Raw genomic sequence first — 63,713 nt, 5'->3', positions numbered from 1 at the left:
ATTTACATTTTATGATTAAAACATGCTTATTTTACACTATTATTTATGATTCAATATAAAATTAAACAAATAAAAAAATATAATTATAATTAACAAAAGAAATGTACATTTAAAATATATATTTTTTGGAGGGCCAAAGACTTCATCTTTTTCAATTATAGAAAAGAATAATAAGTTTTATAGAAGATATAAAAAGGAAGAGAAGTTACAATAATTTTAGTGATATCATGAATTTTGAGTGAATAAAAGTTGGATGCTTAACCCATTTGGCTAATCCATACGTTACCCATATTTTACCCATATTTTTATGGATTGAATATGGGTATCAACCCATAGTTTACCCATATGAAAAATCACTCACCCAACCCATTAAAAATGGGCGGGTTGAGCGGGTTACTAAAATATGAGCTCATTTTGCCGGCACTAGGCGAGAGTCATAAATCAAACACATTCCTCTGCTTATTGTTCATAATCTCACAAGGAAGACACTAAGGGGTCGTTTGGTGCAAAGATGCATACGCAGGGATTACTAACGCATGCATTAGTAATGCAAAGATTAGTAACGCATAGTTTAGTAATGCAGGGATTGATTTTTATCAAGTGTTTGGTTAATTGCTTCCCACCTAATTTTATGTTTGGTTTAAGACTCTAGGAAAAAATTCTTTCCTTATGAGATTTTCTATTTCATTCAAGTCAAGTTAAATACTAAAATATATATATATATAAAATTATTATTAATTTTGAGGTGTGATGTGCCACTATCCTTGATAGCACGGTTATTTCTAATTTTTTGTTGGTCAAATATACCTTAAACTTAACATAAATTTAAGGCTACTTAAATTGTTCAACTAGACGAAACTTATTTTTTTTAAAAAAGAAAACAAATAGTTCATGTGGTCAATAGACGAACTACATTAAAAAAAATCGGAAAAAAAATCAACCCAATACAACAAATCAAACATGGAGAAAAAAAAAATTAGTTAGAAATCTTCAAATTACATGGAACGAATTTGGAGAATTTAAAAGAATATTTATAACTATTCTAATATAAATAAAAAAGAACATTAAATTACATAAAAAAATTAGGAAAAAAGATTTGGGGATAGTTTAATCATTTAGGGGTCTTATCCAAGGATTGTTATACCTTGGATTAGTTATCCCTCCCTTTTCTAGGGATAAAATAAGACCTTATATGAGGTATAACTAATCCATGGATTAGGTTAAAAAAAGTAACCAAACAATGTTTTTGTTGGACTAAAATTTAATACATGGACTATTTTGATTAATACCTCCTACCAAATGGGTCCTGAAGCAATAATTATGTCTTCTAGGTATGCATTACTATTTACTCGTTCTACTACTCTTTCCTCAAGTCTTTTCATCATTAAGAAACTTTGTATTTGGTATTCCAACTCAATTGTCTCAAAATATACTATTTTCCTTGCTCGAATCAAATCAAGACGTGTAGCTCTCTACTTTACCAGAACAATGGTCTCAACAAAGACCAAATCACGACATTTTACTCTGTCAACAAGTCACAAATAGAGTCAATTAGTCGTCCGGGAGGAAAACAAGACTGTTACAGTGCCTTGTACTTGCAAAAATGTTAATGGTACCATCAGATACTTCTACAATACATTGTACGCGTTGCAGCGTGGTGATACATTTCCTAATGTATCGCGACAGATTTATAATGGGGAAGCTTGGAAAGTTGGAGGAGAAGAGAAAAGTTATAGAGCTGGAGATGAAGTAACCTTCCATAAATCTTCTTTCATCTAAAGTTGGTGATATAGAAAAGCTAAATCCTTATTTGGGACAACCACAGTTCCTTGATGTTGGTTGGTTGTTGTATTTCCCAATGGGAAGAAGTTAAAAAGAATTTATTGTCATTTCCTTTGAGAGTTTCAATTTTAGATATGATTTTTACCTTACAATGAAGGCTAGCAATCTTTAGATGTGGTACTCTTAAATCTTACATATTTGATCAAGTTGAGAGTTGTGTCACATGTCTGTTTTCGTGAAGATGATCTCTTATGACCACTTACAAATTGAATAGAAGAAAATAATCTTTTCAGATCTCTGTCACTTATGTGTTAAAAAATGAAAATCATTTGTGGTAAAAAATTTATTATAATATTTGTGATATTGTAAAAATTTAAATTGAAACTTGTATGTGGTCTTAAACATGACATAATTTTTATGTTGCTATAAAAGCTTTTCACCATAGGAAGACCAAACACATAGTTTACCTAAAGATATATTCAAAATTTAAAGTTTATGAATTTTCTACTACGACTTTAAATTAAATAATTAGTAATAATCAGACTAAAAATGTGTACTAATATTCAACGTATACTTAAAAAGTAACATATGAATATAGATATTGCCATTATAATTGTACATAATCGATAAATTGTCATATTTTAAAAACGATTAATGATTACATCATTAGATACACTTTCAAATATTTCTTCCTATATATAACAAACTAAAAATAGCACATGAAGTGATTTGAACCTTGAAAAATCTCTTGATCATATCTATTCTCATATACACTAAATTTAAAAAAATAGTGTACTACAGAATTGAACTCGTCAGTTATTGAATATGGAATCAAAAGCTGAGTCTCTCTTATTGCGGAACTATTTCAATATTTTGATATGGGGACCTAAAAAAGTTGGATCTAAAAAGAGGATGTGATCTAGCTCCATAAAAACAAGTTGATAGATCTTGGTTTTAAAGAACTTAACACTATCCGTTTATTTGTGGAATTTAAAACTTCAAAATCATGATTGAAAAATGCTTATTTGTTGTTTTCTTTCTAATTTATTTGCATATAAGAGACTATAAAAGACACGTAATAATACACTTGGCAACAAAAGTGAAGTTTTGCACTTACATTTTCTTTTAGGATGAGCTTTAATTTTTATCCTCAAATATGATGATTTTTAATCTTTGTCCCTATTTGTCATTTAATGAAACTTTGTAGGTCAAAATATCCTTATTTATGACCTAATTTCGCTTGAGATAAGTTTAGAAAATATCTGTCTTAAATTATTCGGCATAAGTTCTAATAATATCTAATCCGCTCTTTATGAATTTATAATTTTTTTTGCCTCGCGACATAAGTTTTATAAAAATAAGTTATGCCTCTTATATATGACATAACTTGTGGAATCTAAAGCTGATGTTTGCCTCAGTTGACATAAGTTATGTCTTCTATGATATAACTTATGAGTTGTGAACTAAACTTTTACCTCGACATAAGTTCCATACAAATTAAGCAATTTTTATGAAAATATAAACTTATGTCATGAATGGGAAAATATTTTTGGCCACTTATTTTTATTTAGCTCAAGGGTAAAAATTAAACATTGAGCAAAAATGACAACCGGCTCCAAACTAAAAGGATTTTGGTGTTTGTGTCAAATAATATAACCCGACAGAAGTTGGACTACTTGACCCGATACGGCCCAAATATGATTCCACTGCAAGCACATGACAACAGCTTGATCAAAATGGCGATCTCAAAACCAGTACTTTAACGAACGCATGAAGATTCACTGCGGAGCTTATATTTGATCGTTTTTACTCTACCACCAGTAGATCTCCGCCGGAAAGCTTCTCTCCGACAGCTTTTCCGATCTGCGATATTGATCGGAATTCGTAGTACTTCACATGGCAGGGGCGGCGTCCGCGCTGTTCCTCCTTGACATCAAAGGCCGGGTGCTCGTCTGGCGTGATTACCGTGGAGACGTCACTTCCGTTCAAGCGGAACGATTCTTCACCAAGCTCATTGAAAAAGAGGTTCTTTTTTCCTCTTTCTTTTGAATTTAATGTCGAAATCATTGTATACGAGAAATTGAAATATTTGGTTGAAGATATCACAAGTTGATGCGCTTATAAATGGCTCTAGTTTGAAATTGGAGTTAGATTTGAGTTCAGGAGAGTGGAAATTGGTGTAATTTGATTTGAAATTATGCAAATTTAGTTAAATAGAATGGAGAAAGAGTTATAATTTCTTTTGATGATTTCAAATCTTAAATAATTTTGTGCAACCATAGGTTGAAGGACTTATATTCGATCAATAATTATGTTGAACCACTCTAATTAAAAAGAGCAAATCTCATTGAGAAGTCAAAGTTAAGATGATTAATATTAACACAAAGTTACCTTTTCTCTGATATGTATACCTTTTTATCATCTACATTTTTGTTTCTTTTCCATGCAGTTGAATTGTTTTGATTTAGTAGGAGCTTGAGCAGTTTACGGTTTGCTGTGTAATTTGATTGTTATGTGATTTTATCCATTGCAGGGTGATCCTCTGGATCCTGTAGCATATGATAATGGTGTGACCTATATGTTTATACAGCATAACAATGTGTATCTCATGACTGCATCAAGGCAGAACTGTAATGCAGCTAGTCTCCTTCTGTTTCTACACCGTGTTGTAGATGTAAGTTATGCTGATATTTGAGGATGTGTACTCTTACTGTGTTAATCCAAAAATCAATTACTCTCTCAGTTATGAGAAAAATGGCAGACTTCAGAGTGTAGGGTCAATCTGTTCAACTTTCAGACTCAATTTGGACATCAGCTTCTTTAATTTTAAAGTAAAATTTACATATTATATAATTATAAGTATATTAACTGTACTATGTGTCTACATCACAGTATTTTATAATTAAATTTATTCTTGAAATGGAAGAACTTTTTTTGTTTGACTCCTCTAATAGTTATAGTACCGTAAAAATGTAATGGAGGGAGTAATGGTTTTCTTGGTTGGAACTTGGGAAGATTTATCATTTTTTATTTTACCTTTCTGACAGGTATTCAAGCATTATTTTGAAGAGTTAGAAGAAGAATCCCTTCGCGATAATTTCGTTGTAGTGGTATGAGGAATATTTCATGTCTCTTTAAGATCAAAAGTTAGATAGGAAATTGTCATTCATATTGGCTCATTCGGACTGAGCTGATGTTCTTTGTCTTTGCAGTATGAGCTACTGGATGAAATGATGGACTTTGGTTATCCTCAATATACTGAAGCAAAAATTCTCAGTGAGTTCATAAAAACTGATGCATATAGGATGGAGGTTACACAAAGGCCTCCAATGGCAGTTACAAATGCTGTGTCCTGGCGTAGTGAAGGGATAAACTACAAGAAGAATGAAGTAGGTATACATATTTATTTAAGAGAATATTTTTTCTTCATTGGGTTACATGGAAGTTTGTTCTTTCAGGTGTTTTTGGATGTTGTGGAGAGTGTTAATATACTTGTAAACAGCAACGGGCAAATAGTGAGATCAGATGTTGTTGGTGCACTGAAGATGAGGGCATACTTGAGGTTTGCTCTTTGCACTGTATATTCTTGTTCCTTTTTTACTGAACCTACCATCTAGCTCATGCCTCAGAAGGAAAATTCATGTTAATATTTACCTCTATTTGTTTTTTTTCGTTTCCCCCTATCCCTTTGGTTAATTTAAGATTCCAAGAATTTAACTTCTTTAGTTAGTGTCAGATAGTATTATCAGAAACGTTGATTCACAAATCATGCATTGCACATTTACGCATATAGGTGTTTAAGAATTTTGACTTACTACCTTATTTTGTGCTTCTAATGTAAAGATCAAAGTTTCAGACACAACTTGTTTATTCTTCACTGAATGTAGCTGTAAAGAGCTCGCCAAATATTTTTTTTTCCTGAATTTCGTCAATCTTTTATATATGCCGCAAACAAATTCACCATCACCAATAGAATTGTTTGGTATACAAGCTAATTTTGACCATCATAATCTGCAAAGTGTTCAAGTGGCAGTTAGAATTACTAAAATCTTTCGGACAAAATTAGGCATTTTTAATGTTTCATTGCATACTCATGTTCTAGGAGTGTATTGGATTCTTATATTACCTCGCTGGACTAGTTCTTCTTTGCTCTAATCTTACAACTACCTACAATTAGAGTAACCTAGGCGTCGTTCTGTAGAAGTTCCAAGGTTATATCTCTCTCTCTCTCTCTTTCTCTAGATAGAGAGCCCTCTACTTAGGTGGGGAAGTTCATTGCTTCAATGGTCACAAAATTGTAGATAAAGATTAGGGGTGTCAAATTTAGCTCATAAAAGAATAATCCACCAGAAATGGGCAGATCGGGCTGTGTATATGCTCATTGGTCTGTCATTTTGGGATAGCCCAATTTAGTCCCTGTAAACGCTGCAAAGCTGTCACATGAAAGGTCTGGGAAAGGAAAAGCTGAAAACCTGGAATTCAGTGATCTCAGTCACATGGTGGATCATCTACATGAGAGGAACACATGAATTTGTGAAAGCAAAAGGAATTCGTCATTTGCATGAAGCATAGATGCATTTTTTCTACTTTTATTTTTATTTTGGTGTAACATGGCAATTGCAAATGGCAAAGAGGACATGATAGAATTCTTGAGCTCATTACTGATTTGTAATGCGGCTATGGGCTATGTCTATGTAAATTCTGTGCAGCACTTCAGCAAAATACTTTCTCCAATAATTAAAAGAAAGGCTTGGGCCAATTTGGTTGCATATGTGGCCCAAATTGATTAATAAGAAAGTTATCAAAACATAGAATCTTTTTTATGTGTGGTTTGTTTGAAATAGTCATGATAAATGAAGAAAAGGTTTTTTATTAGTTTGAGTTGATAACTAAACAAATTATAAAAGAACAAACCAACAAATGAAAACCTTTTGAGTTGAGCAGATTGGGTTATGAGTTATGACTCATTGTTCAACCCAAATTGGCTGGCCTATTTGACCCAAGCAAACATTTGGTGGGCTATATAACCCAACCCATTTATTGACTAAACTTACTTTAACCAGGCCAAATGTAGCCAACTTGCCCATTTGACACCCCTGATGAAGGTGATGAAGGTCAAGAGCTGGGTAAAACTCAACGATTAATAAATATTTTGAGAGGCCCACAGCAACAATCAATTGGATGCGCTTACTGTCTCGCCTCCTATCCACCTAGAGAAATCTGCGGGACACCATGTGTGGAGCCTATAACTGACATGTCCTGATGAGCGTACATATCCTACCCTTTAATCTTTTTATTGGTGGGTTACACTATGTAAGGGCCAATTTTGGCACTCCTATGTTAAATCTTTTAAATACCAAAGTCAGAGTGGAAATTAGTTCCCTTTTCCACTTTGTTTATGTTCCCTTTTAGAAACTAATACAAGGCCTTCAACCTCTAGTGCATTCTCTATCACCTTCAAAGATGTTCCAACTGCATATTTGTTTAATATTTGAATGCAAGTCTCTTCTCCAAGCCTTTTGATTTAATAAAGAGAGAACTGCATATAAGTACAGTCCACACACATACATTGCAACCAGGTGGCCATGTGCCCACTGTTTATGGTTCACCACATTTGTTAAATATTTGAATGCAAGTCCTTCTTCAAACCTTTTGATTTAATAAAGAGAGAATTACATACAAGTATAGTCCACACACATACATTGTGACCAGGTGGCCTATATACAACTTCGCAGAGCTGTAGCCCAAAAATAATAGGCCAAGATTCAACATCAAACTCCAAATAGGTTCTCGAATTTGCTATTCAGTTTCTTTTCTAAAAAAGCTCAAGCTTCTAACTCAATCTCCGAATCAGTAATTGTGACTCAAACATTAGTTCAACAAATCAAATCCATTTGGGTGGTGATTAGATTTTTAAAGCAATCTACCATTGTTGAAAAAAATTAAATAACTGGCTTTTAAATTCAAATATGATTTTGTGAGAAATTTGGATTTTGGAGTGAGTATTGTTTAAACTTGTCAGAAATAGTCTAAGGAAGCTGTATACCCATATATAGGATTATACAAAAACTGACTTCCTCTTCTTACTAGAGCCTCTTCTTAAATTTAACTCAAATCTAACTCAAGTTTAAGTTTCGAACACCTCTTGAAGTTTCCAATCAATTGGAACAGCACCCAACCCAAACAACTAACAAACTCAAAAAACCAATTTCCAAATCATAGCTTTGAAGTGGGTTCAATGATAACTTTTATATTTCAAGTTTTCAATCAACCACAATAAATCAACCAAATTAAGCCCTAAAGTTGGCATTTATATTTATATACAACCATGGATGAAGGTGGGTGCATGGCAGAGAAGCATTATAGCAATAAAGTAGAAGGGAAAAAGAAAGCCCATCAAAAGCATCTTCCAATCTGTCTTCCCACCTAGCTAAGGCTTGTAGAGTAATATGTGATGAAAGCCCATCAAAAGCATCTTCCAATCTGTCTTCCCACCTAGCTAAGGCTTGTAGAGTAATATGTGATGCATTCAGGCCATCAACGAGTTCATCTGTTCTACTGCTCCATACTGTTTAAAAGAACATGACGAAAAACTTTTGGACTGAAGTTTGTTTATATATGCAATAACCCCAAGATCCGACATTCATCATTATGAATTTTTTAATTTGGACACTAGATTAAAACTGAAGAGAGTGAAAAAGGACTAGAGGTGACACTTCATTAACATTGAAGATGAAAAGAATGAGCGCTGGGAAAAGAAAGAGACAAGGAGAAAAAAAGGGTTAGAAGTAGGTCTTTAATGTTGCCCCAAGGAATGAAAAGAATTCAAGTTATATACAAAGTGGGTCAAATTGGGTAAGAAGGTAAAATGTGAGCTAATTTTAGTAGCATTGTTACCCGAACTTATGGAGAGTAATTTTTTCTGTAACGAAGGTGATCTACTTATGGGGGCAATACTTTGAGAAGTACATCCCCAAACATTTACATAATTTCACTCCAGAAGAAGATGACTGTCCAACATGTTTGGAGGTTTCTAGGTGGAGATGGTTTTTAGGATTCGAGGTTTAGGTGAAACTTTCAGAACTGGAATGTGCCAGAGTTCCAAAATCTGACTACTTTGCTTCTCAAGCAAAGTACTTCAGAAGATAGGCACGGCGTATGGAGTTGGAAGGCGGGGAAAAATGGAGTGTTTTCTACTAACTCATATTATCGGAAGCTTCTAATTAGGGAGGAGGTTGCCGTTCCATATAACTCGAGTTGGATCTCAGAGTTATCATTGGTTTTTTCACTCGGCTATCAATTAGAGGGGAGGGGTGATTTTGACTGCTGAGATGCTTAGGGAGATGAAGGTTCTGTGCATTAATTGGTGCTTTATGTGTAAGGGTTCGGATGAAGATGTCAACCATCTTCTCTTAAATTGTCAGGTAGCTTTGAGGTTATGGTGGGAAATTCTAGGTTGGTTTGGAATCAGGTGGCTGATGGCTGATGGCTGATGTCAGACACTGTGAAAGAAGCCATGTCCAGTAGGAGTTTTGGTAGAATGATGAAAAAGAGACGCAGGTCTTGGAACGTTTCTCCACTAGCTCTTATGTGAGTTGTCTGGAGAGAAATATGAGAGCTTTCGAAATTCAAAGGTGTAGAGATGAATTTGGTACGAATAAGGAATAACCTCTTATTTCTTATTTCCTTTTAGAGTACTGATGAGGTTTGTTTATGTATAGAATAGAAGATTGTGCGTCGTTCGTTACAAAAAGTATTTTCTTGTAGGTTTTCTACTTATTGGTATTCTTCTTGTAAACAGGCACATTTTTCCCAAACATCAATAGTATTTATTACTTTATCAACAACAACAACAACAATAATAATAATAATAATTAAAAAAAAAAATGTGTCTAGTTGTTAGTGTGTGAGTTGTTCTTTTACCTGAACTTTTTTAGTTTCCGGTGAGCTCTTTATTCCACATCTGTTGGAGTGTCACTATCTTATCTTCTATTTGAATATCTGGGACATTTTAGGGGTACAAGTTGAATGTCTGGTAGTTTTTCTGTGTTGATTCAGAAAACACTTAGTTCCACTACTTAAACGTTATGTTTATCAGTCCCTCACATGTGAATTGGTGGTATTACCCTACTGTATATAGAGTGACTGTTATCTGAATATACATTTTATTGTTTCTTTTTTGCAGTGGCATGCCTGAGTGTAAGCTTGGTCTTAATGATAGAATGTTGCTGGAAGCACAAGGGCGAACTACCAAGGGGAAGGCCATTGATCTTGATGATATCAAGTTTCATCAGTATGAAATTGTTCAGTTATTTCTTTTTGTGGGATTATGATATATTGGTCTCTCCTGTCAAACGGAGATATGTGGGTTGGCCATTGATTTACTTGCATAACATGCTTCTCAAAGATGAAATACTTTACTAAATAGCGCGGCCTGGAAAGTCAAACCTATTACTTTAAAAGGAATTTAGTGAAGTATGTGGTTGTTGAACCAGCAACCTGTACCTCCCGCACAATTTGTCAAATGATAAATCCTGAAGGCTTTTATCCATGTCTTGAGTCTTGGCCAGTTTCAAATAGTAACCCATTTCTCTATCTTATTGCCCTTCTCTTTCTCTTCAACTAATTTTGCTTCTAATTTAGGTGTGTTCGCTTGGCCCGATTTGAAAATGATCGCACTATATCATTTATACCGCCAGATGGAGCCTTTGATCTTATGACCTACAGACTTGGTACTCAGGTAAATTATGAGCTTGCTGGGTCTTGTATACTTTTAGTTCCCTTGTGGACGTTCTTAAGCAAAATTGTTTAAATCCTTGATGGTAATTGTCTCAGGTAAAGCCTCTCATATGGGTAGAAGCTCAAGTGGAAAGACATTCTAGGAGCCGTATGGAAATTGTGGTTAAAGCACGGAGCCAGTTCAAGGAACGAAGGTATGATGTGTATCAAGTATTACAGTGAAAAACTCAGCTAATTAGATGCACCATTTTACTTGTACTGTGTATTGCATGCATTATGTTATAACAAAGTTTTCCATGTCCAGTTATGAGTTTCTTCAATAATTTCAGTACTGCAACTAATGTTGAAATTGAGTTACCTGTGGCAACGGACGCTACAAATCCAAATGTCCGAACATCAATGGGATCATCTACTTATGCACCTGAAAAAGATGCACTGATTTGGAAAATAAAATCTTTCCCAGGTGGTAAGGTAAGTGTTGACTTGATCATAGTTGAAGTTTTAACTCATTGTTTAACTTTTCTGATTGTTCTCTTGTTGACTTCTGCCTATATGTATTGCCATTTCTTTTCAAGGAATATATGTTGAGAGCGGAGTTTACTCTTCCCAGTATTACAGCAGAAGAATCAGTTCCTGAGAGAAAAGCTCCTATACGTGTGAAATTTGAAATTCCTTATTTTACTGTTTCTGGTATACAGGTAAGCCCTCGACTCTTTTTCCTATTCAAAGATCAGCTATTTATCCATAGATATATATTTGTTTAAGAAGGGTTCCAAAAGATGTTGATTGTAAATGTAAAGACCACACTCCACAATTGTGGCTCTCAGAAAGAGTATTACAAAGGCATAGTCGTACTAACCCCTAAAGGCATTGGTTTTACTTAGTCGTAGACTTCTAAGTCTTCTTTCCCTTATTTCTGTAATCTTTAGGCCCATGTTGATATCCTTGCTTGGTCTATCATATTAAGAAACCACTGAGTCTCGGATGAGCGGTTAACTCTATGTACTTGATTAGTTCTCAGGCTGGGAAGGTAGGAGGGGAGTCAGATGACATTAGGAATTAGGACTAACAAGTACTGTAAGGGTTGACACTTCAAATGGTATTGGGAATTAAGGGTTATTGTACATGTAAAGGCATATTGGGGATAATGAGGTGATGTGGCTGGTTCAATTCTGCTGTAGACGCACATTGGAAAAAACTTAGAACTGGCACAACAGAACACAAAATGTCCATTTAGTTAAACTACTTTTTAAGTTATTTTCCTCGCTAGTTTTTATTGTTGGTATTGCTTGACAGTGCAATATGAAAAGAAAGGCAGGGCGGGGGTTCTGTGCTGGAAGAGAGCAATGTATAGCTGATTGTCATCTTTATGCCCAACAACTGCATATACTAAAGTCTAATTAACCATGGTCAACGATATCTGATTTCCTGGTAAGGTATAGGCTGTAATACTACAATTAACCAGCCGAATAAACTTCAAATTATTTAAAAGTGGAGATGAGCTTATAAGACACCAACAATACTGAGTAGTAAGTGGATTCCAATTAGGCACTCAGAGTTCCCCACATGCCTTCCCAAAGAACAGGAAGTAACAATCTGAAGTGGTCAAACTTTTCCTCAGATCTAATCTGGCTGTGCTGTGTTGATCAAACTGTCACCTATAGTATATCTTGCCTTCTATGACTTTTCTCCTTTGCTCAGTGCTGGAAGTCTTTTATATGGCAACTCAAGCATAAGTGTGAGCAAAACCTAAATTAGACAAAAACTATGTTAAACAGACTCTAAAACTTGGATTAGAGCCTCAGTGTCACGTACGTACTCCTGTTTACACCAAAACTAAAAAAGCAAAATACAACTAAACTTTATCTTCTGTATTGGGTTGCTCTTTCCATCAAAACATCTTAAGATTCCTTCCTCTTTAGATTTGTCCACCATATGCTGCCTGATATCATAATCCATCTTTTTAAAAATAAAATAAAAATCTTTAGTGCCTCCCTTTCTGTTCCAGCTGGAAATCATCAGTGTAGTCATTGGCACTGACCAATTCAAACCAATCATAGCAAAAAGGACGTCCCAGAGTTCTTAGTCACTCTACAGAACAAAAAAGAGGTGACTATTTGTTTCTGCATACTTCCCACATAAGTGGCACTAGAGCAAAGTTGTATTCCCCTCCTCTGCAGCCTGTCCTGGCTTGATTACCAGCCAAATAAAACAACATTCTCAAAAAAAAAAAAAAACATTCTCAAAAAAAAATAAAACAAGCCACCTAGTATGGGATCTTAGTTCTCTGTGCTTCAAAGGCCCATAACAAAACAAGCATATTTTTGTTTTCATCTGTTCTCTAAGCTGATATAGCATGTTCTTGACATTGCAATAATATGTATTGTTTAATGAATGTCAGGTTCGCTACTTGAAGATTATTGAGAAAAGTGGCTATCAGGCTCTTCCATGGGTGAGATATATTACTATGGCTGGTGAATACGAGTTAAGACTAGTATAAGGTCAAAGCACAGATGATGTTTCCAGCCAATTGAGTTTGTAGAAGGCCTCAGGTAACTCCCAAGTTCTAAAATTTTGAGCTGCTTGGCAAAAGGCAACTGCTCGTTCACACCGGAAGTTAAACAAAATATTTTCCAGGGCCAGTTTTGTTGTTTGTAATCGACTCTTATATGTAATAGTGTTCATTTGCTTGTATCATAAACTTTTGACGATAAGTTTCATATCAATGTTTCTTCAAGGCAGATTCCAACTTCCTATTGCTTGTATGTTTTGTTCATCTTGTGCTATTATTCATGTTAGCTACGTGTTTTAGCATTGGAAATTGTTGATTGATGTCAACAACATTGGCCTATAATTGTGATAGATAATGGTGGGAATTTCATTTTTATATTTCAAGATCTTCTAAAGTTGATTACATTCGGGGAAGGAAAACAACTAATGCAATATCATGTTCATGATTACGGCCTTTTTCTTGACAATAATAATTATGATTTTATAGCAAAGTTTCCTATGACTTGCAATTACATGACCCAATTTTATAGCTGCACAAGTGTGCTGACATGTTTAAAACCAACAGTTTCAAAAAAGAGAGTATTTATTTTGTGCAAAATTAAAGTCATAGATATAAAATGAGGTAGAGAGAGTATCTTAAATCTATCGTCATCATATCTCTGATGTGTCGATAAACATTCACTACAACTCTATAAGTATCTTAAATCTATGGTCATCATAACGATTAAGAACTAGTAAGTTTAAACTCTTGTTATCGAAAAGAGTAAATGTGCTCTTTTTATTAGACAATGAAGATATATATTTATATATGTCACTTTTTTAACAATGAGTATATCAGTTCTACAGTATGCGATATGTGATGATTGTTAGGACCGAAATAAGCAGGTGTAATGCGGAAGCTAGCAAAGCAAACCTCGAAAGACCACGAGTAAAAAGACAAACGAGAAACACATCAAAAGAGACAGATTTAACGTGGTTCGGTCAATCGACCTACGTCCACAAAGGAGATGAGCAATCCACTATAAATATGAGAGTACAAAATATGGAGAGAAACAACCTCAAACAATTCACTCTGAATACAAGGAGGTACACAAAACTCTCCCCCATAACCGCAACTCTCAAAACCCTAGGACTACATTGTGAATGCTAATTAAGTTAGAAGGAACAAACCTATATTTATAGAGTCCTAAAACCTTTCCTACAAGAAAAGGACTAGTCAAAATATTAAAACCTTTTCCTAAAAGGAAAACTTATTTATGGTAAGAAATCAGGGCAAATAACCCCAACAAATCTCCCCCTTGGCCTGAATTTCTGACAAAATAAATTTGTCCACCTTCTTCACATAATCTTTAGGATCTTGCATCTCTTCTCCATAATCTCCTCCATCAAATCTACGTCTCGACACAGAGAACCTCTCTGAAACAATTTCTCCAACAAAAATCTCCATTACTGTCAAAAAGGTTGCGACTAGAACTACACCCGCCAAGATGAACACCCATCTGTAACCTAGTTCCATCATTGAACCATGGCTCTGATACCACTTGTTAGGACTGAAATAAGCAGGTGTAATGCGGAAGCTAGCAAAGCAAACCTCGAAAGACCACGAGTAAAAAGACAAACGAGAAACACATCAAAAGAGACAGATTTAACGTGGTTCGGTCAATCAACCTACGTCCACAAAGGAGATGAGCAATCCACTATAAATATGAGAGTACAAAATATGGAGAGAAACAACCTCAAACAATTCACTCTGAATACAAGGAGGTACACAAAACTCTCCCCCATAACCGCAACTCTCAAAACCCTAGGACTACATTGTGAATGCTAATTAAGTTAGAAGGAACAAGCCTATATTTATAGAGTCCTAAAACCTTTCCTACAAGAAAAGGACTAGTCAAAATATTAAAACCTTTTCCTAAAAGGAAAACTTATTTATGGTAAGAAATCAGGGCAAATAACCCCAACAATGATATCCTTCCGGATGGAACATATGTACCAGCTGGTTCAGACATCATTTTATCGCTATATTCAGTGGGAAGGATGAAGTCCGTGTGGGGAGAAGATTGCTTAGAATTTAAATCAGAAAGATGATTCTATGCTGATGAAACAAGTTGAAAGGCATGAAGATGGATATAAGTATGCAACATTTAATGGTGGATCAAGAATATGCATAGCTAAATACTTAACTTATCTTGAAATGAAGTCTGTAGCTTCAGTTATATTATTTCATTACGATTTATCTCATGTTTCTGATCATCAAGTTACATCAAAACTCTCCTTCACTATGTTAATGAAGAACGACCTTAAGGTCAACCTCAATCGTAGTGATCTTAGTGACTTTGATGTAATAAACTGAAAGTTTAAAAACTATATAGTTAAAGAAAATAAATGTCTGTTTTGAAAAATAATGAACTATATTTACGATATAATTAAAAATATCGTTCATCTTTTAGCTCAAGATTGCAGGTTCTAGTCACCAGCTCAATAGAGAGGTGGGGGCTCTCTAGAAACCTTTTTTTTTTAAAAAAAATTTATTTCTTAGGAGCTCGCTCCCACTTCCCTACAGAGTTGGTGACTTGAACTCACAATATATATATATATATATGGGAAAATGCATAAGTACCCCCCAGCCTATGCCCGAAATCCCAGAGACACACCTAACCTTTACTAAGGTCCTATTACCCCCCCGAACTTATTTTTTTATTAATTTTTTATCACTTTTTGGCCTACGTGGCAATATAAATCAGATAGGTTGAAAGAGTTGTTCAACACGCGCTGGGCCCACTTTTTCAACTTTCTAAAAAGTATAAGCTATCAGTTCAAAATAACTTTTACACTTCCCAAAAATTCAAAAAAGCTATCACTTTTTCAACTTTCCCAAAAGTAAAACTATCACTTTCAAGTTAACTCTACCAAAAAGGAAGAGAAAGGAACAAGGGAAAGAGCATTATCTTCAAAAAATTAATTTCAGAAATTTGATTTAGTACTTATAATTGATTTTCTATGTTGGATTTTAGTACTTAGTGTTCGATTTCAGTCGTGCATGTGTGGGTCGATTTCAGTCGTGCATCTGTGGGTCGATTTCATTCTTCTAAGTCATCAAGAATCGTGATTGAGTTCAAAGGTTAGTTTTTTCTTGATTTTATTTTGTTTTTTTGTTGTTGTTATACTTAGATTTCGTAAGGTTCATGATATGTTGTTAAATATTGGTTTCGATCTTTGAGTGAAATGTAACTTTATGCTTATTTATTAGGGTTTATGTTATGGTACTGTTAGATATCAAACTTCGTATGTAACTTGTTATTCATATATTCATATTGTCACATATGTTGTTATGGTATGTTCTAAAGTATTTTTCAGTATGGGTTGGTTATATTTGTTTGAGTTCTGTTCTCTTTTTAACATACAAGAAGACAAAGACGAGTTGGGTGTTGTGTTGTGTTGTATTGTGGGGTTACAGTGGGTCTTGTGTTGTGTCTGTGTGGGGTTACAGATAAATAACCTTATCCTAAAAAGAAAAGGATATGTTGGGTGTTGTGTTGTGTTGTGTCTGTGTGGGGTTACAGACCTAATTCTAAGAAGACAAAGATATGTCGAGTATTGTGTTGTGTCTGTGGGGTATGTGTGTTCTGTATGTGTGGGGTTATAGTTACATTAAAAAAATCCAATAACTACTGGCTTTAACTTGAATTGTTTTTATATTTGTTTGGGGGTGTGTGTGTTTCTTTAATCAATTATTGTAGTTTATTAGTAACTTGTACTTAATTATTGTTAATGTTTATGCATATAGGTATGAGTGGATTTACATTCATTACTTTAAAGTTGTATCATGGTGGGGCCTTATTGTATGAAGGTGAGGAAGCAAGATATGTGGGTGGATTAGTGAGTGAATATGTTGATGTTGATGTGGATACAATATCATATTTTGAGATTAAAGACTACATTAAAGAACTAGGGTATAGCCCAAATTGCAAATTTAGTATCCGGCCACCTAATAGTTGCATCTTAGGAGATATTGACAATGATGATATTCTCTTAGCAATGTGTAATTGTTTGCAAAATGGGCCTGTTTTGGAAGTATATGTCCACATGCCTGAAGAGGAATCTGGTGCAACTTTTAATAAAGTTGGGACCACTGAAAATAGGGCTAGTGAAAACATTGAATATAATGAAGTAGGTGAGGCTGCTTTTAATGGGGTAGATGTATCTCTAAATACTACCTCAAATATTCCTTCTACGTCAAACCCAACAGCTCCAAATACTGATCCATCAGATTCTGAAGATAGTGAATACTCTGTAAAAGAATCTGATGAGTCAACTGAAGAAAGTGATGATTCTGAAGATAGTGAACCACTTGAAGATGATCAATATGGAAGTGATGTTCATGAAGAGCTTATTCAACTGAGGGCTGAAAAAAGATCCTTTCTGAGGAGGAGGAAAAGAAGAGAGAGAATTCCTGCAGATGCTGAAGAAGTACCATGTGGTAATGCTGGAGCAGATCTTGGGTTTGATGAGACTGCTATCAATACAAATACTTTAGAAGGAAGACTAGGGGGTGATGAACCATATTATGCAAATTCTAATGCTTGTAGTTTTGAAACTGACACAAATGATAATTGTCTTGAAGAAGGTGAAAAAATGAGGTTGAAACTGCCTAACACAAAAAGGAAAAAACATACCACAGACAGTGTCAAATTTGATCCCAACAGTAAGAAGATTGTGTGGCAATTGGGTATGGTTTTTGAAAGTGTAAAAGAGTTTAGATTGGCAGTCACTAAGTATGCAATTCAGAGAAGGGTTCAGATTGAAAAGTGTGTGAATGAGCCAACTAGAGTAAGGGTGAGATGTTGCAAGGTAAATTGCAAATGGTTGTTATATGCAAGTTTGGACAGGAAGACTAACAACTTTGTTATTAAGACTTACATGCCAATACATTTATGTCAAAAAGCTTCTAGAAATTACTTGTGCAACTCTAAATTCATTGCTAGTGTTTTTAAAGATAAAGTGATTGAACAACCAAATATCAGAGTGTTCAAGTTGCAAGAGTTAATCAGGAAGAAGTATAATGTTCATGTTGGTAAGACCACAGCTAGAAGAGCAAGAGCTAAAATTTTGAATGAAATTATGGGTGATTATGTTAAGGAGTTTGGGAGAATTCTTGATTATAAGGATGAGTTGTTAAGGTCTAATCCTGGGAGTACTTGTGTGGTGAAGCTAGTGAAGATGGTAGGGTAGTATTTGAGGCATTTTACATCTGTTTTGCTGCATTCAAGATGGCATTCATGTCAGCTAGAAAATGCATTGGTTTGGATGGTTGTTTCTTGAAGGGGGGTATGCAGGGGTCAATTACTTATTGCAGTGGCCAAAGATGGCAATAATCAAATGCTTCCACTTGCTTGGGCTGTAGTTGAAAATGAGAACACAAACAGTTGGAGTTGGTTTATTTCTCTGTTGCAAGAAGATTTGGGATTAGGAGATGGAACAAATTTCACCATTATGTCAGACATGCAAAAGGTAAACTTGTTTTTATTTCTCTGTTGGTTTACTATTTTTTCAACTTAATTATTTAATGTTTGTTGTAACTTGTAGGGACTGGATTTAGCTATTAAGAAGTTGTTGCCAGCTTGTGAGGAAAGAAGGTGTGCTAGGCATATACTAGCAAATTGGTCACAGAATTGGAAAGGGCTGCAAAGGAAGAAACTGTTCTGGAAGTGTGCTAGAAGTACTTTTGAAGCTGAATTCAGAGAAAATCTGGAAGAGCTGTCTAAACTAGGTACGGGTATAGTGGATGATCTAATTTACTATGATAAAGAATATTGGTGCAAAATGTATTTTAATTGTGAAGTCAAGTCTGATGCAATAGATAATAATATGTGTGAGAGCTTTAATGCTTGGATTTTGTCTGCAAGGCATAAAACCATTATTAGTATGCTTGAAGAGATAAGGATTAAGGTCATGACTAGGTTAGCTAGGTTAAGTGAATTTCCAAACTTTTGGATAACCAACTTTTCTCCAATGGCAATGAAAGTATTAAAAGAAAATATTGATAAGTCAATGGCATGTAACATTGAGTTTAATGGAGTAACTGGATATGAGGTTTTAGATGGATACAAACAACACACTGTATGTTTGAGAAAGAGGGAGTGTAGTTGTAGATCTTGGATGTTGAAGGGAATACCATGTGCACACGCCTTAGCTGCAATGTTGCATAGACAATATGATCCATATGATTTCATTCATCCATGCTACTCTAAAGAGAGGTATTTGATGACTTACTCACATTTCATACAACCTATGAATAACATGCCAATGTGGCCAGAATCAAGAAATCCTCTAGTTGCTCCACCAGTGATTAAAAAAATGCCAGGTAGGCCTAGAAAGCTGAGAAGGAAAGAGGCTGGTGAAACTATGGTGTCTGGTAAGCTGTCTAAAACTGGACTAACTATGACATGTAGTCTTTGCCATGTTAAAGGTCACAACAAAAGAAGTTGTCATTTACGAAGGAGTGATGGAGTTGGTTCTATTGCCGAGGAACATAGAGCTACCCCTACTTCAAATGTTGAAGAACCATCAAGCTCAAGAAAGGGAAGGGGAAGGGGAAGACCAAAGGTACATTACTATTTTGTCACTTACTTTTAAAGTTTAATCAATTTACTAATATAATAAATGTTTTTTAGCAAATTAGAAATCAACAAATATTGAGAGTGAGCCTGTTGCAAAAAGAGGGAGAGGCAGACCTAAAAGTGCAAGTGCAAGTGCAAGTGCATCAAAGGTTGCACCTAGAACCACTGCACCTCCAACAACTTCAAGAACACCAAGACATGAAACAAGTGCAAGTGCATCAAGGGCTTCACCTAGAACCACTGCACCTCCAACAACTTCAAGAACACCAACACATGAAGCAAGTGCAAGTGTAAGTGGTGCTGGAGTATCATCAAGAGCTTAGAGTGGTAAAGGAAGGGGCAGGGGACTGGGAAGTGCAGCAAAAGGTATTAATCATCCACTTGAAAGTTGGTTTACATGTTCTCAAGGTAGTACAACACAAGGTGTAGACTAGAATACAAATGTTGCACCAAAGGAAACTGCTACTGCTAGGAAAGGAAAGGGTGTTGGAAACACAACTCAATTTAAAAGGCCAAGAGTAACTGGAATGGGTGTGTTTCAAGATGAAAATGGTCTCAAAACTTTCAATGTAAGTATTGTGATGCATTCATAATGTTTGTACCCTAATGACTTGATAATATCTGTTCTCTAATAACCTTACTTCTCTAAAAATTTTATAGCTTGGACTGCCAAGTAGCAAAATATTAGCTGGACCAAAAAGAGTTTTGAGATCAAATGTTGTAACTGGGATGTTGGTTTCAAACCAACAAGTGGATTGAAGTGGAAAGGAAATCAAGCAATCACAACTAGAATGCTCCAGCATATTAGAGATCAATCAAGGCTTTCAAACCCAAATGATTCTTCCTCTTCACAGCCTCGAGACCCATGGAAACTATAATGTTGATAGCAATGGTGTTTTCTTAGTACTGTTTTGGTGGCCACTATAAGTACTATTTTGTTTCATGTTTGAAGGAAAAACAACTATTTCCTGTTTTTTGTTATATGTATGTATGAAATAGTACTAAAATTATGGGTACTTATGCAATGTGAAAAATTTATTTTGCTTTTAAGTTCACTTTTAGAATCAACTTTGTATTGAAAATTTGCTCTTAAGTAATGAAGTTCTGGGCACTTATGCAATGTGACTTGTCTTATTTATGTGAAGCTTTATTTTTATTTGCAAGAATAGGTACTGCAATTTTGGGTACTTATGCAATGTGTTTTGTGTTATTTCTGTGTAGCTTTGTTGGGAGAATAGGTACTGTGATTAATACCTCTTGACTTACTTCATTTTACAATTTCAAACACAAACAAATCATGGCAAATAGAGAATTAAGACATTTTCAAACACAAACAAATTCAAATTTTCATTACAGTAGAGCAAATAAAGGTTTCAATACCACACAAAATTATGGCAATTTCATTTGATCCTTCAACCTACCAACTTGGGTTAGAAAGCTAACAAATATAACAACAAAACAAATCATCAAACAACAAAGGAATTTCCCAAAACAACGACAGCCTTCATCATTTTTCTTCATTTTCATCCCTTTCATTTTCTTCTCTTTCAAATCACTCATTTCTTTTATAGCACGACCCTTCCCCTTTGAATTGATGTTGAGATTTTCATAACGATTTCGAAGACTTTCACCTTCATCCAAAGGAATTTTTTCTTGTTTTGACTGTTCAATGTTGGAATTATCAAGTTGTTCCAATTGCATTTTCACACGCTCATATTTTTCTTCTAACTCCTTAATCCTATTCACCAATTTCGGAAGAATAAACCGAGATCTTTCATCGACTCTCTCCTTGTCTCTCCATCTAAAAAAATTACAGTTCGTGGCCTCATAGTGAGGACAAGACCAAAATCGTCTTCCGGGATTGCGATCTGACCAAGACGTCTGCATTTGCAATAAGATTCCATGCTTGCATCGCACTTCCGCATTGATCATTGAATCATTTTCATCCATACACAACTTATTCAACTCGCATTTTGTCATAACCCTAATATTTATACATAAAAATTGTGAAAGAAATTTAAAATCAGAACTAACAATCGAAATAAAAAGGTGTAAATATAAGGAATATATTAAAATTTTACTTTACCTTTTCGAAGCAAGAAGAAATTTAACTTGAATGATAATGATAATGGAGGTTTTTTTTTCTAAAGATGAAGAACAATAAAGAAGAAGAAAACTTAGTTAAAGATGAAGAACAATAAACAACAATAAAGTTTATTTTAACACGTGGCCAATTTTTATTGGTCAGTGTTGTCTAAAAATTGCACCCACGCGCCTAACATAGGTGAAGTCACAGACTCAGGCACGTAGGCCAAAAAGTGGTAAAAAATTAATAAAAAAATAAGTTCGGGGGGGTAATAGGACCTTAGTAAAGGTTAGGTGTGTCTTTGGGATTTCGGGCATAGGCTGGGGGGTACTTATGCATTTTCCCTATATATATATATATATATATATATAAAGCACGTTTACTCTTTTCGATATAATTCATATGTACTGAAAGATTTTTTTTAATTCCACAAATATCACGTGACTTTAAAATATTACCTTGCACATTTTTTACTCCTCCAAATCCGATTTAAACTCAACTCATACCCAACCCTCGACTTCGAATGTGAGGTCAAGGGTTCGAGTAGCTGCTTGCCACTAAATTCTAATCATTTCTTTTTTCTCTTAATCTCTTTTAACTAAATCACTTACCTTAATAACTACCAGAAGACTAGAATGTTGGAACTCCAAAACTTCATAAAAACTTGGTCTTTGGGGAGAAGAAGGTTGCTCAGATGGTAAACATCATCCACTTTTAATTTTAAGATGGTGAATTTGAGTCACTAAAAAAGTTTTAAAAATGAGAGCTCTTAAAGAGGGGTTAACAAAAGTTTCTCCAACTAACTTCATCTACAAAACCTTAATCATTATCGTAAGATGAGAAGAAAGTTGAAACTTGAACTAATTATTACAGAAAAAACTTCAACTCCATAAAGGTATTTTTGGACACAAGATTTGGTTGCTCAGATGGTAAATAACGTCCATCTGTAAGCTCAAGATTATGGGTTTGAATCACCAACTTGATACAGAGTTGGGAACTCTCTAGAAACTATTTTTTTAATTCATTTCCTAGGAGCTCCCACTTCCTTACCGAGTTGGCGACTCGAACCCACAACTTTGAAGTTAGAGATGAAGGTGTTTACCATATGAACAACCGCCTCTTGTGTTCGAAACTCTCTGTCTTAAAAGAAAAACCCTTTATGAAATTGTGAAGAAAATAGCAAAAAAATCTGCATTTCACAAAAGGAAAAAAAATCTTCAACATGAAGTTATTTTCTTTATGTTATTTATTTATATTTCTCTGATGTGAATTTTTAAAGTTCCTTTCAATTTTACAATTTATTTATATCTTATTATTAAAAAAGTCACACATATATACATTCATTGTCTAACAAAAAGAGTATATATTTACTCTTTTCATTAACAAATTCATATTTATTGAATTAAACAAATATAAAATTATAATCCTTCCGTTTTTTCTTTTAATTCCTTGTAATTAAATCAATTACCTTAATTACTACCAAGAGACAAGAATAAAGTTGAAACTTGAGCTGATTATGAAGAAAATCTCAATGAGAAGTTAATGTAGTATATATTCCTATGATGCAGTAATGTAGTATAGGGATTTAAAAAGTAACCTTTATGCCCTTTCAAAATATCATGCAAATAAATTCTTCTTTTTTTTAAAATGAAAGGTGCAAATATATTTTTTGCTATTTAGAACGGGTATACTCATTGTTTAAAAAGTCACACACACATGCACGCACACACACATATACAAAGATTTTTTTAATTCCACAAATACCACGTGACTTTAAAATATAACCTTGTCCATTTTTCACTCCTCCAAACCCGATCTAGACTCAACTCATACCCAACCCTTGACTTCGAATGTGAGGTCAAGGGTTCGAGTAGCCGCATGCCACTAAATTCTAATCATTTTTTAAATGTCTTTTAACTAAATCACTTACCTTAATAACTATAAGAAGACTAGAATGTTGAAACCTCACAATTCCATAAAAACATGATTTTCGGGGAGAAAGAAAGTTGCTCAGATGGTAAATATCATCCACTTTTAATATTAAGATGGTGAATTTGACTTACTAAAAATGTTTTAAAAATGAGAGCTCTTAAAAAGGGGTTAACAAAAGTTTCTCCAACTAACTTCACTACAGAACCTTAATCATTATAGTAAGATGAGAAGAAAGTTGAAACTTGAACTAATTATTGACGGAGAAAACTTCAACTCCATAAATGTAATTTTTGTCACAAGATTTGGTTGCTCAGATGGTAAATATCGTCCATCTCTATGCTCGAGATTATGGGTTCGAATTAGCAACTTAGTATAGAGGTGGGAGCTCTGTAGAAACTGTTTTTTTAACTCATTCCCAATCTTCAACATGAAGTTATTTTCTTTATGTTATTTATTTATATTCCTCTGAAGCAAATTTTTAAAGTTCCTTTCAAGTTTACTATTTAGAGTTGATATGTTATTGTTAAAAAAGTCACACATATATACGTTTATTGTCTAACAAAAAGAGTATATATTTACTCTTTTCATTAACAAATTCATATTTATTGAATTAAAAAAAATTAAAATTATAATCCTTCCTTTTTTTCTTTTAATCCCTTGTAATTAAATCAATTACATTAATTACTACCAAAAAACAACAATAAAGTTGAAACTTGAGCTAATTATGAAGAAAATCTCAATGAGAAGTTAATGTAGTATATATTCCTCTGATGCAGTAATGTAGTATAGGGATTTTAAAAGTGACTTTTATGCCCTTTCAGAATATCATGCAAATAAATTCTTCTTCTTTTTTTAAGGAAAAGGTGCAAATATATTTTTTGCTATTTACAACTAATATACTCATTGCTAAAAAAGAGACACACACGCACTTAGGCACACACACAAAATCTAGACCGAACCCAACCCTTGGCTTTGAATGTGAGGTCAAGGGTTCGAGGAGCTGCTTGCCACTAAATTCTAATCAATGTTTTTATCTCTTTTAACTAAATCACTTTCCTTAATAACTATATGAAGACTAGAATGTTGAAAATCCACAATTCCATAAAGACTTGGTCTTCGGGGAGAAGAAAGTTGCTCAGATGGTAAACATCATCCATTTTTAATTTTAAGATGGTGAATTTAAGTCGCTAAAAAAGTTTTTAAAATGAGTGCTCTTAAAGAGGGGTTAACAAAAGTTTCTCGAACTAACTTAACTATAGAACCTTAATCGTTATCGTAAGATGAGAAGAAAGTTGAACTAATTAATAAAGGAAAAATCTTCAAATCCAGAAAGGTATTTTTGGACACAAGATTTGGTTGCTTAGATGGTAAATATTGTCCATCTCTAAGCTCAAGACTATGGGTTCGAATCACCAACTTGGTATAGAGGTGGGAGCTCTCTAGAAACTATTTTTTAGCTCATTCCCTAGGAGCTCCCACTTCCTTACCGAGTTGGCGACTCAAACCTACAATTTTGAGGTTAGAGATGAAGGTGTTTACCATATGAACAACCGCCTCTTGTGTTTGAAACACTCCGTCATAAAATAAAAGCCCTTTATGAAATTGTGAAGGAAAAGAGCAAAAAAATCTGCATTTCTCAAAAGGAAAAAAATCTTCAACATGAAGTTATTTTCTTTATGTTATTTTTTTTTATGTGATGCCCTAGCTTAAGATTAGAATTCCTATATTGGCAAAACATATGAGAGGTGCTGGGTATATAAGTAAGCAGCAGTGTTCAAGGAAGCGTGAAGCAGAAAAAAGCGATAAGCGAAGCGCTCGCTTCATTGAAGTGAAGCGTAAATTAAAAGAAAAGAGACCAAAATAAATAAAGACAATATATATGACCAAAATCTCAAATTAAAAACCAAAAATTAGACATCACAAATCCTCCATATAACATAACACAAGCAAAATCAAAGTTATATGCATGGTTCAACATCTAATTTTTTTAATTCTACAATTCTTCTACTATAAGATTATCAGAATCTTGTATGCCTCCATTATCATTATACTGCTCATCATCTTCTTCAAGCCCATCACTATCTCTTTCAACTTCATCCACTAGGAATAGACTTGTAGCTACTTCTTTTCCCCTCCTATGTGAGCTTGAAGTATTTCCTCTTAAATCATAACGGTTCTCCTCAACCCCACTTGCCTCCTCAACAACACCCCAAGTATTTCCTCTTAAATCATAACGGAATAGACTTTTAAAAAAAGGAGTTTTTTTTTGCTCTTTTCCTTCACAACTCGGTAAAGGTTTCTCTGAAAATAAGAGGACGTTGCACATATAGTAAGCACACTCAACCTCCAACCTCAAGATTACGAGTTCGAGACATCAAAAGAGAAAAAATGTGGAAGCTTTTTAAGGAGAGGGTTAAAAAAGGTTTCTTTGGACCAACTCCACAACTACTTAAAAACGTTAGAGGGCTCTAAGGATGAGATCTCTTAGAGCACCAACATCAAGTTTGTGGGTTTGAGTGACCAAGGAAACAAATAGATCGAAGCTCTTATGATGGAGTTAGTTCAAAGAAACCATAGAGGGATCTAAGAATGAGAGTTATAAATGATTATGGAGTTATTTGTTCTTTTTCTTCACAACTTCATAATCGCTTACAACCAACATTCTTACAGCACTACTCTAGGGTCTATTCGGACTAAACTCCTATCAAGGAGCTCCCACCTTTTTGCTCCTTTGACGATTCAAATCCGCAACTTTAAGGTTGAAAATGAAGACTGCTTATCATCTGAGCAATCCCCTCTTGTTGTCGAGCTGTGAATGAAAAAAGGAAAAGAGCAAAAAAGTTTGCATTTCCCACAAGGAAACATTTTCTCCATGACATTAATCTCCTCCTTTTAACTATCAGCATAAAGTTTTATATCCTCAAAAGTAAAGATCCTTTATTGCACTTGTACAATTGTAGTGAGACAAGTTTAATCTGAAATTAAACTTAATTTGGTTAAAGTACAATATAAAAGATGAAAAGAATTAGTTACCTTAATTACAATTAGAAGACAAGAATAAAGTTGAAACTTGAACTAATTATATCGGAAAAAACTTTAGGGGGAGATTGTTTCCTTTTGGGAAATGCACACTTTTTTTGCTCTTTTCCATCACAACTCCATAAAGGTATTTTTCGGAGATAATATTTGATTGCTTAGTTGGTAAGCACTCTTCACTTTGAACATTCGAGTCACCAACTTGGAAGGGAAGTGGCCGAAGAAACTTTTAAAAAAAAAACTCATTTCCTAGGAGCTCCCACTTTCTTACCGTGTTGGTGAATCAAACCACTAACATTGAGGTTAGAAGTCAACGGTGTTTACCACATGATCGACCTCCTCTTGTGTTTGAAACTCCCTCTTGTCTTAAAAATAAAAACTTTATGGAATTGTAAAGGAAAAAAGGAAAAGACCAAAAAAGTCAGCATTTCTCAAAAGGAAAAAATCTTCACCATAAATTTATTTAGAGCTAACACATATTTTTTATTGTCTAAGAAAAAAAATATATTTCCTTTTTTGTTAACAAATTCTTATTTACTGAATTAAAAAAAATCCTTAGATTAATGTTTTAATTTCAAAAAATTTACCTTATTTAAAAAAATTACCTCACCTTTTTTTACTCTTTTAGACTTGACACGTACCCCACCCATTTTTGGAGGTCGATGATGATGTGAATGATAATTTCATTTTAAATATTATCTCAAATATTATCATTTTTATGTTGTTATCCTTCTCAAATAATAAATTATAATATTTTTTTTCTATATTATTACTGTTTTGTTTAAATTTACTGGCAAAATTATTGAAAATTTTATTATTTCTTATTTTCTTAGTAATAAAATGAGAAAATTTTATAATTGGTATATTCTTATTTTTTATTATAAAATTGAAGATTCATAAGACTTACCCACACCTCGTAGATCCATGAAACATTGTTCTCAACAGACAAGACTGAGTTTTCATATGCTCCCTTGGATAATTATTGATAGATACATCATACATCACACCCCTTGAAATATGACTCTTCCCTGAACCTTTTTAAAGCAAAATATTTTATATATCGAACTGTCCTTGATATCAATAAATACATCTAACAAGGGTCAGTTGGAATATAGCTAGATTCCTTTTGGTATAAATCAGCAACTAACCTAAAAGATATGAAAGTAATTCACAGAAAATGGTCAGTTGTCCATGATATGTACTAGTATCAGCTATTAATGTTTCATCAGGCGTAGACTTATTATTTTTTATTTATAAGTCCTTGAATAGTCATAACTCATGCCTTCTTCATCTCTACTTAACATACTTATTCTAATATTTTTTAGATCACTTCCAAAATTTCTTCCACCCCTTGTATGAATCTTATGTCCTTTGAGAAGCTTTTCACAGTCCTCTTCACTTCCTTCACACATTAGCCATGCAAATGTTGTTTAAAAAAATATATATAAATTTCAAATTGAGAAAAGAGAGTCGCTCGAATAGTAAGTACTAAGTATTTCTTACCTTTAACTTTAAGGTTATGAGTTTGAATTGCCAAAAAAAAACAAAAAAAAAAAAAAAACAAAAAAGATGAAAGCTTCTAGGAAGTTATAAAAAAGAAGAAAGAAACTTTTTTCCAAATATGTGGTCCTACACATGGCATAATATTTTGGTGACTTTGAAAATCTGTCATCAAGGATAAATTGAAAAAATTACAAGTTAATGAGTTTTCAAATCTAAAAGGTTAATATTATTTTTTTAAACGGACTAGAAAAAGAAGTTATATTATAATACTTTTGTAATTACTTACGAGGGTGTGATTCACAAAAGTCTCTTGTGAAGAGACAATTACTGAAGAGTATATTTCTGAAGGATAAAATGATTATTAGTCTTAGTAGGCGTTTGGCCATGCAATATCATATCACGATATGGTATCGTGAGATGGAATCAGCGTTTGGACATGCAATTTTACGCTGATTTCATCTCATGATTCTATATCATGAGAGGTGATACCATATTCTCCAAAAACCATGATATGGAATTATATGGTGATTCCATATCATGATTTGGGATCTTTTAATACAATAATTGATCCATGAGTTTATATTTTGTTAAAACAACCCCACATTTATATCTACTAACCATTTGTTTCATATGTAAATAAAATTTATAATCACATCATTACTTTTTAAAATTTATTTTTCTCACCGACATAAAATTTATTATTCTCACCAACATATAGTCACTTTAACTCACACCTCACGATTGTGAAACTTTTCAACATTCACTTGAAACAATTAACTGGCATGTTAAAATAGTTGCCGAGGCAATTAACAAGATGGCACCAACATTTATACAACCAAAAATTATGACTGGTGTACATTCCAAAATTCGACATAATACTCGATTTTGGCCTTGATTTAAGGTAAAATTTCAATCACATTAATACATTTATTTTATGGCCTTAATAAGTGCACATTTATATTTAATGTGTAAGTTATTAGTATTTAGTTACATATTTCCTATCAACTTTGTTTAAAGAGATAATATTTATTTTATGACTTTGCATTGTCTTGAAAGCACTATTTTTATTACTCTTACAAATATTATTTTTATGAAGTGCATTCTATAATGCTTCCAATTTATTTTATGTTCACTAAACTAATATTGATGTATTTTTTTATTTGGTAGGATTGTGTTGGTGCGATTGATGGAACATATATAGAAGGGGAGGTTCCTAAAGCGGTGAACAAGCATATCGTAATCGCAAAGGAGGTTCCTAAAGCGGTGCAACACTACATTTTATGTTCAATTTTTGTTATTAAATTAAAGTTAGATGAAACAATTACTTAAGTGGAGAACAAATAACTTTGTAATAATTTATTATGCGATTTTATAATTTTTTGTGTATTTGAGAAGATTGAATAAACAATTGGGGCTATTTTAATAGTTTTACAACTTATGGGATTTTTATGTTTATGAGAAAATATACAACACAAAAATTCCATATCGCATGTCTAAACAAACCTTCAATTTTATCTCATGATTCCATATCATGATACCATATCGCATGGCCAAACGGGCCCTTAGTAACTTTTTTTAACCTTTGCCATTGCTCAGACAATATTTAAAGAAATTTTCCAATGTGGGGTCCAAACTAAATTGAATACAAACATCCGGAGCATTCAATTTAGACGTTGATGTTTCGATTTAATTTAGTTTGTATTTGAAAAGAGTGTAAGAATAACGATAAAATTGTCCTCATGTTATTTATAAATTTAATCGTAGAATCAAACACTAATCCAAAATTGCCTATGCTAAAAGACACTTTGAAACATTTTGATTAATTATTAATAATAATTGTCTTATTATAGTTATATCCAGAAATAACTGATTTTGTGAGGTCAAAGCGACACAAATGTGGAATAAATACATTCCTCATCTTTAACAGAATATACCTTATGTTCAAAAAATGGGATAAACATTAGGGCTGGGCATTGGTAATTTAGTTCGGTTTGAGTTCTTTTATTTTGATTTTTTCAGTTTTTGAAATTGTTGTATCGAATATCGAATTGAATTAATTCGATTTATTAGATTCGAGTTTTACACGCTTAATTAGTTAATTGAAAATTAGACCAAAAAAAGAAAGAAAATGGAAGAATAAAAACAGAAAATAATCAAATAAACAATCGAATACATGGAACTAGAAGTTAAAAACTTGAGATCGCAGCAGTTGCAATCACTGGTCGCGATGCTGGTTTAGGCTAACTTGAAAAGTTGGAATTGGAATTTAGAAGAGAAGCAGAAGCCAGAAGGTGCGGCGAAAATTGGAAAAATTAAAATGAAAAGTTGAAAACCTAATGCTAATTGCTAAGTTGCTATTTGCTAAGGGTGAAAAGGGAAATAAAACTTAAAAGACAAATTGATATAATATTTAAATATTATAATATTAATAATTACATAATATATATTATAGTATATATCAGTGTTTTCAAAAATATTTTTTGGAGCTAGTCTCGAGGCGGAAACACCAAAAAACGCACTGGGGCGCAAAAAAAAATGTAATCCCTGGGCGTAAGTCCTAGAATTTGGGGCGTAAGCTCCAAGCGTAATAATGTAAGCCCTGGGCATAAAAACGCATGCTCTAGGCGTTTTATTGTTTTGAATCTTTTTTGTTTTTAATCATATTTTTATTAGTGTAAATTTGATATATGACATATATTATAGTACTATTTTCAAGCTATAGCAGTAGATTTAGACTTTCAAGATATAACATTAAAAATTTCAGGTTATAACAAATTCACAAAAAAAAAGATATGTTTTTATTAATTGGAAAAAATTTAAAAAATAAATAAAAAGATAAACGAAAATTAAAAAAAAAACGGAATTAGAAATAATAAAGTAAAAAACTGAAATTGTGGCCTGTAATTTAATTTGAACTTATTGTAGATAATTAATGATTAGCATGAAATAAGGGATCCAAACAAATTAACAATATTTTTTATCCTTAATTCACTCAAAATCAGTTAAAATAAAATAAAAAAATCAGATCATATCCTTTTTTTCTCCAACGTTTCTCTCTCTTAATTCTTCAGCCTAAAAAATTAGCAGAATCGAGTAATTGAAGGTTTTTTCATTGAAAAAAATTGATTTTATTGAGATGGACAATTACGTATCAATTCTAATTAAACATGGTGGAAGATGGGATCCTTCGGGTTAGTATTTATTATTGTTTAGTGTTTATTTTTAAATTATATTGAAATGAAAAAAAATCTATTAAACTGTAAATCGTCTCTATGTTTAAGATGATATCATTACTTGTTAACTGTTGTGAAATGTATAATATTAGTGATTTTTTGTTTTTGTGTATTTTTTTTTCTTTAAGTATAAAGTAATTGTATATTTATGAATGAATTTAATAGAATTATTGGAAAGAAATTTGTAAGAAAATGTGTTTCGTAAGGTGTAAAAAAAGTTATTTGGATTTTTGACGAATTGTATAACAAGTGTTTTAAGTTGGTATTAAATTATAAATTTTAGTGTGTTATATTAGATGTTGTCATTTCTGAAGTAATTAGTGAGTTAGAAATGAATTATTTGGTACGATAAGATATAGATAATGTATGATTATTTGTTGTATGAAATGTGTATTAAGTGAGTTTGAAAGTTGTTATGAAATAAGCTGTCTTAATGATATATATATGTATGAAATGTTTATTAAGAAAGTATGAGATTTGTATGAAAGCGTGTCCAGTAATCTAAAAAAAAAGTTATTTGAAATTTTGACGAATTGTATGATAAGTGTTTTAAGGTTGTATTAATTTTGAAATTTTATTGTTGACATTTTTGTATAAATTTGTGTGACATTAATGAAGTATTTTCGTAAAAAAAAAGTACATATTTGTTGTATGAAAGTTGTATTAAAATAGTATGAAAGTGTTTGGAATGTACTATTTGAATGATATTTGTATGAAATGTTTTTTGATTGAATATAAAAATTGTTTTGTAATGTTCTGTCTGTCTGAATGATATTTGTATTTCGAATTGTTTGTTTATAATGTGAGACTAATTTGTATTTTTTTTTAATGAAACCGGATATTATGTCGATTTTCAAATGGAGGAGGTTATATACGATTCTTCTAGTCTTTATCATTCAGTTATCATACAGAATTCATACTTTTATAAATTTAGTGCTTGGAACAATTTTTAGTAACAACTGTATGAATTTTGTGTTCTTAATGAATGAATCGTGTATAAATTAAGACAAATGTGACACAACTTGCATATCGTTAATGATAAAATTTGTTCCATATTAAAGATATTGTATGTATTAGTGACTAATTTAAGTTGTTGTCGGACATATATAAATATATCTAATTCAAACGAAAATAAGACAAAATACAACTATAAAAATTATACCATGACTAAATACAAATATCCAACATTTAATATTGAAGTCATAGACATATGCATATAAAATGTATTTCATACACGTTTTATCTATTCGTTATACAAATTAAAAACACAGTGCTACTTTAAAAAATAGTGTATCAGAACTGTATGAAGTCAGTATGATGTTTTTGTCCTGAACTTATAATATCCAAACATTATAGGTTAGTGCATGCCAATCACCATGTGTATAATTAAAAACACAGTGTTAAAATTTTTAGAACATCCAAAAGAGAATCAAAAGGTGCAAACAACTATTTTGATAACATATTGTAGTATATATCATCAAATACTTAAACCAACAAGAATCATCCAAAAGTTAAAACAGAAAAAAATTATCCAAAAGTTTTAAAAAATAATATGTAGTTCTTAAAAAGTAGAAGGTGCAATCAACTATTTCAACTTTCTAGTCGGTGGTATTGTTGTAGGATAATTGGTGTTATCTGGAACATGTTCTTTTGCTATCCGAGGTCCACCAAATTTGCTAACAACCGTACCAATAACTTCACTTTCACTGATCGCGCCATCTTCATTCTTTGTTTTTCCATAATGCCACAGGATTATTGAAATCTCTCTTGCCCAAGAAAAGTCAAAAGATCAGCAAACACATTCATGTTGGTACATGAAAACCAGTGTGTGTGTCTCTTCCTTTCCTATAAAATAAAATTGTGTATACTACATTAAAAGATACTTCATACACATATTATTCAGTTTCATATAGAAATATCATTTTCATACACATATTATTCAGTTACAATACACAAATCATACATAACTTAATAGTTTCACATTTCATACACACTTCACACACATATAATTCAATTTTCATTCCAACAATAACCATTGTTTACATTTCACACACACTTCATATACAGTGTGTATAAAGAAATGACATAAATTATATTCACAATTCACACACACAACATACACATATTATTCACACACACTGTATACATAATTTTCTTTTCAGCAGTAACCATAGTTCACATTTCACACACATTTCATACACAATATTTATAAAAAATATGGCATACATTATATTCACATTTCACACACACTGCATACACATAGTATTCACACACACTCCATACATATATTATTCACACACACCCTATACATCTATTATTCACACACACTCCATACACTTATTATTCAAAAAATTCCAGGAGTATCTATACAATACAGAGTAGTTAAATAAGATCATAAAATTTGAAAACAAAATTAATAATTCATATGCATATCAATGCTGTATCATAATTCATACAATATACATCATTTAAAATTTATAATCAAATGCATAAACATTTTATTCAGATTTGGAACAAATTTCAGAAAAACAAAAATTTGAAAAACAACAATAATAATAATGTGATATAAAAAAATAACTATTTTGAGTAATGTGAAAAATAAATTAAATAAATTACTTACCTTAACCACTTTTTTGGGCTTTTTGGATTTTGGTAATTTCGGTTCATCCTTTTTTGTTTTTTCTTCTTGTATAAGGTTTTGATGTTTCAGTGACTTCAACCTTTGTTGCTTTTTTTCTTTTTTTCTTTTTTGTTTGACCAATAAAATTTGAATCTGAGTCAGAATCAGACTCTGGAGGGCTTTCAACAAGTTTTTTCCCCTTCCTCTTCTTCCCCCTTTGATTTGCCGTAGTCACACTTTAGTTTGCTTCATTATTTTTATCTTTTTGATTCTTCGAACGAGATGGACCACCAGTGGTTAGAATTTGAACAGTTTTAGACGGGGTGTTTGAGATAATATATTAAACTATGGAGCATGAGCATCATCAGTTGAATTTCCATCAAATATGGGGCTCTTTCGTGGAGTTTCAATTTGTTTCTTAGACATGATGATGAATAATCGTGGGTAAGATGGGTAATCGATTTTGATGTTGGACTAGATGAGAAAGAATGGAGAAAGTTTGATAGTGGGTTGTGGGTTGAGTCGTGTGGGAGTGAAGAAATGTGTGGGATGGTGGTGTGATCGATGATTGGGGATGGTAACGGTAAACAAGGAAAGGAAATTCCTAAAATTGGGTAACTGGAAATTTTAGTTTTTTTTAAAAAGGAAGTAAAATCAAATTAATTATCTATTATTAATTAATAATAAAAAACTATAAATAGATTAATAATTTATTAAATAAATATAATTTAAGTAGGTTTAAAACCCGTAATATTTACTCTTAAATGTGTATATGGGGTGATTTTTCCTTTTTATTATTGGTGTAATGATATTTCTCAAATAGTAATTGTAATACTTTTTTTCTTCATTATTGGTGATCAGTACCTTTCCCAAATATAAATAATAATATATATTTTTTATATATATATTATAGGTTATTTAATAAAATTTATTTGTAAAATAATTGGAAGTTTTACTTTATTTTTTTTAGTAATAAAATTATAAAATTGAATATACATGATATTATGCCCCGTAGATTCACAAAACTTACGCCTTGTGTCTCAGAGCTTACGTCTCGCCTCACACCCCCACCTTTTAAAATAGTGGTATATATATCCGTGTGTATATTTTGGTTAAATAGAAATACTGAAAATACGTAAACACATATCAAAAATCGAATCGAAATATCAAAAATAAGAAAACATATACTGAAAACCGAAATATGAAAAAAATTTGATTCCATATTTCGATTTTTCGGTACTTATGCCTAGCCCTAATAAACAAATTCCTTTAGTCTAAGAAATGGTGCAAATATATAAGTATTTGAATTAAAAAATAATAATATTTATTTGTCTTTTTAAATTAAGAAAAGTCACATCATTTTTTAAAACTGGTTTGTTAATTTTTAAGTTTTAACAAAAAAAAGCCCAAAATAGTCCATTATTTTTAGGTTAAGACTCAAAGTTATCCTTGAGTTTTTACATGGAACATTAATAGTCCCTCATGTTTGCAATATTGGTGCACTTTTGGTCCTCCTTCAAAATTTTGCCTATTTTTTAACATTGATTTTATTCATAATTTATGTATAAAATGTTTAATCGTCATTTTATATATTTAGTAGAAATAATTACTTCATGTGAAAGATTGTGAGAAGAAAAACACCTTATTTTGTTTAGTAAAATCGTATTGCAGGTAAGGTCGAGAGGTTCATCACGACGATTTCATGTACAATAGTATGTATTTTCCTTTTCTTGCAATGTCATATGTTAGTTTAGCTGCAGTAATATTTATACTGAACAGAATAATGCGTTCTTCTTCTCACCTTCTCCCACACAGAGTTATTATTTCTACTAAATATATAAAAAGACGATGGGATATTCCTTACATAAAATTATGAACAAAATTAATATAAAAAAATAGGCAAAAGTTTAGGGGAGGACCAAAAGTGCATCAATATTGCAAACATGAGGATTATTAGTGCTTCATGTGAAAAAACTCAAGGATGACTTTGAGTCTTAATCCAAAGATAATGGACTATTTTGGGCCTTCTCTCAGTTTTTGACGCATTACTCTGCTTTCCATTGACGTGTTGCTTTGTTTTCCTTTAAATAGATAGATTCATTGTTGTGGAGCTTAGTCTCTTTTCTTTCTTCTCGGCACACAATGGAGAAGAAGATGAAGGGCAACATGCTAAATTACAAGAAGAAAAAAGAAACTATCGAGAAAAAAACTAGAGAGCTTTCAATCCTCTGTGACATTAAAGCTTGTGTCATTCTTGTTGATCCTAATGGAGAAGTCGATACATGGCCTGAAAATCCCATTGATTTCAACCCCATTATTCAATCCTATAAAGAAAATCTCAATCACGGCAAGAGAAAACGAATTGATGATGATGGGTGTTTCAACAAAAATCAAAAAAGAATCATGCTCTGTTTTGCGATGATGGTGAAGATCAGTGGCTTAATGACGTGTTTAGAGAGGCGAACGAAAGTTTGTTGGTGAAATTGAATTCCAAATTAGAGGTTGTGGAGAAAAGAATTGAATTCTTGAAGATGGTGTATGGGAATGGGGTTTTTGAAGGATCAACTTATAGTGAGAAAGAAACAATGACGGCTCAACTTCAGTGGCTTTAGCCCCCCAAAAAAATAAGGGCCTCCAAAGAACCAAAAAAACCAAATTCAGTTCGCTCAAATTTAGATGGGAGTTGTGAATGATGAACAAGGGCAAATAACAGGTCATTCTAATGTATTATATTGATGAGCTTATCATCTGTAGTTAGGGCATTTTTTTTCCTTAGTTACATGACTTTTTGACTTAGCTCTGTTAGGATTTTATCAAAGCATTTGTCTGTTCAAAACGTCATACTATTTCCTCTCTCCTATTTTTGATTAGTTTAAAGTAGGTATGACAAAGGATGATTCAGGATTTAAAATTTATAAATTGCTATAGCAATTCCAACTTAATAAATGTATGATTATAATTTGGTTTATGGTCACATGTTTTGTGTACATTTAATGGAATTGTTAATAAAAATTGTTGCCGCAAACTCATAATCTTAGGGTGTGTTTGGTATGAAGGAAAATTGAAAATGTTTTCTAATTTTCTCATGTTTGGTTGACTTAAATGTTTTGGAAAATGTTTTCCAAATCAACTCATGTTCCTCAAATTTAAGGAAAATCATTTCCCTTCAAAACTTAAGAAAAACATTTTCCAAAATTCTCTTCCAACTTCAAATTACAATTTTTTTTGTTGAAAAAATCAATTTATTTTGTCCCTACCCTCAAACCAGCCCCGCAATGCCCCCTCCCCCTCCCCCCCCCCAAAAAAAAAAAAAACAATTTAAAGTTTATTTTAAAAAAATATTTTTAACTTCAATTTTTTTTACCCCACCCTCACCCTACCTCCAACCCTCTACCACCACCCCAAAAAAAATATTAAGAGTTATTTATAAAAGATATTTCTAATTTCAATTTTTTATTTTTTTACCCCCACCCCCTTCAAAAAAAAAATTAAGTTTATTTTTAAAAGATATTTTTTCAAAATTTTATTTTTTCACCCCGATCCTCGACCCCTCACCCAGGCCAGCCCACCCCCCCTCCACAAAAAAAATTTGAGTTTGTTTTTAAAAAATATTTTCAACTTCAAAATTTTATTTTTTCACCCCGTTCCTCAATCCCCCCCACCCCCGAAAAAAAATTGAGTTTATTTTTAAACCCCCCCCCCCCCCACCCAAAAAATAAATAAATTTAAGTTTGTTTTTAAAAGATATTTTCAACTTCAAAATTTTATTTTTTCACCCCTACCCTCGAACCCGCGCACGCGTGCCCCTACCATCCCCCATCCCCAACCCCCCACCCCCCAAAAAAAATTAAGTTTATTTTTAAAATATATTTTCATTTTCAAAAATTATTTTCTACTCTAGTATAAATAAAAGATACTTCTCAAAAACATTTTTCATTCATAAATCAAATACTAAAAATCTTTTCCGAAAAATATTTTCTACTCACCAACCAAACATAAGAAATAAGTCAAAAATCTCCTTGTTTTTCACGAAAACATTTTCCATAAAAAACATTTTCCTTCATACCAAACACACCCTTAATTGTTGCTTCGCAAATTGGTGTTGAACAAGAAGTTAACTTTAACTTTAGCAAAATCAATTTGTTTTAAGATGTGTAAATATAGCCTGATTACAGAACTATTTATGATTTGGTGCCAAAAATATGTTCACTTTACGACTTAGGCTTTCCTATTAATATATATAGGTATTCCCCTAGGAAACCGCCACTCACGAAACCTCTTTACATTGCTGTACTTGAATTATCACATTATAACAAGTTTTTGTATGATCTATTCAAGCTATGAAGTACGTGCAATCTTTTAGCGATTTTTCTTATTTAGATTTTATTTCATGAAAATGGAGATAAGATGGAACCTGGACAGTAGGAGTGCCTGAAGATTATCCCTGCTGTTTAAAAAAAATCACTTCATGCATATGAATAAAAGTTGGGTGCTTCACCAACAAGGGTTGTGGTGGACTTGGAGTGGTAAGTACTTCTTCATCCTTAACCAAGAGGTTTCGGGTTTGAGCCCTTTGGGTACAGAGTCACTTTTGTTAGGGAGCGCTTTACCCCCCAATGTGGTACTTTCCGGCGCGAATCCAAAGTTAGTCGGGCTCCAATATGGGTACCAGACACCGAATGGGAAACCAAAAATAAAAGTTGGGTGCTTCAAAATGGTGATGAGTCATTTACAGATACATAGAATATTTTTGATTTATTTTCCGTATGGTGACATCTGGAGGATTCAATTTAGTTTGCATTTGAAAAAAGTAAGAATAACGATAAAATTGACTCGTAGAATCAACCACTAATTCAAACTCCAAAGTAGCCTATGTTGAAAGACACTTTGAATTTTTTTGATTAACTACTAATAATAATTTTCTTATTGTAATCATATCCAGAAATGACTGATTTTGTGAGGTCAAGGCTACACAAATGGGCAGGAGATCAAGAAATTTTAAGAAAGATGAACCCTATATTGAATTTATTACATCTCCAAATAATCGTGATTGGGTTATTTGGAGATGTATTAAACTCAATATAAAGTCCATTTTTCTCAAAATTTCTTGCATCCTTTGCCCGTTTGTGTCGCTTTGACCTCACAAAATTAGCCACTTCTGGATATGACTACAACAAGACAATTATTATTAGTGATTAATCAAGAAATGTCACTTTAAAATTAGACTAATTAAGTCACATGTAAAATGTGTTCTAAGAATTATGGTTCATGTTGCACTCAAAATGTGGTCTAGTACTCATCGATTTTATTGAGTTACTCTTGAAATTAGCTCAATAAAACATATATATTAAGAAATGTATTATTTGTAAATGTGTACACACAAAATATGAACTATCAAATTAGTAATCCAACAAAGAATTTGAGCATCTACAAATTGCAAAGAAAATGGACTTGAGCGTGTTTTTTAATTCAACTCGTGCATCGATAAAATCAGTGATTTCATATTTTAAAAATTGAGCTTAGATTCTAAAACTAACTCATAAGAAAGAAAAGGTTGACCAAGATCATAAGCGTATAACCTATATTAAATATTCTAACAAAAAAATAAAGTAAAATAATAAAAGAATACTTACCGATCTAGACTGGTATCAATGAGAGTGTCCCTAGTGCTATTTCCTAGAGTTGCACAAGAATATGAAAAACACTTGATAAGGCAACCTCTATTTCACACTTTTTTTTCTTTCTAAAACTTTAATATTACTAGAAAATAAGCTAACGGAGAAGAAGACAAATTTGTGATATTTCATGTCTTGTATGCTGCTGTTTATTTATAGGTAAGGAGAGACAAATCCTAATGTAGAGATGAAATAATATTTGTGATAAATAGATTGGTCAAAGATTTACTAAGTCTAGTTTTTTTATTCTTTATGAAAAAAAACAAAACCAAAGATAGAAATGGAAAAAAAAATTAAAGAAAAAAAGAAGTTATATATAGACAACACTTGTAAATATATTCCTCAACTGTAAGGGAATATACCTTTTGATCAAAAAGTGGAATAAATTATTCCTCAACTTTAATGGAATCTACCTTATGTTCAAAAAATGGGATAAACAATTAGGGCTAGGCATTGGTAATTTGGTTCGGTTTGGGTTCTTTTAATTTGATTTTTTCCGTTTTTGGTTATTGAACTTGTTGTATCGAATACCGAATTGAATTAATTCGATTTGGTTTATTAAATTCGATTTTACACACTTAATTTGTTCATTGAAAATTAGACAAAAAAAAAAAGAAAATGGAAGAAGAAAAACAGAAAATAATCAAAAAAACAATCGAATACATGGAACTAGAAGTTGAAAACTTGAAATCGTAGCAGCTGCAATCGCTGGTCGCTAATTGCTTCCCTGGTCACGACAATGGTTGAGGCTAACTTGGAAAATTGGAATTGGAATTTGAATTTGGAAGTGAAGCAGAAGCCAGAAGGTGCGGCGGAAATTGGAAAAACAAAAATGAAAAGTTGAAAATCTAATGCTAATTACTAACTTGCTATTTGCTAAGGGCGAAAAAGGAAATAAAACTTTAAAGGCAAATTGATATAACATTTATATAATATTAATAATTACCCAATATGTAATATAGTATATACTATATATATTAGTGTGTATATTTCAGTTAAACAGAAATATCGAAAATACAAAAACATATCAAAAATCGAATCGAAATATCGAAAATACGAAAACACATACTAAAAACCGAACTATAAAAAAAAATCGATTCGATTAGATATTTCAATTTTTCGGTACTTGTGCCTACCCCTAATAAACATACTCCTTTAGTCTATGAAATGGTGCAAACATATATGTATTTGAATTAAAAAAATATTTATTTGTATTTTTAAATAGGAAAAAGGTCTGAAAAATACTTTAACTTTGGCCAAAATTGTTGTTACGATACCAAACTTTATGGAGGACCTTTTACCCCCGTGCACTATTTAATAGTTTATTTTAAAGGTATATATGTATCCACGTGGACACATTATTATTTAAAATGATGCAATATTTATGATGTCCACATAGACACATATATACCTTTAAAATACACCATTAAATAGTACATGGGGGTAAAAGGTCCTTTTTGAAGTTTGGTATCGCAACAACAATTTCGGCCAAAATTGGAGTATTTTTCAGACCCTTATCCCTTTTTAAATTAAGAAAAACCACATCATTTTTTAAAGAGGAACTTTCGCAAACATCCACTATAATAATCTTAATTATGCTCCATAGTTATAGTTTACATATTTACGGGTTGTAGTTACAGTTTAAGTTGTCTCGTTTGTATAATTTGCTGTTACATTGGTATAATTCAGTTATTTTTGTATAAACTCGAAATAACGAATTTATACAATTACAAACATCAGAAGTGTAAACAGTTATACAAATTATATTATACAAATTTCGAATTATACAAAAGTTATACGGAAAATGTACAAGTACCCCCTAGACTATGATCGAAATCCTAGAGACACACCTTAACTAAACTAAGGTCCTATTACCTCCCTGAACCCATTTTTTTTGTAATTTTGTGCACCTTTTTAGCTTACGTGACATCCAAATATTTTTCACACGTCTCAATTGCGTGGAGTCAAGAAGTGTGCCAAAAAAGACAAAAGGCGTACAAAATTATTTAAAAAAAATATGTTCAGGAGGGTAATAGGACCTTAGTTTAGTTAAGGTGTGTCTTGGGATTTCGGTCATAGTCTAGGGGAGTACTTGTGCCTTATCCCAAATTATATTATACAAATTTCGAATTATACAAACGTGCGAATTATACAAAACTAAAAAGTTGAGCCGCATAATTATAGCTAAAAGTAGGTCGCAAATTGTAATTAAGACAAACTATAGCTATGTTAAGTAATTAACTAGTATATATTGCTTATACACGTAATTTTCTTTTTTTTTTAAAACTGGTTTGTTAATTTTTAAGCAACCCGACCCAAACAAAAACCAAAACCCTAACATAAATCCTATTTTGACGCGTCACTCTGCTTTCCATTGACGCATTACTCTGTTTTCCTATAGATAGAGGAGAGGGATTCATTGTTGTGGAGCTTAGTCTCTTTTCTTTCTTCTTGGCACACACAATGGAGAAGAAGATGAAGGGCACCATGCTAAATTACAAGAAGAAAAAGGAGACCATCAAGAAAAAGACTAGAGAGCTTTCAATCCTCGGTGACATTAAAACTTGTGTCATTCTTGTTGATCCTAACGGAGAAGTCGATACATGGCCTGAAAATCCCACTGATTTCAACCCCATTATTCAATCCTACAAAGAAAATCTCTTTCACGGCAAGAGAAAACGAATTGATGATGATGGGTATTTCGAGAAAAAGTCGAAAAAGAATCATGCTCTGTTTTGGGACGATGGTGAAGATAAGTGGCTTAATGACGTGTTTAGAGAGTCGAACAAAAGTTTGTTGGTGAAACTGAATTCGAAATTAGAGTCTTTGGAGAGAAGAATTGAATTCTTGAAGATGGTGAATTATGGGAATGGGGTTTTTGAAGGATCAACTTCAAGTGAGAAAGAAACAATGGCGGCTCAACTTCAGTGGCTTTAGCCCCCCAAAAAAATAAGGGCCTCCAAAGAACCAAAAAAACCAAATTCAGTTCGCTCAAATTTATATGGGAGTTGTGAATGATGAACAATGGCAAACAACCGGTCATTCTAATGTTAACTTTGGGGATAAATCTGTAAATAAAATTTCCATTTGCTATGTGTATCTACCTTCTGATTCTTCATTGTTTATATCGATAGAGTATAGAATATGTAACAAGTTTTGATTCAAAGAAACAACCTTTAGAGTTATCAGTGTATTTGTGTGACGACAAGTTGATATTGCTTGTGCTGTATTTCTTGATCGTAAACAGATGATATATTGATGAGTTTATCAGCTGTAGTTAGGACATTTTTTTTCCTTAGCTACATGACTTTTTGACTTAGCTCTGTTGGGATTTTATCTGAGCATTTGTCTGTTCAAAATGTCATACACTATTTTTCTGATAAGAATTAGTAATTTAGTATAGTTTTGGTTCAAAGTTTTCCATCTTAAGAATGGAAAGAAAATGCCTTCACCAGTACTATTGCGTCTATTTTCTATTAACATCATGTTGCTATCTGTGTGTAATTACATAGCAAATATGCTTTCTGGAATTTCGTCATGTACAAGATTACTTTTCATAACTAGTCCATATTGGCCCCTGCTAGCACGGGCCGTCCCTATCTAGTATGAAAACATACGGAAGATGCACAAAAAAGAAATATATTCGAGCAAGAAGCAAAGATTAAATGAAGAACCAAAAGCAGATGAAGGAGATACATACATAAAAGAGACAACCAATGAAGATGATGTAAAGTATTATTATTTGTGAGAAGTAATACCCTACTCTTTGTTTGGATGGTTGTTATGCTTTGTTGTATTTTATTGTATTGTGTTATATTGTATCATACTATATTGTTTTAATAAATACAATATTTGGATAAACTTTATCGTTTTCCGTCTATCCATTTTTTGGATGATAACCTGTATCTGAACTTTCAGATACACATGATTCACCCAATTCACCCACATAGTATCTTCTTTTGTTGCAACGCCAGAAGTACTTTGCCACAACTGACTCATTCCACGTTATCCCTACTATAATCTCCAAACCTTTTTCTTTCTTTGGCCTACACAGCAAGTCCAGTTCATAGAAAATTATGACAAATTATGGTTATTCTCTTAATTACTCTCTTAGGCAATATTAGCATAACAAACCAATAAGAGTGTACCTGAATTAGGACTGAATTTACACTTTAGGGCAATAAAATATGGTCAAGTTCGATAATCTACTCGATCTAGTTGAATTGCACGATATCTTTTGTAATCCAAACATAACTTTTCTCTTGAAGTTTGAAAATCTTTCACTTTATACACTTTCACGATCCAAACACATATATTTACATTTAGGGACTACTGTATAATATGTCTTATACGATACGCATGTAAGGTTATTTAAAATCATTGGATCTTCATTTTCTTTTTTCAAAATGTGTATCAATTATAAAATTCAGCTCTGGCCAAAAAATACAGCAGCTAGATGGCAAAAAGTGCAGCAGAAAATTGGCCAAAAATGCAGCAGCTTTTGTTGGCCAAAATAAAACAGAAAACTAGCAAAAAAAATGGCCAAAGATACATCAATTAGAAGGCGAAAAAATGCCGCAAAAAAAGGGTCAAATGCTGCAGAAAATTGGCGAAAGAAACTCACCAAAACTGCAGAAGTTAGATGACCAAAATGCAAGCAAAATGGCAAAAAAACTTCCACCTAATAAATAAAATTTCAATCAAAGTTGCACCAACACACATTCAATCTCACATCAAATATATTGTAGTTCAAAACTTAACAAACATAATGCTTCTTAGTCACTAGTCTCCGAGCACGTGTGTTGCGGCGTGTATAGCCCTGTTTGACATTATATTTTTACGATCTAAGCATAACAATTCTTTCCGTGCACATATTTTTTATTAGAATTTTCTTAGGAGTTATAAAATATAATTAATGTGTCATCACTCGTATATTCAGCTAAGACTAGAAACAGAAAGAGCCTAGAAGCCTCTAGAGAACCGATCGATTCATTTTCCTCTTTGACGTAGCTCCACCATTCGTGGTTGAAATCGACTTAGGTTCTAGTAGGTTTGTCTCAAGGAAATCTTTGTAGAAAAACATAGAGCTCGAGTGAATTTCACATAGACACTTACACATCTTATAAGCGTCGTGTTATCAACCTCTATGAAAACTTCTTCAACTCTACATCATTATATTCAGACGACTAGTCCAAGTTAAGCATGTTATTCCCTCTATTTCTTGTACCTAGTGACAATAATTGATGAATTTTACTATTATATCATTCTCCTAAGATGAATCATGAACTTCAAGAAGCTGTTACTACTACAAAAGAATTCAGATCTAATAAGTATGTTCTCAACTTCATCAAAAATTATTTTGATTTATAATTACTTTTGTTTTTTGTAATTTGTTGATAATTTCTCTTTTATCCAGTACTATGACTCACAAAAATGTCTTCAATGAGTTTTTATTTTTTATTTTTATATTTTCAATGATCGATCAATGCTCTGATACCATTTATTGATATAAAAAATTTCACATAATACACAAATAAGCTCGAAGAGGTATACATAAAACTTACTTGAGAATTTAGACTACTACCCACTTTTAAGACTATGTCGATTGTAGGGAATATTCACTTTTTTTTTTCATTTATTTTCTAAGGTTAGGGTATTAAAAAAAATCTGAGGTAGAATTGTGGGGTCATAAGCCTCTTTAATTGACGTCCGTTACGTTCTTATTAATGGCGCCAGTTGGTCCCGAGGGGGAAACAAGAAAATTTTCAAGTTCAAATGAGTCCCAAACGCTTTTAAATAGATTTTATCGATTTTCGAGTGCTATAGTCCATGGAATTTTTGTGATACAAGATTCTAGAATTTTATTGTCGAAATTTTTCATGGACGTCCATTACGACCTTATTAATGGGGTCAGTTTGTCACGAGGGCCAAATGGGCGTATTTTCAAGGTCAAACGAGCCCCAAACCAGGAAAACCCAGATTTTACCGATTTTTGTGTGCTATAGTCCATGGATTTTTGGTGATACATGATTCCGAAACTTTTTTTGCCAAAAAATTTCATAGACTCCGTTACGACATTATTAATGACGTTAGTAAGTCCTGCAAGGGCAAACAAGCACTTTTTCAAGTTCAAACGAGCCCCAAAGCAGGAAAACCCAGATTTTACTTATTTTCGTGTGCTGGTGATGTGATTCCGAATTTGTTTTGCCAAAATTTTTCGTAGATGTCTGTTAGGACCGTAGTAATAGCGCTAGTTGGTCCTTAGGGGCAAACAAACGCATTTTATAGTTCAAACGATCCCCAAAGCAAGAAAAATTAGATTTAACGATTTTCGTGTGCTATAGTCAATGGATTTTTGGTGATACAGGATTTTAGATTTTTTTTTCCAAAATTTTTCATGGACGTCTATTACGACATTATTAATGGCGTCAATTGGTTCCGAAGGGTAAACAAACGCATTTTTAAGTTCAAACGAGCCCCAAAGATGGAAAATCCAAATTTTATCGATTTTCGTGCCCTATAGTCCATGGATTTTTGGTAATAGTATTCCAGAACTTTTTTTGCCGAAATTTTTTCATGGATGTCATTACGACCTTATTAATGGCGCTAGTTTGTCTCGAGGGTCAAACAGACATATTTTCAAGTTCAAACTAGCCCTAAAGAAAGAAAAAACCAGATTTTATCGATTTTTGTGTTCTATAGTCCATTGATTTTTGGTGATACAGGATTCAAAATTTTATTTGATGAATTTTTTGAAGGACATCCTTTACGACCTTATTAATGACGTCAGTTGGTCGCAAGGGGCAAACAAACACATTTTCAAGTTCAAATGAACCCCAAATTAGGAAAACCAATATTTTACGGATTTTCGTGTGCTATATAATCCATGGATTTTTGCTAATAGCATTTCAAAAAAAAAATTGCCGAAATTTTTAATAGACGTCTGTTAAGACCTTATTAATAGTGTCAGTTGGTCTGGAAGGGGGGGGGACGGGGGGATTTTCAAGCTTCAAAACAATAATGGACCTGATAGAAGTGCTTCTATTTGCTTTCTGTACCAACTGCACTTGTCTGCTTGTAATAAGTTCTTATATTACAGGATTTGTTTCACTTGTGAAAGAAACGTTTCAAACTTGTGTGAATCATTGTAAGAAATAGGTTAAGGGTAACTTAGTTTCTCACTCTAAAGTCTATATTAATCGGTTAGGATTAGTATAGTGGGCAATGTTGTATCTTCTCTGGATCAGCTAAGTGATAGGTGGTATTTCTTAGTGTGGAGATTAGCAGGCTAATCTCATTGTGTAAACTAACTTTTGCTTTTGCTTGGAGAAGATTAGTGGAAGCAGTTTGAAAAGTCCTGTTGAGAACATGTCGTGATTTTACTCCCTTGAGTAAGGAGGTTTCCACGTAAAGTTATTTGTGCAATCTTTACTTTCAGCATTTATTTTACTGTTTGTCATTGTAACTGTGCTGAGAACCTGATCCCATCGAAATCGGTGGATGCATACATTCCAACAAGCTCATCGTAAGGAGGTGCGAGAAGATGGTTGTAGTGGGCTTAAGGAGGGGAAGAGGTATATTGCTTTCCCATTCTTGTAGTATTAGTTACTTGTTGTTTCTTTAGCCTTGATTATTGTACTATCTTATTGTTATTTCTGCTTGTTGATATTGCTTCCTTTTACATCTTCGGTTTTCCTTTGAGTCGAGGATTTATCGAAAACAGTCCTACCTTAGCCATAGTAAGCGTAAGGTATATTCTACCCTCCCCAATTCTATTTATGGAATTACACTAGGTTTGTTGTTATTGTTAGCACAATTGATATATTGAACAACCAATGAGATATCAACTATATTTGAACTAGAGAAAATAAGATTGGTCTAAGGCAGACAAGTGGACTACAAAATAATAACATATAAGAAACCTACTTCATTCCATCAAAGTAGGTTCTTGTAGACCCATTGTATGCTCCAGACAATGTTGTGATGTTTAAGACCCAGTTTTAACAAGTGTTCTCATAACCCTTAAATGTCTACAATCACAATAAGCTTAAAATTAACAACAAAACTCCTTCCAAATTCTCAAAATCCATTAATTGATTATAAGCAGACTACCTTATCAGCTAGCATTTGTTGCAAAACTCAAACAACATGTGCTCCAGTTGAATGTCCAACAAAATGAATAGGGTGATCTCATCCCATTCTGGATAATGCCCTGCTTAAAAAGACAGTTGTAAAGGCTAAATTAACCATTGACATATGTTAATGGGTATAAATTGTGGTAGAAGATGACTATTGATTCTTGTAACTTATATGACCATTAGTTCTTGTAACTCTCATGGTCATTAGTTTCTTGTAACTTATATGACCATTAGTGTCTTGTATCTTATGTAACATCTATCACATCTATCTACCCACATTGCTACCCCTCATTCTACCCATTAATTATATTGAAGACTTCTTCACCTATAAATAATGGTATTTTTTCCTTTGTGAAGTATCCCAAGAAATATGAGATAGAGTGTTAGTCAAAAAAAGATGAGAATTGTGAAATAATATTTTAGTGTGTAATAGTGAAAGAGTGAGTTGAGACAAAGAATAATATTCTAAGTGTTTAACTATATTCACTATATACAAAAGAGAATATTTATATGCTGAAGGAAGGTGTTCTTTTGTGGAGTTTTGGAATCTTCAACTTATCTGGAGTTACTTGAGTTGTACACGTTGTTTGGCTGTTGTATCCTGGAGGGAACAAGTCAAGAGTGATATTGTTGGATCGGTGTAGATTATGCCACAGTGGGCTTGAATCTCCTTAAAGAGAGCGAGATATCCGCGCCTTAGCCTAAATATTTGTTTATTCATTTTTGTCATTTTATTTTCAGTTGTAATATTTTGTATTTGTGGTATATTACACCAACAATTTTAAGGAGATTCATGTTTTTTATATAGTTTGAAAAAGTGTGGATATCAAGATAGGGATCTCAACATAATTCCGCTCAACGTCGCCCTCTTCAAGAGATGGAAGAGAAGAGGTATATGGTAAAGTATTTTTCTACTTTCTCAATTCAAGTGGAGACAAGGTAAAGAAAAAAAATTACCAAGTATTTTCATGAATAAGGTCATACTACTTTTCATGAAAAAATGATATTTAAATTCTTAAAATAGTGGGGGCTCATGAAATGAGGAAAAAAGTCATTGTGAAAAAAATTATTTTTACATCTTTGAGAAATGCTCTAAAAAGGGTATTACAAGTGCATATATTTATTATGAAATAAATCACATGTTGTTTGGCTATAATGAGATGATTTTTGACTCTAACATAAGAGTTATAAATAAATTATGAAAAACATGGTGAGTAGTCATTTATCATGAAATGTTTTGGGTGAGATAAGTTTCATTCTTGGAATGAAAAAAAAAACCATAAAACATGTGATAGAATTTTCCTTGTCAAGTCACATAATGTTGAAAAAGTGTGAAATACAATCTTATTGGTTGTGTGAGTCTTGCAACTCCATTTGATTCAATTGTGAAAATGGTGTGACAAAGAAAGAAGGAGTTTGATAGAATAATAAAAAAATATGAGATATGTGAATAGTTGCACTTTATATAACTAGTTTTACGACACGCGCGTTGCACGTGATTGCCTATTCAGAAAATATATGTTACAGTAAATAGTATTGCTTATTTAAGCTATGATTTGAATAATAAGATTTGCACAAAATAAAATTGCAGATTTTTTTGTGAATGTTCAATGTGGATCATCATATATATATCTTATTCACGCAAACCTATGAAGATGGTCAATGAAATTTTTTATTAGTTAAATGCATATAGTTATTTCAATTTGTTGAGGTTCAATCATGTAATTGGTCGTATCTCAATAATATTACCATATAGACGATATTTGTTGTGTATTTTTCTTGTCATCTTACCCGATTTGTTTGCACGTGTATTTCACGTTAAACTATTCATATGTCATATGAACATGTAAAGAGAACAACTACATTTTATCTTTTAGAACTAATTTTTGTATATTAATTTATATTTTGTAAGTTATAACATAGTAAATGATGTTCTTGTTGTTGGCTCTCATATTTGACTTCTCAATTGACTGTGTAAATAAATCAAAGCTAGTTATCTGGTTGTCCATAGTTAACTGAGAAATGTTTCTTTTTTTTACCGGAAAAACTAAAAATTGAAATTAAAGAATATATTCTATCTGTGAAATCATATATATAATCACATGTTTATCTTACACCCAACAAAGATGTAGTTCATATACTTGTAAACAATTTTCAATTTATTCAATAAAGCATGATTCGTCTAAGGAAAAATAAAAACATTGTGTTATCACATATATATGGGCGGTATAATAATATGAAAAATTATTGGTCAAAAGTTAAGATAAGAAAAAATGAAAGAAATAATTAATGTAATAACTATGAGAATTCATAATCTTATAACTAAAGAATGTTAAAGAGTGTGAATAACATTTGCAATAATTAGTATTAACTAAGAGAAATTATAATGTTATAACTAAAAAATTAATGTGCAATAGTTGTATTTCTAATAAATTTTATACTAACATTAATAAATAGGACTTTTAATTAATGTTGCTATATTTTTATATAGTTAATAGATTTTAATTTAGTGTAGGGGTAAAATGAAAATGTTTATCCCATATTATTGTAAATAAAATTTATTTTGTAAATGATAATATTTAAATGATTCATATATATTCACATATTTTCACATTTGTTGTGAGTTTTAAATAAAATAAAAGAACTCGGAACAATTTAAAAAAATATATTTTGAAGTTATAAGATCTTGTTAACTTGATAATACATTTGTGACATATATAATACTTTAATTTAAATACAAATACCTACCCATATATATATATATATATATGAACTTTTCTTCGTCTAAAATACGATAACATTAAGAAATAGTAAATAAGTAAACACAAGGGCAATGTTATATAGTAATAACTTTTTTGAAGCGAACTTCCTAACATTCTAAATCACATAAGTAACATTGATAAATAAAGTCATTATTTTGTCTTGAGCATCAAAAGAACAAAATGTGACAATTCTCTAACTCTTGAGAAGTTTAATAATTTTGGAAAAAGATGTTCAGAAGCATATATTTACATCACAAGAGAAATGTTAAAAAAAATGAATTTAGACTACATCATGTTAACTTCATGTATTTGTACATTACATACTAATTTATATATTATGCAAATTGATGGCCTTTTGGTAGTGCCAATCGAGAAGTTCATCAGTCAACAACTCTGAGGAAAAAAAAACAAAGCAGTTCACTCAAACATCAAAGATCACTATCAAAAGGGGAGGTAAAGATAACCTCATTTTGACAATAATAATGATGGTGTGTTCCTTCACAAACTGTTAAAAAAGAAGAGAAAAGGTGAAGGTACCAAAAGCAACGTAGAGACACCAGAGAAATATTGAGTGAAGGGAAAGGACATATCCGCTTTCTGTGATCCTCGAGATAAAATTTCTCCTCTTTTTGCTTAATTATTCTATTGTTGGTAGAACATTGAAGCATATCATCAAAGGGGAGTTAACACCACAATCATGCACTTAGCAAGTTACCAATGGACCACTATTAGCAACTGATTTAATTTTGATATGATAAAATTATTGCAGAAAAGGCAGATCCAGATTGTCATACAACTAATGGCACAAGTAATACACCGACAAAAATGTACATTTTATGTTTTCACCAAAAATAAATCTTTCTTTCCACTCACAATTCGACAGTAATCAACATATACTAAGAGAAAAGCCATCACTTACAGCCTTATTCAAACTCACTCAATGACAATAAATCACACTAAATATTTTGAAATGCAAGAAGAAGAAGAGTAAAAAAAAATTGTGGTTGAAAAAAATAAGAGGAAGCCCCTCTATTTATAGTCAACAAAGGGTGGTATGAACAAATATTTTTTGTATCTTATCGGAAAAGTCATGACCTTTTGGGAAGTCACAACTTATTGAAAAAGTCACAATTCTTTGAAAAAGTCACAACTCATCGAAAAAGCACAACCCTTCAAAAAAGTCACAACTTATCAGAAAAGTCACAACTCATCGAAAAAGTCACAACCTAATTAGTTAGGGATATTATAGTAATTTAACATTCAAGTTAGGAGTTCATGCTTTTAAGGTAATACATATACATATACATATATAGATATTGTGTATAAAGTATAGCATATACAAGCAAATCAGGTAAATTTACTTGGAACAAAATTTGGTGGTTTGTTTAATGAGAAAAAGTATTATGTTATACTTAAAAGTTTTGTTGATGCAAATGAAAAAACTTGATGCTTGGAATGACAAAGCAACTTATTTTTTGCTAATTCTATTAGGGAGGTTGAAGTAAAAAAAATGAAGCTTCAACAAGTGAAAAAGTGAATTGATTTTATTATATCAAACACTTTATTTTGAGAAATTAATTTTTCTAATGGCACCAATATAATGGTAGAGTACAAGATCGTTATTAAAACGGTAAATTTAGACTCATGAGGAGAAAACACAATATTGTGAGATCATATTGATCACTGGTATACCATCAATATTAATTGTGTTCAAATTTGTGATAATCTTGCAGATTTGATAAACCAAGTCTTGGCAAGATAAAGAGTCTGAAGCACATCGAGGAGGGGGGGGGGGGGTGAAATTGAAACTAAAAAATTCCGAGTCATATTTGAGGAAACTCAACCTGGGGACTAGATATCCTATAACGAGGTTCAATAGGAAGAACGAATCATATGATGACTTGTTGTGAAATACACTATTCTTAACTATATTCATTCCATATGATGTGAGTGCATTTATCCTATAATGATTTCTGGAGGATGAGTTTTGAACTCTTAATGAAAGTATGTATCTCGTATGAGTGGGATGTCAAATTATAGGAGCATCCTTGACAAATTTCAGCTATGTGAGTGTGAAAGTAGGCCACTTTCTATGAGAATGAGCTTGTTCTCAAAAACACTTATGAAAATCGGGATAGAACAAGGTTGTAATGTGCTGGCTAAGAAAGCTTATTTCAACACCTTGATTATTGTGTGTAATCAATGATACTTTATTTCCGCTAAGTAGGCATAGTTCAAGTCCGAAACTACTATTGACTGTGGAGTAAAGGTTATTGTTTTACTAAGTGAAGGTTCAATACAGAGCACACCTTCATTATGCATAATAGTCTACGTTCAACTAAATTGATGAACTCTCTTATTTTAATATTAAAATGAGTGGGAAATGTTGTGTATATGCATTTTATTATTAAAATATAAAGTGCATATGTTAGTGGGTATAAATTGTGGTAGAAGATGACTATTGGTTCTTGATGACCATTAGTTCTTGTTTTCTTGTAACTTATATGACCATTAGTGTCTTGTAACTTATGTAACATCTATCACGTGTATCTACCCACATTGCTACCCCTCATCTATCCATTGATTATTTGGAAGACTTCTTCACCTATAAATAGTGGTGTTTCTTCCTTTGTGAAGTGTCCCAAGAAAATATGAGATAGTGTTAGCCAAAAAAGATGAGAAGTGTGAAATAATAATTTGTTGTGTAGTAGTGAATGAGTGAGTTGAGACAAAGAATAATATTCTAAGTCTTCAACTATATTCACTATATACAAAAGAAAATATTTATATGCTGAAGGAAGGTGTACTTTTGTGGAGCTTTGGACTCTTCAACTAATCCAGAGTTGCTTGAGTTATACACGTTGTTGGGTTGTTGTATTCTGGATGGGACAAGTCAAGAGTGATACTGCTGGATCAGTGTAGATTATGCCGCAGTGGGCTTGAATCTCCTTAAAGAGAGCGAGATATCCACATCTCAGCCTAAAGATTTATTTATTCATTTTTTGTAATTTTATTTCCAACTGTAATATTTTGTATTTGTGGTTTATATTACACCAACATTCCCCATGGTCAACCTGCCCTCCTTTCAAATAATAAAACAGCTCACGAGCCCTGAAACCTAAATTCCATCAAATTTTGCGCACAAAAAACAAGAACAACAACATGCCAAAAAGACAATAAATGACAAGCATTTCAGGTTGCATCCTAAGTTGCACAAACTCTTCACTTTCAATGTCACATCGGTGCCGAATTCTCCAAAAATAAACTACTTTTTGGAGATTCCTACACACCCATTGACATTTTAGAAGAATCCAAACAACATAAGCGGCATGAACCCACCTGTTATATACTCTAGTTAGCAACCCCAAATCAGGCACAAGAACCCTATCATCCTTCTTCTCTGCACCAGCAAAATACAATGCATCTCCATCTGCATTATCATGATGTGGAGAAATTTACTAGGTTTTCTTTTATTATATATACACCATGTGATTCAATGATCAATATTTTGTTGCACATTTAATGCCTCCACTAAAGTGAGTGTTTGAAAATTTTGTTCACACCCATAGTTTTAGTTTTTCTTTTTCTCCTATATTATTAGTAATACATTGATTTTATTTTTGATCCTTTCTTATGATATCTGATTAATACATTTAATTTTTAATTTGTTATATTACTTAATTATCAATATATCATGTTGAGTTTGTATTGTTACTTCATATTTGACAATAACACAATTCTAAAAATAATATAATCCAAATATATCATTCTTCAACACACTTAAATTAATTGAAAATTAGATATTTCTCAATCTATTATCATAAAGATCAAAAGAACATGAGACCAAAAAAATACTATTATCGGCCCTTTTCTATTTTGGAAACTCTTTTTGGCATTATTCAACCAAGTTCTATCAATTCAAGAAAATATTCTATCCAAAATCAAAGATTCATTGCTGCAAAAAGAAAATCACAATATAAAGTCTAACTATTACCCACTTATTGCTAGAATATTTTTCTAAAAAACACTGATATTATATAAATTTAACGAAGTAATATTTCATGCATAAATATGTCTTAATTTCCATTTGTAGGTCCTTGAATAGCCATAAGCCTTTGTAGAAAAATGTTGAAGTCTTCATCTCTACTCAACATACTTATCCTAACACTTCTTGAATCACTTCCAAATCTTCTTCCACTCCTTGTATGAATCTTGTGTTCTTTAAGAAGCTTTTCACAATCCTCCTCTTCACCTCCTTTGCAAATTAGCCATGCAAATGCTGTTTAAAAAAAAACAATATGAATTTCAAAAGAAAAGAAAACTTTTTTCAAATATATATTGATAATATCATAGCTTATAATCTCAAACGTGACATAACATTGTATTTTTTTTGTGAACTTACGTTAATTTTTAAACAGACTAAAAATAAAATGTTACATTGTAATCTTTTGTAATTACCAGGGTGTGATTCACAAAAGTCTTTTGTGAAGAGGCAATATTGAAGAGGGTATTTCTGGAGGGCAAAAAGGCCATTAGCCATAACAACTTGTCTTAGCCTCTGCCACCTGTCAGTCATAAGAGACTGACTATATTCAAAGAAATTTTTCATATTGGGATCCAAACATCTTTCAGAGATCACTTCAAGAATCTTAGCAGCTCTAAGTTGAGCTTCTTTTGATACACCAATTGTACTAATCTCCATGAACTTTGTCATCTTTCTTGCCACCTCTTTGTCCTTAACAAGTGCCCAACTGCATGTAAATCAAATTATAATAAGTGATAAATTGAAATTTGTATACTTCTAAAAGTTTATATCGAAAGGGGATTGTAGGAACAATGATAATATTGTCTCTAAGTAATCTATAGACTTGTAATTAATTTTTGAAAAACTTACCCAATTCTGGAACCAGCATGGCCAGTGCATTTGGAAATAGTGAAGAGCATAACATTATGGTTGGCAGGTGAGGTAATAGCAGTGTACTGTGGCCAATAATAAGCTAAATCATAGATTAATTTTCCTTGATCTCCATTAACTACAGGCTCTCTAATAACCCCATCAGGATTATTTGGAGATGTAATGAACTCAATATATACTCCATTTTTCTCATAAGTTCTTGCATCTCCTGCCCATTTGTGTAGTCCTGACCTCACAAAATCAGTCACTTCTGGATATGCCTGCAAAAAGACAATTACTTAGTAATTAATCAAGAAATGTCACTTTTAAGTAGACTAACTAAGTCGCATGATGTGTTCCAAGAATTATATATTGTGTTGTATTTAAAGGTGTGGCCTGGTGATTACTGCAATTATCAAAACAAATTATGACTCATGTTATAATTAATGGATCTAACATGTACCAAGAACCATGTGACTATTTAATAAAGAACAAGAACTAATATTTTTAACATGTATTGCAAATCTTTGCATGAACCATGTTTATATATATATATATGGTATGTAACCAACAATGTTTCGTTGACTTTTAATAGGTTAAGTAGAGATTAATCAACATTAGACATATTAAAATAGTATCTAAAGTCAAAAGGAATCATTAACCTTGTTGAGTCTTAAAACCTTAATATATAACGCCTTTTAATAACTTTTAATTTTAGACCACTAATTTTATCAACCATAGACTAGGACATACATCTCAATTTAAATAAATAAAAATATATTGTATAAACACGTACCGAATAAAAAGGTGTAGCTGAAACTACATTGATTGGCTCAAGTTGATCAATAGGAGAAAGAGCATAAAGTGCAGCCTGCATAAGCTGGCTTGATCCAGTGCCAACAATAGTATAATGATCATCCACAATTGCATTTCCAACTACATTGTGCAGCCTCTTAATTTGTTCTTCTAGTTTTGACTCCAAGAACCAACACAAGTTCTTACCATTAGCAAAATAACTCAATGAATCATCACCATTGAATGTTATGTCACACTTGTTCTCCATTTTTCTCCAATATGACTCATACATTGTTGGATCACCACTATACACACACGACAAAATTAAATCCCAAATTAGTATTCTAACAAAGAATTGAGCAATTTGTAACATTTCAATTTTTTTATGAAAAATAGATCTAATCTCTAGAACCATAATAAAGCACTCAACATTGAATAAATCGAAATTGGTGATTTCATATATAAAAATTGAATCAGGAGGATTGACCAAGATCATAAGTATATAACTTATATGAAACATTCTAACGAAAAATGAATTAAAATTGTAAAAGAATACTCACTGATCTAGATTAATAGTGATGGAAGTGTCCTTAGTGTCATTTTCTGGAGTTGCACAAGGGACTGAAGAACACTCAACAAGGCAACCATCTGTTCCATACATCTTTTTCTCTTTTTTTTGTGAAATCTTTAATCAATCACAAATAAATTTATAGGAGAAGAAGATAGATTTGGGGTCTATAAATAGGGAACGAGACAAGTCTAATTGCCATAATTTTTTTTTAACTAATATGCAGAATTTTGACTAGATTTTCTTATTAATTGCACTAGTCAGTATCCACCAAAGTCTTTCTAAGTAATTTGACTAGATTTTTAAATGGGTTCTCCCAATATCTATTTTTAAACATAGTTATTAAGGTATTTATTGGATAGCTCAGTCATGCATTATATTACTTGCACATGTTTATTTGTCATAATATAATTACAATATAATTATAAATGTATTGTTTGGTTGCACAAGAAATCTCTTAAGTAATTGGACTAGATTCTTAAATGGGTTCTCTTAATAAATGCAATTATCTATTTTTAAATGTAGTTATTAAGGTAGGTATTACATAGCTTAGTCATTACACAATATAATACTTACACAGTGTAATAACACAGTTAAATTAATTTTAAAATAAAATTTAATCATAAAAGTTAAAAGTTTATAATTGATAAGTATGTGCCTTTATGAATGATATTAAATTAGGTATTTCAGATACATATTATTTCCTGCTAAACATATATTAATAAATAATCAAATATTTGTAACTAATATTGTAAAAAGTAATTGATAAATATTTTTTTATATCAATAATATTTCAATTTAATTAATTTTTAATTTTAATAGAACACATTTTTTTAAGAACATCATGGACTAAATATTTGAAAAAATATTAATATCTACATGAATCAAAATTATTTTTCTTATAATTGTGATGTTAGGGTTAACTTGCCTTTAATCCCTATCAAGATTTGAATAGGTGGAGTATTTTTTTTCCTTTTTTGGAATATAAATTCAGGATCTCATGATTGTCAATTCACTTCATTGATCACTAAATTGCCCTAAGTGCAACTGTCACGCACCGAGCCTATACCCTGGATGCGACTGACACTCGAGAGCCATTGCTGGTGCTAAGCGAACCCTTGGCCTGACTCAATACTCAGCGAAAGACTTACTCAACAATAAAAGAACTTTAAAGAACGCTTTAACTCAAAGGTATCAAAATACTTAAACTCAGAATGTTTAGAAATAAGCGTTCAACTGGGCAAAGAGGCAACTCAAGTTTCAACATAAATAATGGAAATGAATAAGACTCGTGAACTACTATTGTCTTTCTATCTATGAAGCCTCTAATACTATGAGAGATGTCAGGACAAGACCCCTGATCATACTAATAAATTTGGAATGATAATACATAAAAGAGGGATCCTTTGGAAGCAAGGAGGCTCACCATACAACTCTGGAACTCGACTAGATCAACGAAGTGCTGGTTGATGATCTTGGTTACCTCTGCATCATGAAAGATGCAAGACAAATGGCGTCAGTACATCGAATGTACGAGCATGCAAGGGGAAATCTAAAACATGACATAAGTTTGAACCGAAACTGAAGAAACAACTTACCTCGTCTCAACGCGACTCAACCTTAACTCATTTCAATATAAAGTAATAACAATAAATGCAATATAAAGAAAAGCTTTTAAAACAGAAGGTCGCAACTCAATGTATTGGAAAAATACAATATAACTCAGTTTGTATGTAAAATAACAAAATAAACTCTGTTTGGGAGATTCTCTAACGACAACTATCACTCTGAGCTATGTGATGATACAACGTCTCGACACGCTGCGAGAACTGACTTATACCTTGCTGGGGTATAGAACTCCTCAATTAATTGGATCCACTAAGCTATGATTAAAAGGCAATAAGGAATCATCTAAAAAATATGACCCTTTCTACCACGTTGGCTACATGGTTTATGGGAGTTGTGAGTTGTATAACTCTCCCCCATATCGGTGCTCAATACTACTCCCAAAATATAACTTAGCTCATATGTTTTTTTAAAAAAAGAATTTCCTCATCCTCAACTTTGAGATTATTACTCAAAAGATTTCTTTAAAGATAAATAGTACTCAAAACTCCTCATGAACTCTTTTGGAAATCGGTGTCTCCTTTCATCTTAAATGTAAAAACATTTACTCTTTGGAATACTTAGTTCCCATATATCATTTTAAACAAAATAAACTCAGCTCTATTCTTCCTCAAACTCAAATGCAAAGTCTTAAAACAAGTTTTAAAAGATTGTAAAAAGACTTCTTAAAATGACTCGAAGAACTCTCAAGCCTTGACTCTTATCTCTACCTTGAATTTGAATTATGAATTCAAGGGTTATGATTCATGTTATGAATGATCTCTCTATGTTTAGATGTATTTTAGAGTATGCATATCAAGTAGAAAACATAGGTACGATTCGAGGGAACTCAAATGGAAAGATGGACAGAAGGGTAGGGGACCTGGCGACCCCTGAGTGGCATGGGGCGCTAGCCCCTAAAATAAAGCAGGTGGGTTAGGGAGCACTGAGTGGCGCGGCACCCCAAAGCCCTACCTACAGACACTTGCTTGGGGCGCACTGAGTGGTGTGGCCCCCCACCCCTTTCCCAGGTTTTTGAAGAATTTTCTTGCTTTATTTTCATGTTTAACTCTTTTAGAATCGAACAATTTCCCTCAAAATCTTCTAGATTCTGAGAACGAACATAATTACAATGAAATACACTTTAAATTACTCAAGAAAAATACTCAAACCCAAGATTCTCATCGCAAGAACTCAACAAAAACCTCGTACTTAAAGAATAGATCACAAACTTCAAGAAACTCATCAAGAACTCAACTTTATCAACCTTTATGGATGGATTCAAATATGTAAATTGGTGTGTGGGTGAACGAACCTAACACTATGAAAGCTTAAATACCACTTAGGGATCGAACCTTGGGCGAAATCCCGCAACAAAACTCAAGAATCTTGACGAACACCTTGATCTTTTCTCCTTTTCTCTTCTTCTTGAACTCCTCTCAAAACCCTAAGCGTATTTGGATTTATGAAAACTGACCCAAATCAGATTTGACCCCAAAATATTACTAAAAATTGTTTTAATCTGATTGGGTAAGGAAAAGACCAAAATACCCCTCATATTTTCGGGTAACTTTCCTTAACTGGACAGGCTAACTTCAAACGGGAATATCTCCTTCATACGAGCTCGAAATTTAGCAAACTCGGTGGTGTTGGAAAGAGGATTCCAAGACCTTTCATTTGATGTCTTATGGTCCACCTAAATCATTATGTACTGAAAGTTATGGTCATTTGAAGTTGACCCAAAACTCACAACTTAAGCATAACTTGTAAGATTTCAGATTTGGCTCTTTCCAAATTAGTTCTTTCTATTTTCAGCTCTTTCTAAGGTGGGATGTTACAATATCTCCCCATTGGAAACATTCATCTTCGAATGAGATTACTCTAAGTAGAAATGAGGGTGCAAACATTTACACCCAATATGCAATATATAACACAACACATCAACTTAAAGAGTACTAAGAAACACCCAATATGCAATATATAACACAACACATCAACTTAAAGAGTACTAAGAAAAGAATTAGTACCTTGATTTGAAGCTTCTCCGAGAGTAAAGAGATGTGGGTATCTCTTCTTCATATCCTCCTCAGCCTCCCAAGTAGCTTTCTCAACAAACTGATTCCTCCATAAGACCTTGACTGATGCTACCTCCTTGGTTCTCAACTTGCGAACCTGACGATCCAAAATCTGAACGAAAATCTCCTCATAAGATAGGTTGTCCTTAATACCAATATTTGCAGTCGGTATAATAAGTGAAGGATCGTCCATACACTTCTTTAACATTGAAATGTGAAATATCGGATGGGCCGCTGCTAACTCGTGTGGTAGTTCCAACTCATAGGCTACATTGCCAATCCTCTTGGATATCCTGTAAGGACCAATATACCGGGGACTGAGCTTCCCCTTCTTACCAAATCTCATAACACCCGTCATAGGTGAATCCTTCAAATAAATCCAATCGTCCACCTCAAACTCTAAGTTTCTTCTCCTAACATCAATATATGATTTTTGATGACTTTGCGCTGTTTTCAAACTTTCTTGAATGATCTTCACTTTCTCCATAGCTTGATGAACTAAGTCTAGTCCTATCAATCCAGTTTCACCAACATCAAACCATCCAATAGGAGATCTACATTTTCTCCCATAAAGGGCCTCATAAGGAGCCATCTGGATACTAGAGTGATAACTAATTGTAAGCAAATTCGATGAGAGGTAAGTGATCATCCCAATTACCCTTGAAATTGATCACACACGCCCTCAACATATCCTCTAAAGTCGTAGTCTTTACCGATAAGAAATGGTCTGATTTAGTCATTCGGTCTACAATCACCCAAATCAAATCATGTTGCCTGCGAGACCACGGAAAACCAGTAATCCATATTGATCACCTCCCACTTCCATTCCAGAAGTTATATATTCTGAGCCATACCACCAGGCCTCTGGTGTTCTACCTTGACTTGTTGGCAATTCGGGCACTTTGCAATGAACTCTATAATACTCTTATTCATACTACTCCACCAACAGACTTCTCTCAAGTCAAGATACATCTTTGTGAAACCCGGATGGATAGAATATCTTGAGCTATGAGCTTCCTCCATGATCCTCTCTTGAAGTTCATCCACCCTTAGCACACACAATCTACCTTGATACCTCAATACACCATCCCCCTCTTGTTCAAAAGTCATCACTTTCTGCTTATGAGCATTTGCCTTCAATTCAAGCAAAATAGGTTCTTGGTCTTCTTTCTCTTTCACTTCGGACACTAGCGATGATTCAACCCCATTTATCACCAATACTCCTCCTTCATTGGAATCCATTAATCGAACTCCCAATCGTGCAAGTCTATGCACATCTTTTACTAACTCTCTCTTGTCTTTCTCAAAATGGGTCGTACTACCCATAGACTATCTGCTTAAAGTATCAGCAACAACATTAGCCTTACTTGGGTGATAGAGAATACTAATGTCATATTACTTGAGTAACTCCAACAACCTTCTCTTTCAGAAATTAAGCTCTTTCTGACTGAATACATACTGAAAACTCTTGTGAACGGTGAACTCATCTACATGAACACCATAAAGATAGTGACGTCATATTTTCAAAGCAAATACTACATCAGCCAACTCTAGATCATGGGTTGGGTAATTCCTCTCATGAATCTTAAGCTGTCTGGATGCATAAGCTATAACCTTGCCATTCTGCATTAATACACAACCCAGTCCAACTTTGGATCATCACAATACACAACAAAACCTTGTGTATCCTCCGGTAAGGTGAACATTGGGGCAGTAGTCAACCCAACTTTCAATTCTTTAAAGCTCTTCTCACAAGCTTCCAACCATTAAAACTTTATTGTCTTCTAAGTCAACTTAGTCAATGGGGATGAAATAGATGAAAACCTCTTGACTAACCTCCTATAATAGCCAGCCAATCCCAAGAAACTCATAATATAAGTTGGAGATGTGGGTCTAGTCCATTTCTGCACTGCCTCTATCTTTTGAGTTTCAACTCGAATCCCATCACCTGAACAATGTGGCCTAAGAATGCCATAGACTCAAAACAAAATTTACACTTAGAGAATTTAGCATACAGCTCTCTATCCTTGAGAGTTTGAAGAACTACTCTGAGATGACTAGCATGATCTTCATCATTCCTCGAATAAATTAGAATGTCATCAATGAACACGATAATCCAGATATGGCTTAAAGACTATGTTCATAAGGTCTATGAATGTTGCAGGACCATTAGTCAAACCAAAAGACATGACTAGGAACTCATAATGACCATAACGGGTCCTAAATGTTGTCTTAGGGATGTCACTTCTCTTACTCTCAATTGATGATAGCCAGATCTAAGGTCTATCTAAGAAAAATAAGTGGCACCCTGAAGTTGATAAAAAAGATCATCAATTCTCGGAAGAGGATACTTATTCTTGATAGTAACCTTGTCAATTGGCAGTAATCTATACACATCCTAAGTGAACCATCTTTATTCCTCACAAATAAGATCGGAGTTCCCCAAGGTGAGACATTTGGTCGAATGAAACCTTTCTCAAGAAGGTCTTTTAACTATTATTTTAAGGTCTTTCAACTCAGCTGGAGCCATTCTATATGGAGGAATAGAGATAGGACGAGTATCATGAAGAATATCTATACCAAAGTTTATTTCTCTCTCAGGAGGGACTCCAGGTAGATCATCTGGAAAGACCTCTAGAAACTCACTCACAACTGGAACTGACTGAATATGTGGTGACTTAACACTAGTCATTAACTCTGACTAAGTGATAGATGCACCCCTTGGAAACTAACTTTCTCGCCTTAAGGTACGAAATAAAATGACCATTAGGCACTGTTTAACTACTCTTTCATTCTATAACTGGCTCATTAGGAAACTGGAACTTAATTACTCGAGTTCTACAATCGACTTAGGCATAACAAGCATGAAGCCAGTCCATACCTAGAATGACATCAAAATCTACCATGTCTAACTCGACTAAGTCATCCATGGTGTCCTTGTGATTGATGGAAATGGTATAATCACGATAAACTCTCTTAGCTAGAATAAACTCACCAACAGGCGTGGAAACACTGAAAAGCTCAAGAAGTTGTTCGGGAATAATATCAAACCTCATAGCTATATATGGAGTCACAAAAGATATACTTGCACCTGGGTCTAGTAAAGCATAAACATCAAAAGTAAAAACTTTGATCA

At 32.7% G+C, this 63,713-nt stretch overlaps 4 protein-coding genes and 1 pseudogene across 4 annotated transcripts in view; 3 read left to right on the top strand and 2 right to left on the bottom strand.

Moving 5' to 3' along the window:
* The first annotated feature begins 3,537 nt into the window (after nucleotides 1–3,537).
* Nucleotides 3,538–13,245, top strand: LOC125815592 (AP-1 complex subunit mu-2-like). Its single transcript, XM_049495102.1, has 11 exons — nucleotides 3,538–3,807; nucleotides 4,316–4,456; nucleotides 4,830–4,892; nucleotides 4,995–5,171; nucleotides 5,241–5,344; nucleotides 9,968–10,075; nucleotides 10,426–10,522; nucleotides 10,618–10,715; nucleotides 10,851–10,992; nucleotides 11,097–11,219; nucleotides 12,923–13,245. The coding sequence occupies exons 1-11, from the start codon at nucleotides 3,679–3,681 to the stop codon at nucleotides 13,019–13,021; spliced, it is 1,281 nt and encodes a 426-aa protein (XP_049351059.1). The 5' UTR covers nucleotides 3,538–3,678; the 3' UTR covers nucleotides 13,022–13,245.
* A 6,250-nt stretch (nucleotides 13,246–19,495) lies between these two features.
* LOC125815617 (uncharacterized) lies at nucleotides 19,496–20,414 on the top strand (annotated as a pseudogene).
* A 630-nt stretch (nucleotides 20,415–21,044) lies between these two features.
* On the bottom strand, nucleotides 21,045–25,999 carry LOC125814301 (uncharacterized). Its single transcript, XM_049493775.1, has 2 exons — nucleotides 25,671–25,999; nucleotides 21,045–21,684 (listed from the first exon to the last, which is right to left on the bottom strand). Exons 1-2 carry the CDS (start codon nucleotides 25,997–25,999, stop codon nucleotides 21,045–21,047), a joined length of 969 nt encoding a protein of 322 aa, XP_049349732.1.
* Nucleotides 26,000–36,207: 10,208 nt separating this feature from the next.
* LOC125814291 (agamous-like MADS-box protein AGL82) lies at nucleotides 36,208–36,677 on the top strand. The gene is made up of 2 exons (XM_049493764.1): nucleotides 36,208–36,412; nucleotides 36,496–36,677. Exons 1-2 carry the CDS (start codon nucleotides 36,208–36,210, stop codon nucleotides 36,675–36,677), a joined length of 387 nt encoding a protein of 128 aa, XP_049349721.1.
* Nucleotides 36,678–54,716: 18,039 nt separating this feature from the next.
* Nucleotides 54,717–63,713, bottom strand: part of LOC125814281 (L-tryptophan--pyruvate aminotransferase 1-like) — a 23,509-nt gene continuing 14,512 nt past the window's right edge. The window contains exons 3-5 of the mRNA XM_049493753.1: nucleotides 55,535–55,815; nucleotides 55,099–55,391; nucleotides 54,717–54,919 (exon numbers count right to left, since the gene is read on the bottom strand). Of these exons, the coding sequence (XP_049349710.1) occupies nucleotides 54,717–54,919; nucleotides 55,099–55,391; nucleotides 55,535–55,815 (777 nt within the window). The remainder of the gene's footprint in view (nucleotides 54,920–55,098; nucleotides 55,392–55,534; nucleotides 55,816–63,713) is intronic.

Source organism: Solanum verrucosum, unplaced genomic scaffold (genome assembly GCF_900185275.1).
Source record: "Solanum verrucosum unplaced genomic scaffold, falcon-dt-bn FXZP01000085.1, whole genome shotgun sequence".
NCBI classification, from domain to species: Eukaryota; Viridiplantae; Streptophyta; class Magnoliopsida; order Solanales; family Solanaceae; genus Solanum; species Solanum verrucosum.
Note: the sequence above shows the minus strand (reverse complement) of the source record. Positions and strands in the feature narration are given on the sequence as shown.

Coding starts and splice junctions, on each gene's coding strand:
- LOC125814291 (XM_049493764.1), top strand. CDS start 36,208: ATGGAGAAGAAGATGAAGGGCAACATGCTAAATTACAAGAAGAAAAAA. Junction 36,413..36,495: donor TAAAGAAAATCTCAATCACG/GCAAGAGAAAAC, acceptor ATGATGGTGAAG/ATCAGTGGCTTAATGACGTG.
- LOC125815592 (XM_049495102.1), top strand. CDS start 3,679: ATGGCAGGGGCGGCGTCCGCGCTGTTCCTCCTTGACATCAAAGGCCGG. Junction 4,457..4,829: donor TTCTACACCGTGTTGTAGAT/GTAAGTTATGCT, acceptor CCTTTCTGACAG/GTATTCAAGCATTATTTTGA. Junction 10,076..10,425: donor GATGATATCAAGTTTCATCA/GTATGAAATTGT, acceptor CTTCTAATTTAG/GTGTGTTCGCTTGGCCCGAT.
- LOC125814301 (XM_049493775.1), bottom strand. CDS start 25,999: ATGTGCAACGTCCTCTTATTTTCAGAGAAACCTTTACCGAGTTGTGAA. Junction 21,685..25,670: donor AATCTTATAGTAGAAGAATT/GTAGAATTAAAA, acceptor TTCGATTGTTAG/TTCTGATTTTAAATTTCTTT.